Raw genomic sequence first — 69355 nt, 5'->3', positions numbered from 1 at the left:
CCCCCTGCCCGCAGCCGTGCTGCGGCTGGCTTTCCCGCACAGCCTTTCCTGCCCTATGTTTGCTAGGTCTTGCCCTTTCTTAGCATTGCTTATCCCATCTCATGAGCCGCTGATGCTTTCTTGCCCCACACAAAGCTGAGGAACAAACGCTAATTTAGACCCCGCTGTGCTTCCTGCTATTGGTCTGACCTGTTCCGGGCTCCTCCTCCCGTCTCTCAAACTTAGCATCATCAACAATTTCTGTGTTTAACTCTTGTGTATAGTACCCACTGTAGGAAGTGCAGAATAAAATGTGGTCATCGGCAGTATCTGGGGGATTCCATGGCCTGGTGGTTATTTCCAGTTCCTGTTTTTGGATGAGATGCTCTTTTGGAGGGAATGTGTCCATGCTTCTTGCTTGCTACTGGAGTGCTAGTAATTAGTATTTGTGAGGCTGTAGAAGAGCCATTGCTCATATGATTGTGAGCATGCTTTCTATATGGTCTGCACAACAGAGACATGTTATAGCTACAGAGCGAGGGTCTAGAAGAAGAGCACTGTGCTGTGTAGGTTGAGTTAGTAGAAATAAGCAGTAGAATGAAGCATAAAAGTGAGGAAGGGAATACAGGAACATGTGATGACAACAGCTGTACCATACAAATTGTAGTTGTGGTGTTGCCTTTTATGTAGCTGTTAATCCATTATGTAGTTTCTGTGCATTTGCAATTATGAAAATGGATGCCCATGTCACCTGTGGAAATATTGTAGGGTTAAATGTAAGGATGGTAAACATATAGCCTCTCTGTAATACCATTAATTCATGCTTAGTTTTGCTTAGTAAATTAATCTCTTGAGGTTTGGAACACAGTGTAAGGGAAATCTTGCAAACCTGAATATTTTATTTCTTGGAATAATTTCACTTTGAATGGGCTTTACACTTAGTGTGTAGCCCACAATGAAACTGCTACTCAGCTCCCTTATTTGCTTTACCAAGTATCTTCTGCTTTTAATTTCTGTAGTTAACTTTAAATATAATGCATAGAAATACGGTGGTCTGAACACCTAAATTTTTTTCAGCTGTCATTGCCCATTACTCAGTCGTTCAGTTTTTATCTGCATTTTACATTTGCAAACCCTCAGGAATTTCAAGCAGCTGAAAGAGCACCTAACTACAAATCATGTTCTCTAGAACATATACATTCAGTATGGTTAACTGAAGTAATTCAACACAGTAGTAAGGTTTTTCTGAGAAAGGAAAAGCTCTAAAACGTCCGCAATCCTTATCAGCCATACTTTGCAACCTTCTCTTTTTAGAAAGCTGGGCTCTGCCTCCTGGAGTAAATACTACTAATGTTGTGCAGAGAGCTGAGTGGATGCATGCTGTATGATGGTTTTTTAAGCTGTTACTTCAATGGAAGTTTATATTTTTAAAAAACGTATTTTTCCCTGGTCAACTTAAATATCATATCTAAGTCTTAAAAATACTAAGGGGAGATAAATTATTCATAGGAAATAATAAACTTTTGTTGTTATATTATTCAGACACACTATGTCGTAAAGATGTTGGTTTGTTTTAATGGCAAGGGAATATTTTTGAAAGGCAATATTATGAGACAGCAGTGGCAATGTCTGCTATATGGGGATATGAGTGGTCATTATGTAGCAGGAAAAACTAAAAAAACAGACAGCTTGTGATATCTGCCTGAGTGGTATCAATACAACTACATGATGGTTGGTATATTCCTGTGGAAAACTTAAGGAGGCTTAGCCATTAAGCTTCTAAATATTTCTGAAAAACAAACATTCTAATGTGTTTCCAAATTAACCATTATCAGAGAGATGCTGACAGATTCAAAAGGTATTACAAATGAAATTATTCTGTCTGGGCGACTGACAAATAATCAGTGTAACCTGTTACATAGCTTCCTATTTATACTATGTTCAAGCTGAAAATACTTGAAACAATACTTGAGGAACTTGAAGGTGGGTAAGAGTTGAACTAGTGCATAGAAGTAGTGATGGAAAAATAATCTGTCCTCATCTTTCTCTTTTCAGGGAAATGTCTTGTGATAGTGATCTTACAAAATTCTAGAGTTATATGCAGTGATGGAGAGATTAATAAAATGGTATATAGTATTTGTGGGATTCAAGAGTATTTGTTGATGGTACAGTCCAGCAAATGAAAACAGTGTACTTTACAAAATAAATTTGCAAGATTTCACAACATAAAGACATACTTGTGACAGAACACAACTTCTAATGCAGGGCTGTGCCTCTTCTAGCCGTAATGTGAGGGTGAGGAATTTTTGGGGTATTTTTTGGGGAAGTTAGTCTGTTCAAAGATAACTGTTAAGTTGATTTTCTGTGATACAGTAATTTGATCTTGTATGGTTAAGAAAAGGCTTCTCTGTACTTTTTCTGCATGTCATTGTATTCTAGTTAAATTCTTTGAAATTTGCTTTTTCTTCCTTTTCACTGAAATGAGGTGTAATTCTGGCTGGTGAATGTAATTCTTTTGGATAGTGAGTTTTAATAAAGAAAATATCTTGAGCTGTCTGCCTTTCTTTCAAATACCACTGATAGCAAGTAGTAAGGAATCTCCTGTGTCAGTGAGGGCACCGGCATATACTTTCAGGTTATAGATAGATTTCTGGGATGTGGTTATTACTTGATATGTCACACTACTGAGATGTCAGTAGCAGAGTGCTAAGATTTGTGTCAGTTGGTGACGGGAGACTTCAGGATGAGTGGAACACACAAACAGTGTAGAAGAGCTGGTTAAGAACAAATTAAATGCTCAGATTCACATTTCTTGTTCTTTGATTTGTGACTGGACTTTGGTTTTGGTGCTACTAAAAGCCAGATCTTTGGTTTTTAAATGCGGAATTAAATAGTAAATAATAAATTGGGGATTTACATAAGGGAATATGTGGCATATGCATACTTATAGGTTGATGTTTCTGGCGTACAGCTTTTGTTAGTTTACCTGGGCCTCCTTTACAGAAATACCGATGTTCAAGATACCTGTTGAGTACATGTTTATCTTAGGCAGCTCTTTAACAGTGTCTTGTTTGATGGGAGATGGGTAAATGAGGAAGATCAAATTTTATTATGCTCAAAGGCCACAAAGCTCAGCAAACCATGTTCTGTCCAGGTGTTCTTGTATCTTTTTTTTTTTTTTCTTTTTCTTTTTTTTGAGAAGGGACATTGAAATTCTCTTTTAACAGCTCTGAACACATTTTTTTGTGGCTATGTTGCAATTCATATGCTCATAAATCAAATAGCTTGTCCCATCAAAAATTTTTTGTAAGCCAGTTCAGTTACTGAAGACTGCAGTACATGATGGGATTTGAGCCACTGTGAACCAGAATAGAAAGTGCATTGTTGTGAGAGTTGTAAAGTTGAAGTTTTCTTGCCAGTTCTTCCACTGATGCACTGTCCGGTATTGACTTTTTTTATCCTGTGATGTGTTTAGACTGTGAGCTCAGTTGGCCGTAATCTGTTACTGTAGAGGACCTGGGTCTCAGTTCTGGCTTTTGGTGCTGTAGTATCCATAAGTGTCATGAGTGCAGCTTCTAGTGCTTAAAACACAGACAGGTGGCAACTTAGCATTAATTTTCAGTTAGGTGCTTGTGACATTAAACTTTAAAGTTGTGCAGATGAGGAAGGGGAAGGATGGTAGTAAAACCAGCCTGTGCTCAGCATCAGCGCTTTGAAGCAACACTGATTGTTAGGTGGGTTATTATGTCAAGGTATCAGTGAGCAATGGGATGGTCTGACATCACAGCTCCAGTGAATAAAAGATAGGCATTTTATACCTTGAATGCTCTTTTTGGGTACAGTATTTGCCAGAAGACTCAGGTGAGGAATTATTTATTTATTTTTTTTAATTAACTGCCTGTGGTATTACCTAATTGTGTTTTCTAATTGAATTGAAAATTCATAATTTTCAATTAAGGTGCAGTTTCCCTCTTTTGATGTAAAGTTACTATTTGATTCCTCTGTGACAGTGTGGAACCAGCTTTTCCCATGTGTTTTGACATCTAAGGTGCTATTTATCCAAATAGCTCTGATACTTTTGTATACTTTTCTGACAAGTGTTTATTACTACTACTTGAAGAAATAAATATAATAGGGATTTTTTTAATGGAGTCTATTACTGTTATGACTAGTCCTTGCTCTCAGTCATTTGGCCCATGGGTAAGCTAAAGGAAGGTGTTTACAGGTCAAGAGACCAAGTCTTATATTTTGAGTGTTGCAATGTTTCCAACACACTCCAGTCAATAACTAGATTTACAAAAGCTTTTAAAAGTACTAGAAGGGTTCACTGAATTCAAAGCAACAGGCAGTATAAGGAAAGGTATACACATGAAATGGAGGTAATTGTGATGTTCCTATTCCATCAGCTTCAAACTCACTGATTCAGGTAGGTCAATAAAGTGGATAGGATCTTCAACAGCTAGGATTTTGTGTATCCTAAATAAGCAGTATGAGGGCTTTTTTCCTTTTTTTGGTTATGTTCCTTCAGATCCCCCTTGTTCCCAATTTAGCCATTTTTTTGTTAAGTTTCTTTGTAGAAATATTGTCTGTTTCTGAAGTGTAACTTCTGAGAACTTTTGTAAACCATATTTCTTTTTAAATTCACAATCATTAAACATACAGGAGCTTCTATTTTATATTTGTAAGTTTAAAATATAAGCTAATGTAAGAATGTCAAGATGGTAGAGACATGTCGATGCAGTTAGACATGTCCACTAAACTCTGTTCCAATTGCTGTGTTCCAATTAGAAAATAATGCAACAGGAACTGAAGTAATTGTTTGCCTCTTTCACAAACTAAATAATGAGAAACCTTAAAGATGTACAATATCTTTTGTCCAAATACTAGTCTTCCTTCCCCTTTAAGATTAGCTAGAAAGGATAGGCTTGTTTAAGATCTGTTTCTTTCCTTTGCAAGCGATCATTCTGGCTATTTATCTTTTAATTTTGGAAAGTAATTTAGAGCTGCTAGAGATGTAATGAAAAAGTAGTAAATGGGGACAAGATAGAAATCTGCCATGTCAGATCTTACAGCGTGTTTATTTCATACTGGTATTTGTTGGGATTTGAGGTGATACTGTGACATCCCTAACTTTAACTAATTCAGCAGCTGAAGAAATTATGATTTTTTTTTTTAAGCTGACTCAGGCTGAAAAAGAAAATGACATTGAGACCATGAAGAGATTTTATGGTAAACATAATGCGGGAGAAACTTGGGAAGTCATATTTAACTGACACGTGTTTCTCTTTAACATGGTTGCTTTTAGTGATGGAATCAGTTAATGATGAAAGATTCTAGTTGGTGGCTTACTTCTGTGAGTACCTAATGTTGCAGTGGGGAGGCATTTGAAACAAATCAGTCTTAAAAATGTAAGAGAAATGTACTTAAGGAATTGAGGAGAATGCTTTTTATACCTTTAGCTTTTCTTGGTGGTCAGATCTTGTTGCGCCTACACTCCTGTATCTTGCTGTGCTGTGTGCTGTACCAGCCTTGGTACATGCTGTGATGTTGAAGGAGCCAGTGGGTACAAGTTTCATGTCTGCTCAGACTTCCTCCTCTGTCATTTGCTGCTTTGCCTTGTTTTTGAATGCTCCTCTTCTCACTGGTTCTCCATACATGAGACTTTCCATATTCTGTTGTTTCTGATTTACTACCCAGTGGGAAAGCACTTTTGAATTATTGCATGGTGGGAGTACGCTTGGTATGTGTACTTTTGCTGTGAGTGATGCTAAGCCACTGGCCTTCAGGGTTCAAGCGGAGGACACAGCTGTTTTCCAGGGGAACAATGAATTCCTCCTCCAAGTGGTTAGAGTTATCTTTGGAAATAAGTGACCATGAAAAACTAAACTCTGTTTTTACTTTTACCTCTGGCTACTTTTTTCTGATGTTCAAGTGTTTCAAATGCAAAATAAACCTTTCAAAATACATACACTTTAGACGTTGTGTAAGGGCAGATTTTTGGTAGCAACTGTTTCTAACAATCAGCTGTCTAGCAAGATGTGAGTCTTTCATTGTCAGTCCCACAGATTCTACGCTTCATGTGATGATAGTAAATCTAGTAATGCTGGAAATGATTTTCTAAACTTGATACTGTACAAGTTATGCAAAGAATTGAACAGTGGTTTCTTGAATGAGGTAAAGCAAAAATTTAATTTCATGTACTGAAGTTTTGATATGTGTTCATATTGTAGGAAATTCCTCTTGAATTTTCTCTAATAGCTAGTTAGGTGTCATTGAAGGTGGCTGTGGCCATTGTATGTATAGTTGCTTTCACAGTTATTTTGCAGTGCTTTTAGTGTTCTGAATGGCTGCGTGATAGCCTTGCAAAACTTGTAGGTATTCTTTTCTCATCACACTGCTGAAGTTGGGTTAATTTCTGTCAGCAGCAATTTCTTTAGCAAGAGCTAACATTCTGCTTGAGCTTTGCTACTTAACACCGTTCCTAATGAAGTGGTGAGTGCTGCTTTGGTAACAGTGATGTTTGAGTAACAATTCTATAAATGTTCCACTTCTTTCCAGAAAGAAAACCTTGAGGTGCATTATTTATTGTAAATGTGTTCAAATCCCCTGCCACTCTTTAATTTGGGGTACAGGAGGTTTCTTGCAGTAATTCACAGGTGTTCTGTGGCAGTATCTTTGGCACTTTTTAGTGTCAGGGTTCACCTTCATCCGTTACTCTTGTGCTCCTGTGCTAATATGAAAAAAACCCCTGAAACTTTACAGGCAGGTGTTTGAAAGAAGTACTGTATTGGGGCATTCATAATAATTTGCTTACTTTAAGCCACTGCAGCTCTTGTAGTTTATCCTGTATAGTATCAGATTGTTGTGACTATATGGCATAATAAATACAGACTATACAGTGCAGCACGCTTCTTCAGCAGCAGTTAGTTTGCTATTTTATTAGTTGCCAGATTAGGAAATTATTTTGACAACTGCAAAAAGAATGTGGGCTATAGGTGCTAGTTGGCATGGTGCACATGTAGAAGCACTGCATTGCTTAATAAAAATCGTCCATTTTTTGTTGAGGGAGCTTTTAAATTATAACACACTTGCTCCTGTGAGACTGTTACCTACTTACTAAAAGCACCTGCTTTGGCCTTGCTTTACTTCTTGCTGGCTGTTGCATCACTAGGACATTATGTATTAGACTGTTTTGTCTTGGTTAGTGTGTAGATACTGTAAAGGCACCCTGCTCTGCAAGACAGTGCTGTACCTGACCATTGTTCTTCTGAGCTGCCCTGTGGTAGAAGGAAGAAAGACTGACATATTTTTTAAAAAAAAAAACACCCTAAAAAAACCCTAAACAAAACAAAAAATAAAAAACAAAAGTCAACAAACAAAAAACTAACAAAACAACCGACCAACCAGCCAAACAAAAACAAAGCAAAAAGAAACATTTTCATGCTCACCTGTAGTTTTTGTTAACTTGTGAAATGAAATAAATTGCATAAATGGGGTTGAAATTGTAGCAGAGCTCTTACATGTGTATGGCTAGGATTTTCCCTGTTGATTGCTAAACCAGAAATGTCTCGTTAACGTATATACGAAAGCATATTTACTGTTATAGTAAGCATTAGTAGGTACTTGGATTTATATAGTGGCAGGTTGCTGGAATAGGGATCTAGAATGTAATTCAAGCACTACAAACTAAATCTTACTTGTCCTCTTCTCCTTTTCATTTAATTAGTGTGTTCATTTAAAAAGAAAAACTAAAAAAAATCCTGTCTAGTGTGTGGGAGAGGCATGATGAAGGAAGGAGTGGGAGAGAATGTATGCCCTTCTTCTGTTTCCCAAAGCTTGGACAGCTTTGTGTGTGCCAAAACTGGTCTCCCAGACTTTCCTGTACACCAAATTAAGCCAGGCACTGCTGCATTACTCCATTTTCCTTACCTCTGTGACCATATTTGCTGTAATTCTCTCTCTCCACTCTAAGATGTGCTTATGCTAAAGTTCTGAAAAAGCACTTTGATGACTTTCTTTTCTATTGTGTCATTATACATTCTTACTAGTTGACTCTCTGCTGCTGTAGTTGGATTTCTGCTATATCACGAAGAAGTGATCTAGAAAATATCTTGTAAAATGTAGGTGACACCGTTGAATACAGTTCCTTAAGTTTTACCTAAACTTCTTCAAAATTGAAGCTTCTGAAAGGCTCCTGGCCCTTTTGAAGGCAGATCAGAATTTGCATATAGTTGATTGAGGTCAGATTTTAATCTTAAATTTCTGTAACTTTTAGTGAAAAATAATAAGGCCTTGCTGCTTAAAAACAGTTTCTTGCTGTGAAGTACTTGGTAGTTCCTTTATGAACGGAAATATAGTTCTTCTCAATTTTGGGCCTAGTATGACAGGTTCCTGAGCCTTCTCAGCTCCACTGATGTTGGTAGAAGCTGACCTCACCTTTTTAACATTTAAAGGTGAGGTACACTCACAATGCTGCTAACTAGGTTAGCTTAATTTCCCCCTCCCTCTAGTGTCTCACGCCTTTGGGTTGGTTAAGGTTTAAGCAGATTTTAGAAAGTGTTTCAGTTATCCTTGTTACACACACTCTGTAGAAGTGGCAGCACTCTGATACTGATAGCGAAGTTTATATTAACTTAGCATGGTTTTTCTTTTTTTAAATGATCAGAGAATTGATCTTTAGCTATGCAGTCAGCCATACTAAGGAATAAGCAGATTCTTCTGTTTGTTTGTTTGTTACAATTCTAAAATACCTTAAGCATTCTTTATAAAACACAACAGCCAAAACAATTTGCTGTTTTCTTAGGTGTTTTATAATTTGTAGCTTATTTTCTTATGGTATTTTTCTTGTCTTTCTATAGGGCTGAAAGACACACAGGATTCTTCATGGATATAGTTGATACATTTAACCATTTAATTCCTACTGAACACTTAGATGATGCCCTATTTCTAGGATCCAACCTGGAGAATGAAGTCTGTGAGGATTTTAGTACAAGTCAAAATGTCTTAGAGGATTCGCTGAAGAACATGCTCAGCGATAAGGATCCTATGCTAGGATCTGCAAGTGCCCAGTTCTGTTTGCCTGTTTTGGATAGCAATGATACCAATTTCCAGATGCCTTGTTCAACAGGTAAATCTTACAATTTTTTTAAGATTACAATTTAAAATACAGTTATACTCTAGTACAAACCCTTTTTTGTGATGTAGAAATATTAATTTGGGATTTCTGTCTCCTTCCTGCCCTTTTTGTTACGCTGCTTACATGCCTGGCATGTAAACTGTGTGCAATTCTTTTTAACTTTGTTGCGTAACCATACAGGAAGGCTCCTAATCTGGATCAGGAGTAATTTAGGCTTTGTCTTGAGTATGCGTAAATTATTCCAAATTAAAGTCATGATTTGTTAGAGTATGTACTGTGCCTCACCAGTGAAGTTGCTAGTTGTCTTAAAAAAATGTAGTCATTCTGGATTAGCAGTAGGAATATGAGAGTAGTACAAATTACTGCTCTGACCTCAGGGTTATTCAGTTAGTGCCAGGTATTCTAGTACTGGGCTGATACAGATTCTGTGTGCTTTGCTTTGGTTGGCTTCAGACAAAACCCTCAATGGTAATACAGTTCTCTTTCTTTTTTTGCTGTTTGGAAACACCTGATTTGGAAACAATTTAGAGAAAAGTTTTAAATAAAAATAATTTTAGGTGTTGTGGAGTAGTTTTTGAAGGTTTGTGGGGTTTTTTTGTTTGTTTTGTTTGGTTTAAAAAAAGGGTGATCAGTTGCTAAAATTCTTTATATAGATGAATAGTTGGAATAATTACATTGAACTTGTTGTAAGAGATGAAAATACACTTTGTGCTTAATTTTTTTCTATTTGACTGAATGTTGGGAAAAAAAAAAAATCTTGGGTTCATTACTGAAAGGTGTTGTAGATAACATTGATTATAGCAACATTTTTTTTCCCCCAATAGCTTAGGAACTGTTTTTGAAAATCCCGACCATTTCCTGATACAACAGGTATTTTGTTTCTACTAACAGACTAAATTCTTACCTTCACTGAATTAAGTACAGAAAACTGTAAATCAGAGATAATACGGATGAAGGCAATTGAAAAGCAAACTACAAAGCCAGAACAAGCAGACTACAAAGCTGGAACAAGACATTTGGTCTTTTTACTACTTTAGTAGAATATTATTTGAGGCCATCCTTAATGTTTTTGTTTATTCTTGCTGCAGTCTGTATCCTTACATATTTTTGTGACCCCCCAAACAAAACTGTGTCAGTCTTAATGTGCATGAGTGTACAATGTACACAACCAAATTCCTCCTAATTTTTTAATTTCTTTCTAGTAAAACAGTGATGCAGTTCCCTGTTTCGCACTGCATCCTGTGCAACCTCTAGTAAACCTATACTGCATTTAAAATTTTTTAATTAACCATTGGGTGCAGCTATATATTTTTAGAGTTACAGGGAGACTTTTGGGGGCTTCTTGGCACATATTTCTCCTAAAAGTGATCAGCAATGCAATAAATAATACTACTGATACTAAAATAATCACAATTAATTTTTAAGGTTCATTAAAATAAGCAAGCTAACTCTCTTATGTGAGGGCTATTATTTCGTGCTGTCTGCAGACTAAGGGAATAAATTATTAACTGATTGGATTTATGCTGAGTTCATTATTTTAATGTGGTGGGTTTTTTTAATCTGAAAGCAAGAGTAGAGCCATATTTCAGTAAGTAAATTAAAACATACAATTTGGAATTAATGTAGTACATATCCAGAAGGACATGAAATGTTCTTGCTGTTGCTTATTCTTTCTGGGTCTTGATGAGAACTGTCTCTATTCTGAGATGGTAGGACCACAGTGTTTGTTTATACGGTTTTTAGTTGAGATTAACAATTACCAGTTTGAAGCAAAGATTCTTCGTGTCTCTTTCTTCCTTGAGTATTCATATAGCTGATGATTTATTTGATTTGTCTGAGACCGTTGGTGATCTAACACAGCTTATGTAGTCTGCTGGTAAGAATGCAATTGTCCAAGATAATAGTACCCTCGGTAAGAATTATGCGTACAAAGCATGTTTTTTTCCAGACAGTATGTGTGAAAGCTCATCTTTACACCAACATCAATTTGTCTAAAAAATAAAAAAAGCATAACTCTTCCCCACATAAACCTGCCTTGCTTGCATCCTTAGAGCTACAACTCCATTGGTGTGTCATATGGAATGATGGTGTGCTTTATTCTGATCCTTCCGGTTCTTCTCCCTTATCCCCTCCCCACCCCCCATTGCATTAAGCAGTATGGTAACAGAATGGTCGGTTATTGGCTTTTTCACTGGGGTTATAAGTGTACCTAGAAAAATGTATTTTCAGTAAGGTTTTACTAGGTTGAGGTACATTTGTTGTTATCTATTTAAGTTAATAAGGGCAGGACTTAGGAAATACTGGAATGATAGATGATAGTGTTTTTTATGGTCTTGGTATCATTCAAGAAGGAAAGAGTTAACTTTTTCCAGAGGTACAGATTTATTTACCACAATTTATTTTAGATCTTCAAACAGTATTTTGCATAATCCATGCCTAGTCCATGTAACTGTTTAAGAAAAGGAACAAAATGCTCATGGAAATCAGTTCAGAGGGCCAGGAAAGGATGGACTGATCATGCTTGCTGCTCCATGAATAACTGGAATGTACTCTGTTCAGTCTAGTTTTTAAAGTGATGAAGATTCCGTGCTACAGCTTATTTGATTGCTGTGAGGCAGCTAAAGAGATAAAGGTAAAAGTAGTTGGACTGAGGAGGTGATTTGGTTAAAGTGGTATTAGGTATCACAGATAAAATGGAGGAGCAGAAGGCATGGCTCACTAATACTTCTTTGAAAGCCTGGTTTGAGCAGAGGGTAAGAGTATTTGTAAACCTGTGCACAAACTGAGACACTATCTTTATAGTCATTCAACCCAAAGAGCTTATACCATGTTCTAAATACAAAATTGCTTTTGTGAACATGAGTACATGTGAGTGGCAGAAGCTTTGAGAGAGGCTCGTTTGAGGCATGCTCACCCACATACCAAATTACTCAGGATCGTGACATTTTCTCTGCTTCACTTTGGAGATCAGGTCTTTTTGTCCAAGGATGTTTTCTCTCTTGCTCATAACTTGGGTTTGAGTGTGAGTTTGTTTGCTATTTTTCTTACAGCTTCATTAACATTAGTTCTTGTTGGGTGTTATTTACAGGCCTAATCCAGAGTTATTACTCACCAACATTGCATCTGTATTGCTTAGCTTTAGGGTTTGTATTGCAAATCATTTACCATGAACTAGCTTTTTTTGTTAATACCAAGCTCTCCTTATGGTGAGTTACCAGTTATATGACTGTATGTGGATACAACCAATTGCTACCAGTATGTCTTTTAAACATACAAAGTTCAAGTACTTGGCTATAAGACAGAAACACATGGATTTCTGTGACTTGAAATTTGGTTTCCAATCACTGTATGCTAGAGGTATCTATCCAGAAAATGCAAGTTTTCTGAGTTGGATTATAAATGCTCTTCTTGGGGAGGATGGTAGCATAGAATCATAGAATGGCATGGGTTGGAAGGAACCTTTAAAGGTCATCTAGTCCAACCCCCCTGCAAGGAACAAGGACATCTTTGGCTAGACCAAGTTGCTCAGAGCCCTGTTCAACCTCACCTTGAAGGTTTCCAGGGATGGGGCATCTATCACCTCTTTGGGCAACCTGTTCAAGGTGTCACCCTCATTGTAAAAAATTTTTCTTACATCTAGTCTGAATCTACTCTCTTTTAGTTTAAAACTACTACCTGTTGTCCTATTGCAACAGGCCCTCTTAAAAGTCTGTCCCTATCTTTCTTAGAAGCTTTAAGTATTGGAAGGCTGCAATGAGGTGTCCCAGAGCCTTCTAGTCCATGTCCTCCTTGTACTGAGTATCTCATAGTCAGAAGTACTGGTGTGTGACAAATAACAACGAGCATGATTCTCATGTCTGTTGCTATCAGTACCAGTAAAGTAGTCTTGTATTCATGTCTTGGCCTGAATCGAGTTTGTGCTGGATCTAAATGGCTCCCTCAGTTAGGTTACATTGTTGGGCTTTGTCTACAATGTGAGCTTGCTCGGTGATTGCCACCGAGTAATAGAATGGGGTTGTCTTGTTCAGTTTTGATTGAAGTTACATGTTTGGAGAAGATTCTTTGCAGGTGATCCTGGTAATGGCTTTGAGCAGATATAGAAGGAACTCTGTGACCCTCTGAAAAGTTGGAAAGGCTGTGGGTCAATATAACAGATATTGTGCTGAAATCCTTTTAGGATGTGTTTGTGAAGAGTGACTGCTAAACGGTAAAGATATAGCTGAGTTGCAGGTTTGTGGAGTTAGACTGAGCAGATTGCTGCTCTTAACAGCACAGTTAGGAAGTTTTGTGTTATTTCAGTGAATCCAGGTACAAGGTGTCCACAGATCTTACTCACTGCAGCTCATAGGAGCTTAGCAGTAACGGAAGAAGCAATTTACTGTCCTGAAGTAGGTATTAGGAGTAAGACCTAGTGTTGATAAGGGAAGCTGATATATGTGCTGTCTTTGTCAGTTGAAGGACAGGATTGGACAAAATGAGGCTTTTCAGAACTAAATGCAACCAAAGTTCTTGAAACAATCAGAAATGCTGAAGTGTCCCGTATTATGTTTTAGGTGTGTGTGTGCTTCTGGTGATCAGTGTTGTCAGGTGGCTGTTCTTTCAAGAAGTGAATGACCAACACAGGAGGGGCTCTTTGGTGTTTTTAATGTTTGGGTGGTGTGGAAGTGTGGTTTTGCTGTGTTGTGGGGTTTTTTTGTTTGTTTTTCCTGAGCGATTCATTGAACAGAAGTGGAAACCTCTGAAGCTTAGGATGTGACGTAACTCTTGAGAGCAACACCTTATTTTCAACTTTGGATGGTACCCTAGTGATAGGTTTTGCTTTCTTCTGTTGTTTCTTGCTGGAAGACATGCTGGAATCTTATCCACTACGTTAATAAGCTTGTTAGCATAGCAGGTCAGACTGGTCACATGCAGTTCAACTAAATAACCAACACTCATACTAAATTGGTATTTCTGAGCTATCACAAGTTCCATAGCTTTTTAGGATGTCATTTACTGGGGCAGTTTGATTGATTATGCATGTAATAGAGGTAATGGAATTTGAATTGCATGTCATCTGGAGACATTTCTGGATTTAATAATAAAAAAACAATTTAGTTAATGAGTGTTTTTTAAATCAGGTGTTTCTTATTAATGATGAGGAAAACTGACCCTACAAGAGTGTACTATCAGGGACATCTTTTAATTGCCTTTTTTTCCCTGTCCCTCTGGATTGCTGCTGGGAAATTATTTCCCCCAGGTGCAGTCTGTTCTTTCTAATGTTCATGACTCCTGTTGAAAACAGCGTTACCTCTGCTAGAATTGTGATCACCTACTGAATCTCTGGAGCCAAACCAGTTGTTCTGATTACAAATATTTCTTTTCTTTAGATAGCGTCCTGTTTGGCTGTGTAAGTCATGTCAGGCTTTTTTCACTAAATCCAAATGTATGTGTATTTTTCCTTCTGCAGATGAAGTGATTTTGAGTGTAACCTTCAGATTGCAGCCCAAATTGAGTCTCATGTTGTTTCTCTCAAGTTTTCTTACCTCTTTATGCCTTCCTTCCTCCAAGCTGTCCATGCGAACAGTTGTACAGTGTCTTGTGACAAAGGTAGTAACTTTCTTGTATAAAATTTAAATTTATTATATTGGTGTTATACTCGGAAGTTTGAGAATGTTTATATTGCACTCTTTTCTGTTTGTAGGTAACAAGCTACCATTTTAGGTTCTTCTGAAGACTTTAGTTATTTATTCCTTTGGATCAGTTTTACGGATGGAGAGAGTTTGGAAGTGTAATAGGATTTAAAAGGCAGTTAGTTCATGTATTTACAAATCACAGAGCTCATCTAAAGATTCTCTCCTTAATAAAATAACTTAATTTGTTTTAAAGTGCTTGGTTTGGTGCTGTGTTTTTACTTCGTTGCTGAAATTTGTTCTTTACTACTCCTTATTTCCAAAATAACAGGCTTCTGTGGCTAAAGAACCATAAACCAGTAGCCCTGTGATATAACTCCCATCTTTTTTTAAAATGGGGTTTCAGTCCTCTGTCAAGGTATATGCTTTATTAAATATATTAATCCTAATTGATTTTCATGTGTTTTATTCGAAAGAGAAAATCCGTCTTTACAATTCTGAGATTAATGAAGAATGGGAGTAAATCTTTAGTATTTCACATGGTACTTACTGTGATTCTTTTCTCGCACTGGGCAGTCAGTACAGGGTACTCTAAGGCAAATTCTTAGTTAAGCAGGTTACAGGCTTACAGGAAAACTTTTGTAAAACAGTTGGAATTTGGTGTTTCTTTACATGAATTGTATCATTGGTGACCTTGTTTCCCTTGCAAATACATTTTTTTTTCTAACAAAAAGCATTTATTCAGTTTATTGAACATATGCATCTGAAATATCAATAGAAAAATATTTTAATATAAAGTATGCCATCTTCATTTACAGTTTAGAGACTTAGTAGTATTTATTCACTATCAATTTATGTGTCATTGCTTTACTAGAGTTTATTAGCTCTTCTTAAGGCTTACCTAGACAGGTATTAGTTACTGCTTTAGACTTGCTGTTCTTTTCGTTGAAGCATAATGTAAGGTTTTTATGTTATTATCTGCATGTAACATAGTAGAAATTTTAAAATGCTCAACTGTTTCCATATAATTTGTGATGGTTGTAGAATTAAAATACGGAATCTGCCCTGGATTTGCTCAGTGCTGATGTTAGTGTGATTTAGGTGGATATAGCATTTACAGCAATGCAAAGCAGCAACGACAGTGGAGTTCTGTTCCATGTAGTTAGCTAAGTGAAAGAAAATCAGGGATAACATCTACAGAAAAGAAATTTATTTCTATACTTGAGATTTACCTTGACCAGTATGTCAAAAATTTGAGTATTTCTGTCTAATTTTGGCGGAAGAGAATCAAAGGAAGACTTGCGTTAATAAAAACAAACATTTACAAATTTCAAAAGATTCTGATGATGTTTTTAGGGGTATTTTCTTCTTCTTCCCTCCTTTACTCCCAGCAAGTAAGGGTTGTTTTTCTCTATTTTACATTGCTGAAGAATTAAAAAATGGTCATGCTTTTGTTTTAACGCGTGGAAAAATTTTACTTTAAATTTGCAAGTGAACTATTTTTATTGCATGTTATTCTATTATTGTATAATGTAAAAATCAGTCAGCACAGCACAGTAGTTTGGAAATTTAAATACTTTACAAGTAATGGAGAGACTCAAAATACTGAAGTAAAGGCCAGTGGTGTCTTTTCCACTACAGATATGTTAAATGTGACTCATAATTTCCTTATTTGCAGCTTGTTCAGTTGTACACTGGGGTACAACTTTGTCTATTCACATATGTTTTTTTCCTTTATTTTTTCCTTTCTTTTATATTTTATCCTTCTACCTTAATTTCTGTATTTATTCCTGAGATAATCTTTAGATATTACTAAGATCATCTATATATTTTTCTTTTTAGTTCCGTCTGGTTTTGCTTTTGTTTTACTTTTCTCAGTGCTGTTTCTTTACTACTGCTTCTTTTTCATTATTTAATTTCCTAGTCTTCTCTGTATCTATTACTGTTCTCTGTCACTTTTTCTCTTCCCAGCAGGGTCTGTGTCGAATACTTCTCATCCTGGGGCCTCATGGGGCTGTACTAGCCGAGTTATAGCTCAGGTGGTTTGAAATTAGCAAGATTCTGTGCTTCAAATTCCTCTGTAAAATTAAAGCTACAGCACAGAGTCTTGTAAGTATGAAAATACTTTAATTCTAATATTTTGAGCTGTCTGTTAACAGTAGACTGAATGTGTCCCTTTTGTTCTTTATAGAGGAGGGTGTATAAATTCAGTAACTTGAGCAAGTACATTGTAACGTCTAGGACTCTAATGGCAGCCCTGAAATCTGCTCCAGAGCTGTTTCGGAAGTCTGAGTAGTTTTTATTTGTAATGTTGTCTTCCATAGCTTAGTAGTTTAGTTCTACACTGAAGAAACAGAAGAAGATCTGAAAGGAGTCTGCCTCCTTTGTCACAGTCTGTTCCCCAATACCAGTTCCACATTTTGAAGGAATGCTCTTAAATGAAAACGCTACTACCAAAGTGCAGAGCAGTTGGTAGGACGCCTTTGAGAACACAAGAATGGGCAGCCGGCATTAGGGTGAGAGTCTGTCTTGTTCAGTTTTCCATCTTGGACAGCGGCAAGTATTAGATATTTAGGGGAAAATAATTTCTAACAGGGCACTTATAATGTCATCTTTTTGCCTGTGTCCCCTGTTCCTCAGGAGGTAGCATATAGCAAATAAGTGATTAAGGAACATATGGATGAGTGGAGTAACTCCATCGTTATCAGTCCTCTGCAGCTTGTGTGTGGTGTCTGTTATATCCATACATAAAGGTGACTCTGTGGACTGGAAAGTGCAAGTTGTCAGTAATTTAATGAAACACGCTTTTCCTGTAAACTGATGTGTACAATGCAGTAACTAAAAATAATAGTTAAAATAAAATGAGTAAAAATAAATTGTTAGCTCAAGAAACTCCTAGCTTTCAGCTCCTGGCAACCAGCTAATTATGGAGGTCCAGAGTGCCTCGATTACCTGGTACCAAGGTCAGGCTTCCTTAAGAGGCTGTTTAAAATCTTGATATTTAAACTTTAAAATTATCAAGTGGTTTGGCTGGCTTTTTTTTATTCTTCATGACAGGTGCTTGTGGATTGAATTACAGACTTAATAGACTTGTTTAGTCATTACTATCAGTGTTTTGCAACTTCCAATTTTCGTTGTCTTAAAAGTATGCTCATTATTGTAGTGTCTTCACAAGAGCATTATTTTAAGTTGCAGTAATGTCAGACTTGAAAGGAGCAAGAATTGACAGATTTTTTTGAGACAGTCTAAAGATTTTAACAATGTTTAATTTCTATTGTTTATTTTGATTTCTAAGATAAATTTATTAATTTAAATCAGTTTTAAGTAAGCAATAGGTAGAAATTTTTAAGTATCTTATTTCTGTCATGTGAGGTAGTTTATTTTAAAAATGTTTCTAGGTAGTTTCCTGAGTAGTGAAAAACAGGCATATTTGGTTGTTTGGAGTCTGTGTTGTATTTGTCAGACTCTCCTACATGTTTTCTAAAGTCATTTGGGTGTTTGGCTTGATCTCGCAAATTTCTCATTCCACAGGGACCAGGATTCATTAATCACCCATAGGATCTTGGGATAGGAGAGGCTCATTGCAGAACTAAACTTAGAGAAGGTGAGGAGAATGGCTGGTACAGTGGCCTGACTGTCTCTTAGGAAATTTATTTGCAGGAGAAACCTCTGGGATCCTTTGTAGTGGAGGTTAGGAATTCAACAATGATGATATTTTTACTCTCCTGGTAGACTAGTGCATGCTGCACTCCATACTCTTCCCAAAAGGGGTTGCAGACATGTGATGTGGGTGGGACTTAGAGTTTTAAAATTGTGTTCTGTGAGAAGACTGTGATTTTAAACTCTTTGCACTACTGGATCAGCTCTTTCTGCTGTTTACCTTTCTTCACTTTTTCTTAGGTGGGAAGGGACAGTGAGGGACAGCTGATCCTCTTAAGACTGGGGACCTTCCTGTGGCAAAAAAACCCCAAAACAATAAAAATGTGAGTCCTCCCAAAAGCTATAAGGAATAAAGCTACCAAAATTCTAAGCTTTGGGTGATAGCTTCTTCTACACTGAAACTACCTCACATGGAAATTTTGTGTCTTGCGTTTCTTCATTTTTTTCCCCTGTTTGTTTTCAGATGGCAAATTTCTTTATTTTTCCCTGTCTCTTCCCCTGTCTTGCTTGGCATTACAGCTGCAATATTTTAAGTTTTAGGCTCTTTCTTGTTTGCTTGTTTTTTCCAGTTATTGGTCTTGATGATATTATGGATGAAGAAGGAGTTAAAGAGAGTGGGAATGACACCATCGACGATGATGAGCTTGTTTTACCTAACAGGAATTTGAGGACTCGTTGTGAAGAAACATCGGTCACGTCACCAAGAAAATCACCACGACTAATGGCACAAGGTGATCATTCAATAGATTATCTGTATTTGCACATTTGAAGTAAATTAAATTTTTATAATCCCACACCCCCAGCATTTATAAACTTAAAGTTTTCCTGTTTGTTTCTGTGAATTCAATACAGAAACTTCATTTTTTATACACTGCAGCTAGAAGTCAGCATCCATAGGGTACTACTCAATTTGAATTCCTCTTTGATAAATGTTTTATGTCCATTTTATGGCCAGCAGTGCTGACAGTAATTCTTAAGATTTTGATCCTTTTACCTGCATCAGATTAGCACTGTTGTTCTTCCCTAACAAAAGCATGGTGGATTTGCAAATAGCATTGGAATATGAGGTTAGCATGTCTCTTTATTTTAAATTAAAATTTTAATTCTATTTATTTTTGTTAGTGTATTTTCTTCTTGTTTTAAATAGGTCATAGCAAGTGCAGTCAAAGTTTTCCATCAAAACATCTCAGTATGCTTAATAAGTATTTTAATCAAATTTTAAATTCTGTGTGGCAGCTAATTGAGTATGGTTTGGGTTTTTCTAACTCGTTGAACTGGTGGAGTTATTTACAGCTCTGCTTATTCCCCCTGTAGTGTAGGCTGAGTTAAAAAGATAAAGTCAGAATTTAAATAGGAGCCTGTGGTACAAAGCTGGTGAGTATACTTTTTAAAAAGACACCATGCTGGGACAGTGTCTTGTTTAGAAAATGTAAGAGATGGCATCAAGTGAGAATATGACTGGATCTCAGATTCAGGTACTGTGTTGTCTAAAAGCTTTGTAAGCTTCACAGCTATACTTCCAATCACAATATAACTTACTTGTGCAATTTTTACTTGAGGTAGAAAAAAATGAATGGTAGAAAAGTACAGGTTTTGATAGTCTTTATCGTCACTTCTGTTTTGTATATACTGTTCAGAACTTTCGTAGCCATTAGAATAATGAGAACTTACCTCCATACTGTAGAGGTGTAAAATTGAAATGCAAGTAATTTACAACTTTTTAGTTTAGACAGCTGTGAGGGCTTTTTGTGGGTTTTTTGTTTGTTGTTTGCTTGTTCGGGGTTTTTTGTGTGTGGGGGTGTGTTTTCTTTTGTTCAGGGAGGGGTGTTTGGGTTTTGTTTCGTTAAGTGTTTTAAGTTAAGTGAACAACTAAGTTGTAGGTTCTCTTCATGTCCAAAAATTGGTTCTATTCTAGATAGGTCTTGTATTTACAAAGAGGAGGATGCAGTATAGCTAAGACATTTTCTTTCTCCCTTCCTAGAACCAGTACGGAGTTTGCGACAGAGCACACTAGCCAAGCGTTCCAGTGTTGCACCTCTTGTTAATACCAAGAAATCATCTGTAAAAAGTGGATCTGCTCCAAAAACCGGACAGAAACAAGAGAGAAGTCCAGCAAAAGAGGCGGATGTTGCTGGACCCTTGAAAACAGAGCAGCCTAAAGAAGTTAGGCGTAGTACAAGAAGATCAGGACAGGCAGAAGGAACTGCAGCAGCAGTTACAGCATCCCAGAGTAATACAGAATGTCTTCCTGGTCCCGAAGAGGTGAATGAAGTAAACTCTGAAACCCCTGATGAGGCAAAAGTTGAGGAGACATCCCAAGAGTTAAGTTGTGCTAGTTTAGCAGGAGCCTGTTCTCCTCTGGGAGAAATAAAGGAAATAACAGAGGCTGCAACGAAGACTGAATCTGAAAATGTTGAGTCAGTATGTTCAGTATCTGCAGATACTGAAATGATTGCAGTTAAAAATGAAGCAAATGATGTGCTTGATTCAATGGTCTCTGAAACTTCTTCAGAAGAAAAGGCTGAAAATAAAACAGAGGAATTGGAGAAGAAAACAGAAGAGCACGATCGAAGTGGGGTAACTGGAAAAGCTAATGATCCATCTAGTGCTTGTGAGAATCCAAGTGAAATCTCTGAGACCTTCTCGAGTTTGTCCAGCTCTGTAGAGGAGGGGGTTGATTGTAGTTTAGGTTCCCAGAATGTGGAAGTTCCTGGTGAAAATACATTGTCAGTAAAGAAATGTATAACAGAACCTGCAGATAATGACAAGGGAGTGGAGAAAACTGTAACTTCATCTGAGAAACTATTGGGCAGTACAGAGTTTGATAATAAAGATTTAAAAAGCAAAGAGTTTACTTCTGCTGACCCGGGAAATAGCATTTTGGAAAGTACTGTTCTTGACCAAGCAAGCAAAAATGTGCAGCAGCAGATCAGTACTAAAGTAGAATGCCCTGAGGCATCAAAGTTTCAGGATGATGACAAACAAATTAGCATTCCATCAAAATGTGACAAGAATATTAGGCCCCGGCATAGTAAGTCTGTTACACAGAATAAACAAAATCTGACTGCAGGTACTCGACAGAAGTTGGGTACAGCACAACAAGAAATAACACGTTCAAGAACAAGAGCTGGTCTTACTGTTTCAGGTCTTCATAGTCCATCTTCAGCAAGTCTGAAGCGGAATGCGGATGAGCAAGACAGTCATCAGCATCCAAATAACCCAGTGAAAATTAGAAAGAAACAGTCTGACGTGGGTTTGAAAGCAAAAAGCCGTGTTTCAGGGGTGACTGTAAAAAAGCAGACCAATACAATGCTGAAGAAAATACCCCGAGTCCAGGCTTCTGGGCAAGTACAGAAGTCGTCAATTCAGAGAGCAAGTGAGAAATCTCCTACTCATCAAAGCTTTTCTAAAGATACCCACCACTCTGCACACTCGTTATCAGGGCATGTTTCAAATCTTAATCAGAAGCAAGGTCAGGGCCAGAAGCATCAGCTTGCAACTGTCCTAAAAACAAATAGCTCCACAAAGGAAGAGGCAGAGACAAAAGATCCCACTGTTGTAGAACATCTGAAGGAGGATGATAAAGAAAAAAACAAATCAAAAAGAATTGATAAGAATCTCCAACCTCGCCAGAGAAGAAGTAGCAAAAGTCTTTCGCTTGATGAACCTCCTTTATTCATTCCAGATAACATTTCAACTGTTAAACGGGAAGGCTTGGAACACACCTCTGCTAGTGAAAGCAAATATGTTTGGGTGCCCAACAAGCAGTGTGGCTTTTGCAGAAAGCCACATGGCAACAGGTGTGTGTAGCTTTGTGTCTGAGGAATTTATTATTGGTCTCAGAAGATATTTTTTTTCCTCTTTTACCGAATGTTTCATGCTGCTGCTGCCGCCGAAACAAAAAGCCATAGACATATAATGGAATCCTGTCTGTTATGCTGTCAGTTAATTTCCTTTGCACTCATACAGTTTTGTGTCTTTTAAATAGAGTAGTAGAAACTAGTTTGGCCAAAAAAAATTTACTAGAAATGTTTTGTTCTACGAATAAATTTGTTGATGAATGTGTAATTTTGCTGTGCTGCTAAAATGCATACTTTAAACTTGACTTTTTTCACAGAAATAAGACTTAAAATGTCTGTGTTGCAGATTGTCACTTCCTTCTTTACAGAGACCTCTTAAGTTGAAGGACTACCATCAGACCAAAAAAAAAAAAAAATTGTTTACATGTGACTTTTATCTGGTAGAAGTGTGATTGTCTTTTTTTCAATTTGTATAATCATTGTTGTGAGGCTTTCATGTCACAGGAGTACTGAAGTAGTTGAAGGTGGTGGTGGGAAGAATTTAAGTCTCAGAAAACCCCTAGGAAACTTCCATGTGGGGCATATCTGAAATTGCCTTTAACTAAACCTAATAATGAGGTTGTGTCTGAAGTTGGTAATGTCCCTCTGTGACAAAAGTTACTTTTCTACACTGTAAGTGAACTGAAAAAGGCTGTTGGGTTTCACTAATGGACTGTCAATCCAAGAATAAGAATTCCTTTATTACCACTTCTTATTTTCTGGATTTAATATTGAAGTATTTTTTCAAAGTTAAAGTTCTACCTGTCAGCCTTTTTTATTTATTTTTTGTTTTGTGGGTTTTTTCTTTTGTTTTGTTTTTTTTCTTTTGAAAGCATGTCTGATTAGTCCTTTGCTTATGTTAAAGAAAATTTTAATGGTAATTTTCAGTGAGTGTGTTTTAGAACTCCATATATCAGAGTGAAATATGGAACAATTACCTTTGGTGCTTGAGGTTTTTATAGCATTCATTTGTAAGAAGAGCCCTTGTGAGTTTTATTGACTACTTATATCATTTGAAAAGCTAATACATCAAATTCATTTACTGTGCAGCTATAGTAACTGCATCAGTGTGGCCTATTAAAAGAATTAAGGCTATATTTGCTCTGCCTGGTTGGTAAGAATTACCTGATTGAAGGGGCACTCAGACTTAGTTCTGTGTGGTTTTGTGCTTTTGTTTTTTGTCCTTTTTTTTTTTTTTTTTTTTTTTTTTGGACCTCTATAATAGTGTTTAATTTCATGTTTTGATAGTGTTCAATTCTATGCAGTTTGAATTTCCTTATTTTTTATCATCTTGTGTATTATCACAATGGTAGAAGTACATAGGTAGCCTGAATTTCAGTGAATTGTTTAAATTCAGAAAGGCTGCTTCATGACACAAAAATGTTTACGTGGATGTTTTTAAAGCAAAACAGGCATATTTGGGGTTTAAACTGCTTCGATACCTGTTAAAAATTCAGCTTTGTGTTAAACTCATCTTCTTTTCTTTGTATTTTTTCTAGCACTTAGATTTCTACAGGTTTTCTTGTTCTGAATGTCTTGTTCTGAAAGTCTTGATTTCTACTTCTTAATGTTTGTAACTAGCATTGGGAAGATATGGCAGTGAGGCAAAACTAGATCTGCTTAGTTTATAAAGTCGATGTAATACTACAGAAGATACACTATGCATTGATACAGGATTAAATGCAACAAACCGATTTTGCATTGCCAGCTCTTACTGCTGCTAGAAGAATAGTATAATACATGTATCACCAGCTGAGGTCGGAGTGAGAGAGCCCATGACTTGCCACAGATGGCGATTATGGGTATCCTCAACTTCTTAATGTCTTGGTTTTTTTGTTTTAGTGGTGTTTTTTTGTTTTGTTTTTAATGTCTGTTACAAAACTGCTGACACAACCAGCAGTTTCAGGAGAAAAGGAACAGATTTGCTAAATGTAAAAAGATAGTACATAAACACAGAATTTTGTTACATAGAATGACTGAGACACACTAGAGGAAGTCACAAAGCTGGCAGTATTGAGCCCTGTGTATAATAATAGAAGACTTAAGACTGTCATTCCAGCACTTCTTACCATCACTATTCTAAAGAATGTTTTAATTTGTTCACGTAATTTTTATTTTGTAGCTGTATGCTGCAAATAAGAATTCAAATTCATTTGCTGTCATTGAGATATAAAAGGAACCAAAACTCAAGTGCCTTGGCATTTTGTACACGTTTAATTATTGGTGTAAGAACAAGAAAACATTTTCAGTACAGTGCAATAGGAAAAAAAACTTTATAAATTTCACTTTTATTGCCTGGAAAAACATCAAAACTATCAAAAGTGAGTATAGTGATAAGGGGTTTTCATTCACTTTATGGATTGCTTTTCTAACAGCCTGGCTGGTCAGCCTATTTCCTATTTGTTTTGTTGTTTTTTTTGTTTTTTTTTTTTTAATCTGCTCGTTGCATAGGAGAAAAGGAGAAAGTGAGAGACATAAATATTGTCAAATGACAGTAAGTTCAACATATGTCAAAGCCACAGCTAAGATCTGAAATAACATTTGTGTTTTTATCCTGCTTTACGGTTATTTGAACTTTGGAGATGTTTTTATCAATGCTCTGGTACAAATGACTAGAAAAGAAGTTGAACTGAAATTGCAACCCCAAGTTGGGAAATAATGTGTGTAAGAGCTTTGCAGTACATCGTGTTAGTGTAACACATTTAGAATTCAGGCTGCAAATTAGTTGCCACCGGAACCTTATTGTATTCCCTACAAAAAATGCAAACCCAGTAGCTTGTAAGATGTGGAGATGATTTCATCAGCTTTGTTTGTGTACAGAATCCCCAAAGGGGGATGCTTACATAGGCCTTTCACAGCCTCAGAGTAATCTTACTGTGCCTGCTAGAAGAACAGTAGAAGGATGGTACTTCTATGTTGCTTTATTTCAGAATTGGCACCTGGCAAATACAGTCATTTTCCATCTTTAGGAATATCTGCAATAATTTGGTGGCCAGATGCAAAGTCAGAGTATGCTTACCTTGCACTGCAGATACAACGGATTTGGCTGTAAAAGGAGAAATCCTTTTTAACAAATGTGACTTGCGTGATCAAAAGAAGTTTACAAGTTAGAACATGTCTTAATTTTTAAGAGACAATGTTTTTTTTCTTTCCTGTTAATAATTGCCATTCTTTGGCACCTGAGCTTTGAACAATGGCTATTCATACTTTGTTTTCTACTTGTCTTGATGCTCATAAGCTGGAACCAGCATAGCAGGTTTTTTTTGTATCTTCATTACCTGGAGTGGGTAGGCAATGTTTGGCTTTAGAACTGTTTCAGTCTGTTTGCTTGATGTATGCTGATTCCCCTTCAGAGATTTACCCTTGTAATATAACTAAAGAACAGTTGTACTTTCATGTGAAAACTAAACCAATTTTTTTCTGGGCAAGTCAGATAACCATGGTGTAACTTTGTACTTAGTAATTTTCAGCATATCAAAAAGTAGGTTTTTGTTTGCTTTTGTCCCAGTGTGAAGTTTGAATTATTGTTGTTACTCATTATAGTATTGCTTTCAATTTCTTTGACTTTGCCATTGTATTCCCATGTTGCTGTTAGATGTTTTCTCATCAGCTAACATAAATCATACATACAGATTTTCATTCATCTATAGATGAAACTTGTATGGATATGCATGTCACATAAATGTTTCAGACTGAAGTTACTACCTCAACTTCTTGATGAGTTCATGTGATGCTGAAAATAATAAGCTTTGTCATGAACAATAGTTATTTTTCTGAAAACAGATTGAAGGTCTTTAAAGACAGTTGAAGGAAAAAACAATATTTAATTTCTTGACAGAGAGCTAAATGAAGGTGGTAGCTCTGCAGACACTGAGAAATCTACGAATGTAAGATTTCTTCTTGTTTTCCAGTTTTCACCATAGATGTTAAAGTTCTCTCCAGGCTGAAGGGCTGAACTCATTTCTTTCTTGTACAGATAGACAAAGCCTATGCTTTGTAGATTGTCTCCCTTGTCTTCACTCAGTCTGGTTGAATTGGAAATTGTTCCACCAAATTCCAGTTAGTAATTCGTAGTACCTAACTTGAGATACTCTGTTTCTAAGCAAATTTTCTAGAAAGCATTGTATCACCAGGAAAGTTTGTATCTTTAATTTGTTTCTGGTGACTTCCTCTTTTGATATCTACAATTCTAGTAAGTTTTTTTCTGATAGGGTGTGGGAGTTTGGGCATTCTGTTTTGTTTGTTTTGGTGGGGGTTGTTTGTTTGTGTTTTCCTGTTTGTTTTTGTTTTGCTGTTGCTTGGGATTTGATCATGCAGTTTGTGTGGTCATACACAAACTGGCCTTCTCAGAGCTCACAGAAAAATTAAGTGGTGCAGGACCAGAGTTTATTCTGCTTTAATATAGAAGAAAAGTTAATACTATTGTAAAAGACAGTTGACTGGAAAGTGCAGGAGTTGATTTAGCAAAGATTCAGTATTCCTGGTCTCTTGCATATGCATAGCCACTAAAAAGTTTCTGCACAACCGTCATACAGAAAATTACTTTGGCTCATGGATGAAGTTAAAAAAGAAACCTTAAAACTGTTTTTTCCTGTTGTAAACATCATTGGGGCATTTGATTTTTTTAAAATGGTGCTCATACTTCAGTAAACTATTTTGGAATCAGGCAATCATGTAATTTTCACAGCCAGTACAAAAGAGAATGGCTAAGGAAGGAGATTAATGCTCCAAACTTATAACCACCCTTAAATTAAATGTGCATATTTTTTAAGGGTGGGTGCATATGAAGGCAACTGAATCATTGTTGTGACACCACTTCAGAAGAAACAGTAATTAGAATAATCATGATGTCTCAGTTCTAGTACACCTTCATTGAATAGTATTTTAAACTGCACGTTATGCAAGATGTCATCAGCTTACAGTCATGGATGATACTTTAAAGTTTTCTGCCTCTGTTACTGCTTTCTTCCACTGTGAAAGCTTTGCAACATTAAAAGCTATCAGCCGTGTCCACCCACAGCTGTAAAAAAAACTGTATGACAGTATAAACAAAATAGCATTGTAATGTATAATTCGTGAAGAACTCAGCTGTGTTTTATATTTACAGCTGTGTCATTTTATTAGTACATTTTTATATAGATTATATTACTGTGCTACAGTACCGGTAGGATTATTATTAATATCAGTACCATTAGGGACTCAAGCAAATGGAAAGCATGAGTTGTCTAAAATACAGTTGAGCTATCTATATCTATATGCAGCTATAGAATGTACGATCCCGATGCTGCAAGGTGCAATATGTGGGTAAAATCCACTGGTAATGGAGCTTCCCTTAATGATTTATTTTTTTTTTTTTTAATACAGATTTGTTATTAATGTTAGGAGATGTACCAATTTTTTCAGGGTTTTGGGAAGTTCAGTGATTTTGTTTTCCTGTTATCAGGCACATTTCATGCATTCATCTTTAGTTCAAAGAGCATAGGGTTGCTTGTTTCCCTGTTTGTTTACTTTTTGGAGAGGTTCATGTAACATAAAGAACTAAAATTATGCTTTTGAGGAAAAAAGAATATTATATTACATAAAAGATGGGCTATTGGAAGTTAATACTTAAGAAAAAGTTTGCAGTGTCTTTTTCCTGAGCTGCAAATTTTGTGCAAAGAGATCTGCTGATAGTGTTTCTTTGAAGATAGGTTGTTCTTGTTAGATCGAAACCTGAAAAATCATGTCACCTGTATTAGACTTAAGTATGAGCATTTTCTCTTTTTTGCTTTTTGTATATGTTCTCTGACAGGGTAGTGCCGTTTTTTTGGTTTGGCACTTTTTTTGACTAACACTTGTTTCACTTCAGCTTTGAATCAAGCCCACTTGATTTTGCTACTTCAGTGATGTGGAACATAAGTGCTGCTAAAGCTGTTTTGAATGTCTTCTCTACTAGTAATGTCTTTATTAGCTGAAGAAATAATTCCATGTGGTATCTCTGCTTTAACGAGACACAGATGTAATGTTAATACAACTTTACAATAGATGTTATAGAAGATTGATGATCAGTGCCATTAATGGGGGAGAAAATGCAGACATAAGACACGCTTTAAGTCCTTTAAAAGTGTGTGAACAGTGGTTTTGCTCCTCTTAGGTGGTTTGGGGTTAGGGTGTAATTTTGAATAGTTTGGCTTGCTTTTTTTTTTTCCTTTGAGTCCTAATGCAGTGTTTTCCCTAAATTATGTACTGTGAATGCAAAGGAATAAAGAGAGGCAGTTATTTCTGAATTAAATTATTTTTGTTACATTATCATAGAATGCCCACGCTGAACTATTCTAACAGCTTCCAATTTTTTGTCTTTTATTTTACTCATAAGTATAGCTTTACAAAGAACAACTCTTTTATTAATAAGAGAGTTTCTGCCCATTTTACTTGTAAAATCTTATTTCATAGTAATGGATATCTCTGGAAAATTGACATAAATGGAATGTATGTAAGTTAATTTTAAAACATAGCCTGTACATTTTGAAGATAAATCATCCAAGCCTGAGTTTTTCATCTAACAGATTAATTTAACTTGGTACAAATAACACACCAAAAAAAAAATCTTGCAATCCTAAGAGAGGTTGTGGAAAATTCGTGATACTTATCTCTTTTTTATGTATCATTTATTACTTTTCAATTTTAAGGTGCATCTTTTCATGCCAGTGCGTGGACTACCAAGAGGATTCTTTAAAGGAATGAAACAGTAACATGTTCTATGCAAAGGTCCTAATGTACTATAGTACTCTTTGCTCTCACCTGTCAGCTTTTTAAATTTTTTTCTTAAAATATATTTTTATGTTCAAGTCCAGTGAAAACAATTCTGTTGTTTAACGTGGCATGATTTAACATTTTAAAAGACATTTTTCTTTCTCTTTCAGCTTTACATCTTCCCATCCAGCCTTACAACATGGGTAAAACTCCTGCACTTCAAACTTGAAGCAATCTACAGTCAGAAACTTTGGTGTTTTAATAGTCCAAGATATCAGAACCTCTTCAGTCACAACTTTGACAGCTGTGCAAGAAGACATCCTTGATACTTCAAGCCAGGCTTCAGTTTTCCTTGACTCCCCTTTTTAGTCTTTGAGCATTGCCAGTTACCCAATTATAATTGCTGTTACAAATCATAATTGTGTTTTTTGTGCGGTTACACAAAACAGATAAAAATGTAAAAGTGGCCTTATGGTAAAAAGGATTGTTTACATTACTGGTATAAAAATCAGTGTGACTTCTGTCGTCAGAAGTTGTAGTCTTCAGTTGACTAGTGTGAAAATACTAGTAGAAATAGTGAATTTTTTTAGGCAGGCAGCACTGGTATTTTTATTCCCATTTTGTATAAGTAGGTTCAAGCAAGACAACTGTAAACACTGCATTCTGTTTTATAGTACAGGCTTCATGGACATTTCCAGGTTCTCTTTGTAGTCCTAGTTTCTGAATCCTGAATTCTGAAGTTTTATGGTGTGTGTTTAAACATAGTTGTAATTGAAATCTTATTGTGAAGACTTGGAAAGAAGCCAAATGCATATTCCATCTCAGTAGTTTGCCTAAGATGGCTTGAATGACATCTGTCTGTCTTGGTATATCTTCTCAGTGAAAAATCATCTTTTCTGAGCCGAATTCATTACAGGGTTTTTTTTGTTTGGGCTTTTTTTTTTGTTTGTTTGGTTTTTTTTTGTTTTGTTTTGTTTGTTTTTTTTTTTGGTAGACCTGAAAATAAAGATATAAGACTGGATGCCTATCCTGGTGCTTTACTTATATCATACACCACCCTTGTTGCCCACTTACTATGTGTGAGTTAAGCTGAAAAATTACACATGCTGTCAATTTAAAGTTGAAGATGTGCAGCATCTTGTGTTCTTTAGTCTCTGGAGTTAATATTTGCTGCAAATTTAGTTCTTTTTATAAATATTAGTGAAAAATCTTGTTTTGGTTGCTAAAGGTTGCAATCTGCCTTGGTCATTTAACAAAATAGTCTCCAATGCTTTACAAACTGGGGAAAAATATATACATTTTAAATAAAAATTCAAGTAGTAGCAGTTGTGGCTTCAAGATGGTGTATTCTTGGTTTGCTTTTATTTTTAACTGAAAGTCATTCATTTATTAGTACACCAAAATACACTTTAAGCAAGAAGCACTTGACTGTATGCTTTGATCTTTTTCCTTCAGCTCTGCAGAAATTAATTTGGAATTTTTGTAACTGTTTTCAGTGTTTCCAAAGCTTTACTAATAATTTCTTGCAATGATACAAGATATGTAACACATACTTTTGAGGATCCTTGCAGTTGCGAAATAGGCACTTGTGCTGTATTTGCTGTTGTCACATGTTTGGCTCCAGGTTCTCAGAAAGGAGCAGTCATCTTTGTGTTGGAAGTCCTTTCGCTTCTCTCTTGTTTTCCTGTTGTGTTTGTGGATGCTATGGTATTACTCTGGTAAAACCATTGGAACCAGTTGCCCCCTGACGTTACAATTCACTTAGCTGGAACATGGATCTGGAAAGATTGAGATACTGATAAAACATGAAGGATCCTCTGCCTTCCTAATTGAAGGTACTAAATAGACAGTTATTGTTTGCTTGTGATAAGTAATACCACAAATGTACTTGAAGCTCAGGGGGAAAAAAAAAGAAAAATGAGAAAATAGTTTGTGAAGAAAACTAGATTAAAATATGGTTTCTTCAAATCTAGCAAACAGCATCACAGGCTAGTGAAGCTGGAAATGACTGTTGTCATGCTGCTTGAGTTTTAAAACTTCTCAGACTCATTTTGCATCAAAATATTATTTACTTCAGCAGAATTTAATCCTGATTTATTTTGGGTAAGCAAAGACCAGAATATAACACAATATTCTGTTCTTTTTTTTTTTTTTTAAACATCTACTGTTAGATATTAAGAATTTTCATCTCTTGAGATACCAGTAGTTCTTGACTACAATACATGCATCAAACCATCTGGAGTGTTCATTTGCAGTTTTGGAGAAAGAAAGTTCTTCTAAGCACGTCTTGTTGTATTTATATGGTTTTGCAAAGTAGGTAAGTCAGCAGATGGCAGATTTTAGCCTGAATAGGAATGTACATAAATTAGGAATCATTTTCCTTAGAATCATATGAAAGAGATTTATAGGATATTAGATTAAAGGCACAGGGTTTGCAGGTCATTATATTTAGCTTCTGAAATATATTGCTGAAACAACCAGCATTTTATGAATATGTAAGTATAAAAGAAAAGCAAACCCAGAGATATAAAAAGGAAAAGAGAATGAGTGGATAGTGCAAGAGATCTTCCTAGATCATTTGAAAGCAGATCTTCAGTAATGATGCCAGTTCATTATTATAAGAAACAATTTAAAAAATCATTACTACCATGTAAATGTCTTGAAATAGCTTTATTGAGGGGTTTAACCTGTGTAACTAAAATTCCACATCCTTCCCAAATAGTTCCACTGGTAATTGTACATATCAGTGTAATTAGGTACTAGTGATACCTGATGAAGTTTTCAAAATGCTTCCACAAAATAATCAGAAATTACGACTTTATTTTAGGCCATGCTATCTGTACCTAAAGTTACTTTTACTATTAAAATAATGAAGGACTTGAAGTGCCTCTGAGATGAAAGGTGTCCTTTGGTGTTTGAAACATCCTTTAAGTAACTATTAGCTCTGAATAACATAGCAACACAAAAGTGGCATGTACCTTGTTTAAAACAAACCAGTTACTGCAAGCTAGACAGATGTAGTTGAAAGCTCCTGGTTCCATGTTCACCAGTAAAGGGAATAAAAAGGAATTTTCTGTAAGTAATTCAGTAATAATGGTCTAAGGAATGTGATGATAAAATGCCAACTAGTTTAGAATAGCTTGATGTTGCTGTGCTCATCATATTTGTCAGAATGCTTAATTATCTTACTGTTGTGGAAGATTGCAGTGGGTACATTTCTGCTGTGAGGATGGTGATCATATTTGAAGGAAATCAAAGATAATAGGAACTTGGAAGAAACTTGCCAAGCCTTTTCAGACACAAGTTTACTGATTTGGAGAATTTCGGTGTGTGTTTGGTTTTTTTTGTTTGGGCTTTTGTTTTGTTTTTATTTTTTAATCCAGTCAGAATTTTTTTTTTTCCCAATAGTAGTCTGAAAAATAGTGTTGGTAGGATTTGGGGCAGGTTACAAAAACATAAGGAGGTTATGATAGTCTCTTGGACTACTGCAAAAGGCAAAATGGCCAAAAAAGTATTTCTCAGGAATACTATGCCATGTCGTAAGGCTGGAGATGGATGTAAAGCTACAGAGAAAATCACTTACCAGGTAAGAACGGATCGTTGAGGTGCACAAATCAAAACCAAGTATGGTATGTTCTGCTCTAATTGCTGTATGCTCTTTGGTACTCTGTATGCTGACTTACCTCTTCTTCTATTTTCAGGTTTATGGTAGGCTGTGGTAGATGTGATGATTGGTTTCATGGTGATTGTGTTGGACTGAGCCTTTCTCAAGCACAGCAGATGGGTGAAGAAGATAAAGAATATGTGTGTGTGAAATGCTGTGCTGAAGAAGACAAAAAAATGGAGTGTTTGGACCAAAGTGTACCAGATAGTCAAGTGAAAATTGAAATCCACAGAGAAGAAAGTCATTGTGAAAAACTGGGGATGTCAAAGCAAACACCTGCTTGTAATGTAAATGTAACAACTGAAAAAGCAAAGCAAATGGAGGACATTGGGAAGCACAAAGTCAAAATCTTCAGACGGGTGTGTCGTATTTAATGCTTAAAATACTGTTAATTATTGGAGGTAGAAGGAATTTCCTCCTAAACCCTGCTATTTAAAATACCACATTTCAAACATTTTTGTGAATCTTAATATAAAACTTCTCCACTATTATTTTCAGAGTTACTTCATTTTCTAACTGGCTTGACTGTTTTTAATGATAGTGATAAACTCCTCTTATATTGAGCAGGGTTAATGTGCGCATCTTATGTATGTGTGTATATATACCTATACATCTTGGTGTATATAGAAAAGGTGAAGAACTTTGTGCATTTTTCTTCAGATTTCTAAGCACTTCTGCAGGACATATGTCAATTTGCTGTATGATATAAACTGCATTTCTTTTAAATATCTGTAAAGCAAGTCAGGCACTGGCACAGGCTGCCCTGAGAAGCTGTTGGCTGGCCTGTCCCTGGAAGTGTTCAAGGCCAGGTTGGATGGGCCTTTGAATAACCTGCTCTAGTAGAAGGTGTTCCCTGCCTATTCCATAGGGGTTAGAACTAGCTCTAGGGTCCCATCCAACATGAACTATTCTATGTGTCTGTGAATATGAAAACAGTATTTTAGCTTGGCTATTTCAACTTTGTATGTAGAAGAAGGTGCCTAACGTTTTAATTGTGGCCTTTCTCTGTGTCTCGTATTATTAACCAAACGATAATTTGCGAGAGCAGTGAGATGGTTTTTATTACAGTTCTTCAGAGGATTTCAGTGTATAGCATCATATTGCTCATAACTTAATCATCAGTGAACCTTTTTTTCTTATTTTCGAATAGTAGTGTTGTAATTCAGACACGTAAGTTACTGTGTTTAATTTTGGTTTACATGTGCTTTCTAAACATAAGTGACGTCCTGTGGATACGTGGCTAAAACTAATTAAAGGATGTTCATTCATATCCCTGATCTTTTAAAATAACTGAAAACATAGTGGTTTTCAACATGGAGTTTAACTGCAAATTGCCTGTGGTGTGTTTTCAGCCAATATTTCAAAGAGGTTGTTAAAGAGTACTTTGCAGTGATTTGGGATATGCAGTAACCTTTTAGAAAATACTATACATACGTCCAGGGAATTCATTATACATTATGAGTTATACTTTAAAAAAATGTGGAAAATGTGTGGTGATTACATAGTAGTTCATTGTAGCATTCAGTAGCATTCTAACGTGTAAATGTTTACTTCAGGAATCTGGTGACGGGAAGAACTTGCCAGAGTCCAGAGACTCGGATATGAAAAAAGGGCAACATGTTCCTGCTCGAAAAGGATCACAAACTGCTGTAATTCCTCGGCGGTCCCCTGAAGACAAAAATGAAAAAATAAATAAAGAATCCCTTAGTGTGGTTGAAAGGTCCACAAAATCAGGTAGCGAGGTTTGGTGAAGTACTCCATGCTGTAATTCGCGTACATCTACAGTGAAGGATAATGACTTTTATAGTATCAGTTTTTCAAGTGCAAATTATGTGAAGTGAAATGAGTCTTTGCCATCCATGAAATAATTGAATTGTTCTAAAATATGTTGCTTGAACTAGGAGATGACAAAAAGATTTTTATAGTGATGTTTTCAGAATAGAAGTTAATCTAAAATCCTTTTTAAACAGAGGAGAGGTTTGGCAGTCTCATTTAGGACAGTTACTATAAAATTATTAAGCAGCACATTTGTCTTAATCTCTTAGCTGCTTTGAATTATGCTTACAGTGGCATTGTTTATTGCTAATCTTGTGCATAACTTCCCTGTTGCAGGACTGTATTTTCAGATGGTTGAAACTTTGCCAAAATGTTGCTGGCATGTGGAGGTTTTCCATTTTCCATGCCCCCCTCAGGCTATTGGTTTTAGTCCAGTTCTTCATCCTCCTCTTGAGCAGGAGATAAGCACAAAAATGTATTGAGCAAATCAAACATTATTAGAGCTGCTTTAATAAACAAGCCTAACATCTGAATGCTTTAGATCACAGTGCAGAATGGGATATTTCTCGGGGCAGTACCACCCTGCTGGCAAGGAGGGGAAAATCAGTATTTTGATAGTCAGAGACTTGATGATCCAACCACACAGTCTGCCCAACAGAAAAGAAAATCTGTCTTTTATTAGCTACTTGAAAACACAGTTCATTTGCATCTGGTATTAATACATTTTAAGTTGTACTCAGTGGCTGAAACTAATAATAAAGAAAGAGGGTTTCTTTACCATCAAATGCTTAAGTTAGATCTTTATCTAAAGTCTTCAATTTGTTTCTGTTTTCAGAGTAGAAAGTAAATAAATTAATATTTTTTATTTCCCATTGCTTTCATAAGTAGAAGGCTACTGCTTTGCATTAGTGACATGCTCACAGGCTGAGTCAAACAAGCTTTCAGTTTACATTCTGAAAATTCAAGTTTGAAGGAATGTAGGTTTTTTGCTTAAATGATTTTAATTCCATTAGAAATTTTCATTATTTGTATTATTTCTGACAAACCTTATAATGGCCTTGTTTAAGAATGTCTGTTACCTAAATCAGAAGCTGAGATTATTATAATTGAAATAATTCTGATGGCTAACAGATACAGAAATTATAAGTGTAATGAAAAATGCTGTCTTAATGTGAAGTTTATGATGCTTATAACATGTGCTTCCCAGATATTATTTCTCAGTTTACTCATGGAAAAATTAATCTATGCTGTTACAGAAATTCAGGGTCAAAATTCCCAAATAAGATCAAGCTAATAAGCACTGGTCATCTTTATTCAGTGTAAAAGAAAATACCTTAAGTCAAAGAGCAAAAGTTCTGTTTGTTTCTGTCAAAGAAGTTTCTTCTGGATTAATCTAATTAATACAATATCCAAACCAAATAAAAAAAAAAAAATCCCCAAAGAAAGCAACAAAACAAACAAACAAAAAACTCAAAACAAACCAAACAACAAAACAACTAACTAACCTTCCTGGGAGCCCATTCCTTTTTCTTGAAAGTCAGTTCTTAACAGTTTAAAAATAAAACTTCATAACATCCAGAAACAGTAAAAGTTGATAGCGGTGGCTTGAGTAGCTTACAGTTTTTAACTCTGTGTTTTGATAGGTGTTCATGAGAAACAAGAAATTAAGAAAAAGAAAAATGAGAAAGGATCCGTTAGTGCAACACACCTGCCAGCTGTGCCAGCTTCCAAACCTTCTGCTGATCAGATAAGACAAAGTGTCAAGCAGTCTCTTAAGGAAATTCTAATGAAAAGGTAAAGATATATAATTAAATTATTAAATTACATTTGTAATCATTTTCTTTCGGAAGTCAGAGAAAAAAAAATTATTTTAAAGCATTTGGTAATTTTTGCCCTTGTGTTCTCTCACAGATTGACGGACTCCAGTTTAAAGATTCCTGAGGAGAGAGCAGCAAAAGTTGCCACAAGGATTGAAAGAGAGCTGTTTTCTTTTTTTCGGGACACTGACTCAAAGTACAAGAACAAATACAGAAGTTTAATGTTCAATCTTAAAGATCCTAAAAATAATGTATGTATTATTTGTCTGTTGTGCTTTACAGAAATCCTTTATTTGCTGTAGATTAAAGTCTCCTATGCAGATACATTATTAATCCTTTAACAAATTTTCGTTTGGTTTTATTTTTTAGCTTTCCTCATCTCTGATGTTGTTTGCCTTGCGCACACTGTGTTCCCTGTGTTCTTTTTCACCTGTTCCCCATCATTAGTTCTTCAACTCCTTGCTCTGAGAGTACTTCTTATGATGGGGTTTCAAAGTGTTGTAGATACAGCTTGCCTAATGTGTTTATCTTTACCTCTTGGTGTCCCTCCCTCCCTTCTTCTTCCCCCCACCTTTGCTGCTTACTGCACTTACTTTTGTTTCTGTCCTGTAGCTTGTTTCACTGTGCTTTTTCATACCCATATTTCTCAAGTTTGGTCTTCGCTCTCTTTTCTGCTTTCTGTGAGTCCATTATTCAGTATCATACTTCCTCAACTTCTGTCTTTTGTCCTTTTATCAGTAGTTCTGATCAGGTTGCTTTGTCTGCAGTATTTTACTATTACAGTTAGCCAGCTGTAAATTATATGAGCAGGATAAGTTCTGTCACTGGCTTCTCCTTGCTCATGCTGCTAAATTATGTGGGGTTTCTTTTACCCTAGGAATTCAGTTCAGTTAAGTCTAGAGGCAAAGACATCCTCTTAATACTTCTTTCTGCTGCGTAATACATGGGAGTTACTGCTACCATAGGCATAAGCTTACCTTCTCTCTTGGAACAACAGTTAATTATGTGTCTGATCATTACAGTGTATAATGTAGATACAATCTGTTATGTAGAATAAATGGAGCTCTGGAATTGGGCTTTTTGTGTTGTAAAATCTAGTACAGCTTCCTATAGTGGTAGGTAATTACAAAACCACAGTATCTATATAGCTGTAGAGAATATGTTGTTTCTTGCTTCTCTGCTTTATTTCCAGCTGCAAGCTGTTTTTGTCTTGATAGCAACAGTGAAACTTTTGTTCTTTCTTCTAGATATTATTTAAGAAAGTACTGAAAGGAGAGGTTACTCCCGACCATCTAATTAAAATGAGCCCAGAAGAACTGGCTTCCAAAGAACTGGCTGCTTGGAGACAGAGAGAAAACAGACATGTAAGATTTGTCAACTTACATTGTTTCTTGACTGCTTAAGCATGTCTAACTTCTACGTATGCTTAACCTGCAAACGGAAAGAACAGAATAAATACATGTTGCATAAAGCAACTCTGACTAACCAGGCAGATCTCTATAATTTATTTAGTATTCAAAACCCAAAGGGTTTGTTTGGACAGAAGTGAAAGAAGTATAGTAAATTCCTGAAAGGGGGAAACCATGTGTTTTCCCTTGCCATGCAGCTTTGTTGCTGCTTGCTGTTCCTTTGTTCTGTCTCAAGAGTGAAGGCTTCTTTGTCCTTATTTCCAACAAAATTTTAAAGCTCTAGCTGGATCTTTATAGACACCAGTTTCTTAAAAAGGGATAGAGATCTCTTTGGACAAACCATACAGAACTGGTGTTGTTTGTAACTTACATACTGATGGAACATGACAATTCACACCCCAAGAAGCAGACCTGAAGCTGGAAACCTGATCTGCCACTGTGAAAAGTCCAAAAGGGGAAAAAAACACCCATGCACCCCAACCCCAACCCCCCCCCAACAAAATGAACAACAACCCCTACCCCCCAAAAAAACCTCAAACAAGTTTGAAAAAACCAAAAACCCCAAATAACCCAAAACAAAAGAAAAAACATGAACAAAAAAAACACGCCACCAAAAAAACCCCGACAAAGTTTACTAGATTAGTTTTAGCATTATTTTTCTTGAAACAGGAAGTCACACTATACCTATAGCTGTGTTAACAGCTTAGAAGGAGAAACGGGAATATGAGGACCTATGTTATTTTAATAGAACATGCTTTTTTCTTACTAGCCTATTTATTGTGCAGTTAATCCAATTATAGTTAACTGCAGCTGCCCAGAAATGCCTGGTTTGTAGTATCAAGTTTTCTAGTTTACAAAATCTAGTTGGCAAAATCTTCTGATATGTTTATGTTGCTTCATAGAACTGAAAGGCACAAAATTTGGGTAGTGTTAACTGGCATTCATATTGTGTTTGGGTTTTGCAGTGTGAGGAGTTGTGAGTTGTATCAGATGTCTTCTGATTAAGAATTAATGAGTAGGTATTGTGACACAGAATAGCTGGAAATTTATCCTCTTTAATTCTGTGTGCTCAGAATGAAGGAATGTTTAGTGATAACTGATTCAGTACAGTGGGATGCTGGTTTGGAGATTGCAGTTTGCATTGCAACATTAATTATTCCTTTTTTTTTCCAGTTCCTATTCAAAACCAGTTGTTGAATAATTCTGTTAACTCACAGTTGTTCTGAGGGCATAGAAAAGCATGAAAAGCTTGTTTATTCCGTAGCTATCCAAAGCTCATCTTCTGTAGTACATCTTTGTTACATTTGCTTTTATAAACATTAATAAAATACTGAAAACAGACCACACAAAACAATATTCCACTGCTCTGAGGAACAGCTTCAAAACAAAAGTGTATGCTGCTTGAAAATTACTGAAGGGTCCTAAATATTTCAGAGAAATACTTCAAAATTTCTGGAAGTTGAAATGGAATACAATGTGTGAAACAAATAGCAATGTATCATTTGACGGTATTTTTCTTTTTACTATTTAAGCAAGACTTTGAGACTGCTACTTACTGATCTTTTCTGAAGTTTCCCTAGCATGTGTTAGAGTAACTGTAAGTATTTGGCAGACAGATAAAGCAGTCATAGAATCCTGTTTCCTTATAAATCCAGGCTTAAAATACTGGGGACTGCTAACACAAACTCTTTCTAGTTTAGGAAGTATAACCGTGCTTTAAGAAGCAATATTATAAATAATGGTTTATATTTTGTTTTTTGCAACAGAGCAAAGCAGCAGTACTGATCAGAATTAGCATATTCATTAGCTTAAGAATACGTTGAAATGTTTTTTTGAGGTAGAGCATTAGGTTTATGTACCAAAAAAATGAGCTATTGAAAAATTTCACAAATCTGTATGTCCTACATTTTCCCTATTATTATGGGAATAGAGTTGATGCATTTTTCTTCTTTAGCTATTTGAAATTCAGAATTACCTATCTTTAATTTTTGTGTCAAAAGTCTGACTTATAACTTGGTTAAATACATGACCAATAAGGACTTGCTGCACTGTAGGTCAAGTTAAAATGGCTGCTTGTGCATTTGTTTTATGAAACTACTTGACACTTGCAAAGTAAGAATATATTCTTTTTTCCTTAGGTGGTTTCCTAATTTTCTGTTGTTATGTTGTGGTATTCCAAATGTTACTGTATAGATTTAAATATATGTAACTTCCTGCTTTTACAGACAATTGAAATGATTGAGAAAGAACAGAGGGAAGTTGAAAGAAGACCTATCACAAAAATTACTCACAAAGGAGAAATAGAAATTGAAAGTGAAACTCCAATAAAAGAACAAGAGGAAGCCATGGAAATTCAGGTAGAAAAGAAATGACAACAAAGTGTATCCAGTTCATAGATAATTTGGTTGTAAACTGGTTTGGTTATGATTTTGTTGTTTAGATCTGTGATTATATGTTAGATCTGATTTGAGTTTAATTTTTCTCTTATCCTTACTCACTTTCACTTCTGGGCCTGGTGGTTTTGTGTTTTTCCACATTGCGTCCGTCACCGTATGATGAATTCTGGCAATGGTAGAAAGTATTCTGAATCTTACGTAAGAAATATTTAGGAATACCAGTTCATTTTTTAATGGATTTTTAGATTTTTGTGATAGCCTTTAAGGCTATACGGCTGAAGGGAGAGTTTTATGTCTGAAGGGAAGAACATGGCCATAAAATATCAAAGCAATGTGAACAGCAATATTAGGAATATTAACAGAAGAAAAAAAGGCTAACAGAAATGTGTTTGATTTTTCTTAGGAACCCAATATGAAGTTGTTTGAGAAGTCAGAGGAAGCTGAAAAAGATAAAGAAGTAAATGAATCTTCATCTCCAGACACCACGAGTCAGCATAAAAATCATCTCTTCGATCTTAACTGCAAAATCTGTATAGGTAATTTTGAAAGCACATCAGAATAAGTACACATGCTTGTATAATGCTTTTCAATCATAAATCTCGGTGTACCTCAGGAATGTAAATAAATGTGGGTTTTTTTCACGGATTTGCTGACAGAGATGTAGAAGCAGTGTTTTACTTCATGATTTACAAAAGAGACTATTTAAATGATAGGCTATGGGTATAAACTTGTCTTCTATTACAAAAGACTTCAGAGAAAGAAATCACTTTAATGTGGGTGTACATACTGTTGTTAATTCCTTTTTATCATATCCCATTAGTGGCCATATTTATGTATAATATTGTATAAAAATGTATAAACTGTATAAAATTTATCTTTGTTTATGCTACCCCACTTCAATGGCAATATATAGTGTTTTTGATGCATCTTCCATGTCTTCAAAGGAAATCCTCTTTTGTTAGATAAAAGGCATTGCAATTCTTTCCCTGTAGGCCGAATGGCACCACCTACTGATGATCCTTCTGCGAAAAAAGTGAAAGTGTCTGTTGGAGTTGCACGGAAGCAATCAGACAATGAAGCAGAGAGCATTGCAGATGCGCTTTCTTCAACATCAAGTATATTAGCTTCGGAATTACTGGAAGATGATAAGCAAGACCCATCAAAATCATCATTCACACCTCTCCCAAAGTAATATAAAACGTAGAAACAGTATTTTTAAATGAAAGACATTGTTAATCTTGTTAAGCTACTATAACTAAGGCCAATTTTTTTAATGGCATTTCAGTAATCCATTTGTGTACTTGGAAATTGTATGCCTCTTTTTAGGAATGGGATTCTCTTCTGGAGTAAATGATGCTATGCATTTGTATAAATAATACTTCATATATTGTTGTGATTATAAACTTCTAATTGCCACATTATCTTTTGGGGAAAAGTAAGCTACCTTATGTTTTATGGTGCAAAAAGGTCTAAAACGGCACCTGAGTTCATATTAAAAAAGTCAGGATATAGGTTTCGTATTTTTCTGTTAAGGGACATAGTACGTACAGTTCTGCATTTGAGTGAGTGTGTGTGTGTTTCTATATATAAGGCTAGGGAATTTGAGATTGCTGTAAACAGAGCATTTACATTGATAAATCAGGCTAGTTTCAAATTCTAAAGTAACATGTTTCTAGAAATGAAAGTTAACAGCACCTTGTTTGATGTTTTGCCATATTTGCTGTCAGTTCTGTCTTCATTTTCTTCCATAATCTACTGTGCTACCCACTAAAGAGGAAATTGCAATTTATGAGGCTGTTTTTTTCTGGTTTGAGGGAAGGTTTTCTAGACAAACATTGACTCCCAGTTATTTAGAATTGACCAGAGTTTGTGCTGAAATTCTGCCTTTATCAGGACAGTGTGATCCTTTGCCAAGGATGGTGGACTTCTGAATAACTTGCTGAAGTTATTTTGCATAACTTGCTGAAGATTGAAAGAGGCAATTTCTAGTGTAGACAGAAAGAAATGTGGTGTGTTACTGTAACAGCACGTCTGGTACTGCTTGGTGGCTAGCTTAAAACCACTAATAGTGTGCCTAGGACACACTGTTAATTAGGAGGAGACGATCACAAAAGCTGTGGAAGTAATGCATGGGTGAAAAGAGATCGGGAGCCAGCTTGAGGGGCAAGGTTTGGGAAGGGGGATGTAGGCATTCAGGTGGTGGGCAGACAATGTAGCAACAAAATGCGGGAACTAGGAAAGCAGGGTGAGGGTAGGCCAGCAGGCAGTATGTTGTTTTCTGTCCATTCTTAAAAGGTACATTAGTGAACTAACGTGCTGCTTATCTGACTGCCCTTCCTGTAACTTACGTCTACTTCACTGGAAGATGAGAAATATTGTTGTATGCCTCTCTCTTTTCATTGACCTTCAAGTATGCTTAACAGAAAAAGAAAATTCTTAATGACACATCATTTCTTCTAGAAAGAAAAATGGTGATTTATATTATCTTGCGGGTTATATCATGTTGTAAACAAAGTGATTTTTTGTTTGTTGTTTTTTAGGTCAGAAACACCTGGTACTGTGGAATGTGAAAGCCTGTTTCTGGCACGCCTGAATTTCATCTGGAAGGGTTTTATCAATATGCCTTCAGTGGCAAAGTTTGTTATTAAGGCTTATCCAGTTTCTGGCTCTTTTGAGTATTTAACAGAGGTATTTATATTTACTGCAAAGAATTAACAATTCATTTATTAACTTCAGCAACCTGTTTACATTTTAGGCTAATAATAGTGTCATGATGAAAGGCAGTGAAGCATGATCATTGTACTGAGTAAAGTGTTTGTGGGATGACATAGGGTATGAATTTGCAGGTAAAGTATTTTTCAGTTTGTCCTACATGGACCCCAGGGTTCATCAAGATTCAAGTTCTTTGATGTATTTTCTTCTCATCTCACTGTAAAATGTTTCCTGAGGATGAGCATCTGTATTTCAAGAGCTGGTTGTGTAAAAGTTGAACTGTTTTTTGTTTATTGTGGAGCATATTCTATAGTATAAAGTAGCAGGGAAGATACAACAAAATTGCTGCTGAAATAACCCCCTTGGTGGCATCCCTTTTCTGAATTAGAGGTGAGAAAATTGTAGCTCAGTTTTGAATTCAAAGCATTAAGCAATTCAGTACCAATTCTTAGTAAGAGAAGTGTTTCCTGGTGTTTCGTGTTGGCAGTGTGAGAAGTCTTTTTATCTTCTACAACAGAAACCTGTGTAACAGGGTTTAATTTTTAAGTTTTTGCCTATCTGGTGGCAATTCTGGTCCTGATTTTCCATTTTAAGACTAAATTGTCCCTGTAACAAAAAAAAATTATGTAGTGTCTTTCAGTGTCTGAGAGGCAGGAAAAGGATGCAACTGCTTATAATAATTTTATTATTAAAATAGTTGTATTCATGTCATAAAGATCAGAGAGCTTATAAGGCTCAGTGTTACTTCTTACCAGTGACAGAGGATGCATCAGCTTTCTAATTAAAAGGTCTTCTATTAGTATGATTGTCTTTACTTTGTCATAAACCTTCAGTGAAGTTCAGGGCATGCAGTACCCCTTTAATACCGAAGGATTGTTTTACAAACATGATGTGCTTTTCAAAACTCATCTGCTATATTAAAAAAATAAAGAAGTTTTCCTTAGGTGTTCCCAAATGACCTGAAAGTCTGGGTTTGTTGCATGTGAATAGTGAACTCAGAAGTATCCCAGAACAAATTTATGTCTATATGTACACACAAATGTCTAGGTTGTGTTTGCCCCTTATGATTAAGATTTTGAAAATTTATTATTTACATAGGCGTGAGCTTCTTATCGCAGTTTGATCTTACGGATCTTCCAAATAACCTAGAGTGTTTCCAGAGCACAGTACAGTTCTGTTTGCAGTTAATGTTACTGAAATAAATAACGTTGGGAAGGTATAGATGAACGGTATTGAATGATAAGTAATGTAGTATGGATCAGTTACTTTGCGCTGAAAATCTTAATTTAAATATCCCTAAGTTAAATCAAGTTGTTTCTACTGTTGTAACTTCTACTGAGATTTTAAAGTTACAATTTGAGAACTGAAAGAATTAAGTATATTTTGAATATATGAACAGATACTGGATGAAGGATTTACCACAATTTGTATGTTGGATTCAGATTTCTGTTGTCTTTTCTCGTAGGATTTACCTGATAGTATTCAAGTAGGTGGTAGGATATCGCCTCACACTGTCTGGGAGTATGTAGAAAAAATCAAAGCTTCGGGGACCAAGGTAAGAAATTTACATATTGGAAGGCTTGTGGTTTAACATACATCATGTTTACCCTCAAGATCGTGGTCTTTTTCCCTGGAACATTTGGAAAGTACATGATACTTCAAGGATTATTGACAGTTAATGGGATGGTTGACAGCTGGTGGTGTTTATTTTCTTACTATCTAACCTTAACCTTTCAATTGCTGTTTGAGAATCCTTGTATTCCTTTGAGACAGTAACTCACCATGAATGTTTGGATGCCACTTCACGTCTCAACTGTTACCCTTTCATTTTGGTACTGTTACAGTGTGCAAAACCATCTTGGTGGGCTTCTGCTGGACTTGTCCTACTGGGTCCTTGTGCTGCGGAGCCCAAAACAAGATGGAGTTCTCCAGATGTGCTCTCACAAGAGCTGGATGGATAGAAATAATCACTTCCTTTGGCCCGATGGCTGCTTCAGTTCTGTCAGCCAGCATGCAGTTTTGACATTCTTGGCGTGGACGCATTGCTGGTTCATATTCAACTTGTCTACCAGCACCTCCACATGTCCTTTTATGCCAAGCTGCTTTCAAGCCAGTCAGTCCCCCAGCCTGTCCTGGTGCCTGGGGTTACTCCAGCTCAAGGCACAAGATTTTGTGTTTGCCTTTACTGACCTTGACAAAGGTCAGCCCAATTTCTCAGTCTGCTGAGGCCCCTCTGAATGGCAGCCAGCCCTTCAGCTTATCAACCACTGCCCCTGGTAAGGTCCCATCTTCAGAGTCATTAAACCATTAAACAGCATCAGCCCCAGCATCAGCTCCTGAGCTGGGTATGGTTCTGGGATCTAAATATGGGTCTTCCCCTAGTATTAATGGGTATCTTGGACACAGTAGACTACAAAATAAAGCTTTCTGGTAATGTTAAGGGTGGGCAGGGAAGTAATTGGAAGCTGACATGCTGCCCTAAAACTTGGTGTTTAGCTCACTGGTAAAATGTTGGCTTTTTTGTGTCATACACTGTAATTCTTTTTGTTGCACTAAATGCTTTTTACTTGTTTTCTCCAGTTTTCCTTAATTATTTTTGGCCCTGTTTCTGCTCCTTCTGTCTCTGTTGTTTTCTGCCTTTTTGAGGAGACTTTTTCTCCTCCTCTGAGCTGCACTTTTAAATAAAGAGCAGTTACTAAATCAGTTAAAATATAGAAAAATGCATCTGACCATCTTTTTCTCTCTCTTTGTAAACAGGAGATATGTGTAGTTCGCTTTACCCCAGTAACTGAAGAGGATCAGATATCCTATGCGTTGTTGTTTGCCTATTTCAGCAGTAGAAAACGTTACGGTGTAGCAGCCAATAACATGAAGCAAGTGAAAGATTTGTACCTCATCCCTTTAGGTTCCTCAGATAAAGTCCCACATCATCTTGTGCCTTTTGATGGGCCTGGTAAGTACAGCTTGGAATTCAGAACTGTATTATCATAACACTACTTAAAGAGGTTTACAACAGAACTATAAGAGACATTAAATTTAAAAGTGCAACCTGTTCTGTTCAAACATGTCAGGGGTTTTCCATAGTATTATATTAGCTTCCCTGAAAAAGCATTTATTTCCCGTTGTAAGATACTTTCCCATTGTATTCTGATACTTTATTGTTGTCAAAAAATTTACTGTGCATAACTTTGTTTCGTGTTTACTGCATTCTTCCTCTAACCTAAGTGACTTTGTAGGTTACAGTCCCAGTAAATTCAGTGATGCAAGTGAACTATGACAGTAGTCATACTGAGTTCCAAATTGATACTGTAACTTTAAAATAGTATTTTTCATTATTTTAAATGTACTAATTCCTTTCTCCTCAAGTGTCATAAACTTCCTAAAAAGAAAAAATAAATTGAAAAAAACAGATGGGCAAGGAAGGAAAAATCCTGAAGTGGCTGTCACTTGTTCTGCTTGCACCCACTTACTTTTTAACAGTTTACTTTGGTTATAAAAATTTGTGGATGATTTCTTCTTCTGAGATAGGTAGGGCTGAAATGAAGAAAGGATGAGCGGCAAGAGGTAACAGCCTCAAGCTGTGCTAGGGGAGGTTTAGACTGGATATTAGGAAAAATTTCTTCACTGAAAGGATGCTCAGGCATTGGAACAGGCTGCCCAGGGCAGTGGTGGAATCACCGGCCCTGGAAGTGTTCAGAAAATGTGTAGGTGAGACCCTCAGTGACATGGTTTAGTGTGGCCTTGGCAGTCCTGGGGTAATGGTTGGACTTGATGATCTTAAAGGTCTTTTCCAACCTGGCTGATTCTATGATTCTTTTTTTCTACTTTTTTTTTTGTTTTTGTTTTTGCAAGAACCTAAATTATACAGAACAAAATACATAGTGAAGAGATGGCTAATAGGATACCTTTAAACACAGTGCCTTCCTGGGATGGGGGAAGTATTTTGGGAAGTCACTCTTGGTAAATCTTTGAAGAAGTATTTCTACACAGATTGATGAGGAGACGTTGTGGTTGCAAGTGTGCTCTTTACCTTTTTTTTTGTTTTGTTTTGTTTTTTTCTTCTTGTGCTTTGCTACCACTGTTACCAGACCATAGCTGTGTTAGACTAACATGATGTTTAACTTCTGTGTTTTTTATGTGACTAGATGTCCTATGTAACTGTCTCATATTCTGTATTTGGAAGTTATAATGGGCAATATAATACTTAAAGCAATTTTAAGTTGCAATGTTTGAAGTAATAATTTTTATGTTGGAAATTTAGTTTTTATTATTTAAGTATTGTTTGTTGTGTTTTAATGACAGACATTTCAAATGTCTTAAAATGAATACTTTCTATAATGTATTATGAAAGTATGGGGTTATTTTGTTAAAATGATTGCCGTAACTGAAACATAAGGAGATGATAAATTGCTGTTACAATTTTGTACAGGGATTGAAATACATCGACCAAATTTATTACTGGGACTGATAATTCGCCAGAAAATGAAGAGGCAGATTACTGCTGTTGCAAGTGTGACTAATAGTTTTGTTGATGAAGCTTCTGAAAGTACCTTGAGTAACTTGCCACCAGAGAAGAAAAGCAAGCCAAACAAACCTGAAGTCTCTCATCATGAGTTGGCACTAGAAGAAGAAGAGGAAAACGATTTTTTTAATTCCTTCACAACTGTGCTACACAAGCAGAGAAATAAACCTCAGCAGTCTGCTATAGAAGATGTTCCAGCAGTTATTGAACCGCTGGTGGAAAGTACCAAACATGAACCGCCAAAGCCTCTCAGATTTCTTCCTGGAGTCCTGGTTGGATGGGAAAATCAGCCTTCTACTCTGGAGCTAGCAAATAAACCATTGCCAGTGGATGATATTCTTCAAAGCCTGTTGGGTACAACAGGGCAGGTATATGAACACAGCAAGTCAGAAACAAGTACAAGTGAAGATATACCATTATTAAATGAACAGCCAACCTTAAAAGAAGAAAACATGGATGTAGCTGATGTAACTACTGAAGTTAGTGAAGCAAAGACTGGTTTGGATGATCTACAAGAATCCACTAATACTGCTGAAACTGTGGATGCAGCAGCTGTAGGGACCTCAAGTTCTGCAAGAAGTGCTGGATCTCTGTCAGGACTGAGTCTTAAGGGCAAACCTCCAGATGTCTCCACAGAAGCATTTTTAGCAAATTTATCTGCTCAGTCTCAGAATAAAGAAACTGAAGAAAGTGAAGAAAATGACCCAAAGCAGCAATTAACCGACAAGGATAATAACGTTGCACAGGAGGTTAGAAGGACCACAAATTCCAGCTTTTCTTCCTCATCAAATGCAGGGAAAAAGCCCAATGAGAACAATGTTAATGTAGGCACTACTGAAGGTACCACTGCTAATGCCTCTAAATCATCACCATTTATTAATCTTAAGAGAGACCCACGGCAGGCAGCTGGACGGAGCCAGCAGACTAATGCTTCGGAAAACAAGGAAGGAGATGTTAGCAGAAATGAAGACCGACAGAATGCTTCAGGAAGTGATCAAACGGAACCAGAGAATAAGCAATCTTCTGCAGAAGTGGGTGTAAACCTGTATCAAAGCAATGCGCAAACCAGTGAGACACAGTACAGTAAATCTGAAGCAAAAGCAGATAACACAATTGCATCACAAGCGGAAGATACCAAACACTTACAGGAAGATGCAGTGATGCAAAACATTGAAACACTGAATTCATTTAGAAGAGGACCAGCAGCAACTTCATCTCATTTTGAAACCGAAAACTCTTCTCATTCTGAATTTATTTCCAATGTTCCAAGCCCTATTACAAGTGGCAGCTTCTCATCTGTTAGGCCTCCACAGCAGAATTTTCAGCATCCTAAATCTAATCCACCTGGATTTCAGTTTCAGGCTCCTGCACCTCATAACTTCGCTCCACAAAACAATGCTATGTTTGGATTTCCTTCTCATTTACCACCTCCACTTCTTCCTCCTCCTGGCTTTGGCTTTCCTCAAAATCCTATGATGCCATGGCCACCACATTTATCAGGTCAGCCACCACACTATGCCGGACCCATTGCACAAGGGCTACCAGTGGCTCACAAACAATCAAGATTTATGGGGCCAGAAAATTTTTTTCAGAGTAAAGACAGTAGGAGACCAGAAAGACGCCACAGTGATCCTTGGGGCAGACAGGAGCAGCATCTGGAGAGAGGGTTCAGTAGAGGGAAAAATGATCAACATAGACAAAGATTTTACAGTGATTCCCATCACCAGAAGAAAGACAGACATGAAAAAGAGTGGAACAACGAAAAATACTGGGAGCAAGATTCTGAAAGAAATAGACGCAGAGACAGAAACCAGGAAAAAGAGAGAGATAGGAAGAGTAGGGAAGAAGGCCAGAGAGACAAAGAAAGATTGCGATCTCCACACAGTGATAGGGCTGCTGATGGAAAAAGCCCCAGGGAGACTAGAAACCCAGAAAAAAAGACAGAGAAGCCTAAAAGTGAAGAACAGTCTCATGAAAAAGATAAGGAGAGGGAGAAAAGCAAAGAGAAGCATAGAGAACGAGACAGTGAAAAGAACAGAGAGAGACATAGGGACCACAGTGACAGAACTAAAAGCAAAAGGTAAAAAGATGCAGGCAGTCTTTTAGAATTTTATTTAAACAAACTGTTAAGAGTAATGTCGTAAAACTTTGTATAAAACAAAAAGAGAAAGCCTGCTAGGATTGTGCCATCTTTTTTATTCTGTGTTGGTGTTTTGCAGAAACAAGTCTGTGTTTTGGTACCACTTGATGTACCAATACTCATCCTTTTTTTCATTATACCAACTATCGCTAGAAGTAGGAGTTTAATATTTTTAAAAATTTTACATTGCTGTATATTCAAAATTTTAAAGGTTTCTTTTATTAATATGCAATAAAGGCTTAGAAGTTTTCTTAGCTGATGAAGTTGGCTTTAGTCAAGTCTGCAATATAGTTGCTGCCTTTGGTAATTTGTGCTCTCTTCTGTTTTAAGATGCTCTGATAATTTTAAAGGTGAATTTCATACAATAACCTTCTTTTTAAATTGCACTGTTTTTAAAGACTCTGTCAGAGCCTCAGAATCCACACACGTTACTACAAAATAGAACATGCTTGGTGGTGTGAAGTTTTTTTTAATTATTTGATAGTACAATAAAACAATTCAAGTGTATTTCATTAGTTTTTCAAATATTTCCTAAGCATCTGAAGCAGTTTGTGACCAGAAATTGGAAGGCTGAGCTGCTCGAATGTTACTGCTTTAAACGGCACTCATTTTAATAAGAAAGCATTTTTAACCTAAATTCTTAAAAATATGATTTGTAGTAGTAAATTCATTTCTCCCAGCATTTTCCATGCTTCAAAAACTTGAATACCTAAGCTTGTACATTACTTTGCGTTTTGCTATCCTTTTTACTGTAAAATGTAAATATTTTAAGGGATATTTTGATTCTAAAATGATAAAACTTTCTCACATACTGTGTGTGTTTGATTTCATAGGTGTGAAACTGTAGGCTAAATGAATACAGCAGGCTGAGATACAGAATGCCACATTTGTTGTATGCTTCATGGCTTGGTCGTTTCAAGTTTTGGGGGGTAAAGGTGGCGGGAGGGAGAAGGGCAGAAGGGTTTTTGCACCATTGGGACTTCTAGTATATTGATATTTTGCGGTGACTGCTATCCACTGATGCAAAACAAAAAGCCAGAAAACATGCAAACCTGAAGACAAACTAAGATGTTCTGCTCTTATACTTCTTAAAATCCACTGGTCATTTTGTTGAGTCTGTCAGAAACAACAGAAGTATTCCACCATATAAAGGAAAACTTATTTGTTGTTCTGGTTTTCAGTGTTTGTTTTTTTGTTTTTTTTTTTGCTTTGAGTGCATCACTTTATGTACTGATGTAGCATTTTGCACTTTGCTGTAGAAAAGCCTCTTCGTAAAGATCTTTCCAGTTTAACAGCACACTAATTGTTAGTTTTAATTATGAATACATTTTAAGGTAAAATTCCATTTGGATACCGTGCAGGTAGCTACATGGTCAAACTGACTAAAATGAAGAATCTTGCATGGAGTAAAGGGGGTGGTAGAGTTTTATTAGGTAATATTTCTTAGACTCATAGTTGAGAAGACGCAGAAAGAAAAAATCCTTAGTTTTTTGGAAACTAGAAACAATATTCTACTTTATAGTTTGATAACATGATGTGATTAAATTAGTCTTTTCCAAATTAATTCCATGGTCTGTGTAGCAGTAGTGCCATTGACTATATCCGGCAGTATTATGCATGTGTTGTTTAAATATTTACATCAGAGTTCTTTAGATATAGAAGTGCATCAAAATATTGTTTTGGTTTTTAGAGTAAGTTTTAAAATCGGTAGCTCTGTTTGTAAAGATCTTCTTTTAACCTGTTCCAGAGTAGTCTGCTCCTGGTCCACTGGTGATTAGTTTCTCATATTCACGTCCATTTGTGCTTCAAAAACAAACTGGGAGCAGTGAAAATTGCAACTATCCGTAGTGAAAGGATGGGAATGCTTTCTGACAGAACTACCAGAAATAGTTTCTTTGGAAAGAATATGTAAACATTTTTCAGGTTTGCCAGGTGCTTTGCTACCTGCCTTGTGTATGTAGAACCCAAAAAGAGCCACAGTAAATCAGCTCTTGAGGGAGAGTTTTGTTAAGAGTTTAAATTAACAAGCAGCAACAGTTTCCAGGATATGGTCCTAGAATATGAGTTAGTGTAATGGGAATAAATCCCACTAGTACAGGAATAAAGGATTTTGTCTTCTCTGTTGCCTTCAGTCACTCTCCTTCCAACACTCGTATTAGCTGGAGGTGCTCCGATCACTGGTTTTACACTGAATCACTGAATCCTAGTCAGACCACAGAAAGCAGTGTGTGCTGATGAGGAACTGGCAGTACACCAAGAGTCCCAGAGAGAACAGGATAAACCCTGAATACGCTCCCGTGGCATCACGTGGCCATAAAGGGCTCTCCTAAGAGAAACTGAAGGAGGAGAAGAATCTGGGGGCACCTCAGATGCCAAGTGGGCTTCATGAGCTGCCTGCTGGGGAGAGGGGAAGGATCAGGCTGGTCATTTGAGGGCTCAGAGCAGCTGAAGAGGATAGAATGAGCCTCACAAAGATGTCGGCAGATGCTTATTAAAACTTCTCAGGGTAGTTCCATCACCCCCACCCTACCCCACATTAGTTGTCTTCAACTCATCTGTAACTGACTTGGCAGTGCATTCATTGCTACATACTAATTACGATTATGTGGAAGCAAATGTGTGCATCTAGTTTTGCTGTGCTTGTTGTCTCTGCTCCATATCTGCTTTATGGAAAGACAAAAATCAAATTAGAAATAGTTACTTGTTGCTTATAGGTACCCACTGAAGACTTGTATTCAGAGAATTTCTGCGTGAGGAGATGATGGTTCATTGTGTGATTTTGAGCAATAGTGAAGTAAAAAAGGAAAAGACAGGAATCAATTGCTATTATTTTTATTTAATGATTTTACTTAGATAATGAGCCAGCAGTCAAATGAGAAATGTAGATACCATCATAAGTCCCTTGTTAAGCACATTAAAATAGAACTTGATTTTTTTTTTTTATTGCTCACTAAAGTAGAATATAAATGAGTTTTTTTCAGAAGGAATAGAATTTTTGCATTTACATATGAAGAGCTCTATGTACTTTTGAGATTGTAAGTTAATGAAGAATGTAGTAATGGAAATTCAATTTACTGTGGCCAAAACCTTTGTCTAGTAAAATTTCATTTAGCAATACATAAGCCAGAAAGCTAAAGCAAAGCAGTTCTTAGACTTTGCAGTTTTCAAGCTGTTAGGAATAGAAGTTAGTTGTAGGCAGACAGCCACGTTCCCACATTCCAGTTGTGAAGGGTTAAATCAAAACATTTTCCTGTAGTCACATAAGGGAGACCTCTGCTGCACAAAACCATCAGGTATGTTTTATGTGTCTTCAGTAATTGAGTGAAATACATTTTCTGCTCTTAAGATCATTTCTTCAAAGGGAATATTTTAGTGTGAAGACAGGCTTAAGTTCTGTCCTTTCACATAAATGCATACCCAATGGGTAGAGGCTCAGGTGGGAGGGAGAACAACTGTTGCCTACAATAGTCTTTGTGGACTTTAATTACAGATGTGATTTTGAAAAAAATCTCATTACAACAAACCTGAGCTTTTTACCCCAAGTACATCTATTCATCCCCTCTCCCCCCAGCAATTTTACACTTCTTGTTACAATGTTGTAAGAGAAACTGCATTCTAATGAAATGTAAGAGTTTTGGAGGAGCAGGTAAGTTGTCTGCTCATAAAGCAGCAAACAGTTAATACTGGAGTGACGGTTGGCTTTATAAGCTAATTACTACCTGTTTGTCTACAGAACTATTTCTAGAACAATAAAGAAGAAAACCTCAGACTTTCCCATTATTTCAAAATAAATACTAAGGAGTATGTATAAGTAATTTTCTGAGGAAAACATCTGATGACGTTTTAGGTATAGTGTTAATTAATCAGGGATAATAATTAAGTGTTTCCTTATGTTGGTTCCTGAGTTTTATGCTGCCAGCTACCACAAGAAACAGGAGAAAAAGAAAATTTATCACTTTTAAAGAGTCTTAGACAGTTTTTCAGTTAATTTCTATAATTTCCATTGTAAACATTATACCCTTCTGCTTTCATAAGCTGAATCTTCTTAGAGTCTTGGAAGAGCACAACATCTTTAATTTTACCAATGAATTCCTTGAGAAAAAGCCCTCTAGTGACTGTATTGACTTCCCTGCCAATTTCAAACCCACCAAAATAACAAATACCACCATAGTTTAAAGCAGTGTATTTTCTGTGTGGATCAATATCTTCAAAAAGAATTAGCTCCTCATCAAGGTAAACCTTAATAGAAGTTTGGTTTTGAACTACAGTAACAAAATGCCACCTTCTATCACAACAGGAGGAGTAATTGCTATGAATTAGAGGAACAGATATTCTTTCTCCAAGATTAATCACAACTTTTAGTGTTCCATTGGCAAGACCAATGGCAAGGAAATCATTATCTTCATCTTCACCTTTCCCCATCCATACTATTAAGCCTTCAGATTGATTGGTAGTAAAATTTAAAGAAATGCGGCTATGCTGGAGGTCTCTTTTTCCATAATAAGGATCTGTGTATTTGATGTAGGAGTTGCCGACAAACTTTGCTATAAAAAAATGGATTTTGCTATCACAGTATTTACCTGACCAGCCTAGTGCGCACACACAGGTATATGAAAACAAAGTAGGTTGAGGAATACAGAGAGCCTGAGACCCACATCTGTGTTGTGAACAGTGAACAGATTCTTCACACGTGCTCCCTGTCCACTCCTGTGGGCAAGAACAAGAAAAGCCTGAGTTTTCAACTTGACACGTTCCGTTATTTTTGCACACCGTGTACCCGCAGACTGTTCCATCACAGTCACCAACGTTAGCTCCACCTGTGGGGTCAGTCACGGTAAGCTTCAGTTCCCTGTTGTTGATAACAACTTCTCGTATACAACCGGTGAAACCTATGGGTTCGTTTTCTACTGCCATTGAATTAACAAGGTTTAAGGAGGACACCCCTCCAACAAAGAAATCTGTGCGTGTGTCTAGTGCGTTCATTCCAGGACTAGCTTTATGAGTAATGTTCACACCATCCAGGTCCAGGTAGCCTTCATTGCCAACTCTTCCTGCTTTGAGTGAATGCCATGTACTTCCATTGGTACAGGCTTTCTGAAAGGTCTGTAGGATGACTGTCTTGTCTCCGAGGTTGTAGCGTAACTGTATAAATCCATTTACTAATGATAAACATAGGAAGTCACCTGTAAAAAGCAGTGTAAAATAGTTTTAAATTTTAGAGACAGCACATTGAACAACGGCAAATTCATAATCCTGATGCTTTCGTACCTGTGCTTCAAATCAGTAACTAATTCTCAGCAGTCTTGTAGCATCATCATATCAAAATAACACAAAGGAGAACATTCCTTGATGACCTGCTTGTGTCCCTTTTTATTTTTTTTCATTATTGGAAACTGAGCTCGCGTTTGCTTCAAAGAAAGAAGCTCTGTCTTCTGAAAAGCTTTCCTTGGTCAGAGACTAGGTAACTATGAGCTAGGAGGGAATGGGATCATGTTGGCATCCAGGGAATGTGAGTTGGTGTTCTCATGAAAAAACAAGTTTTGGCCAACTTAAAAATACCAGAGTACTCTTAATTTCCATATGCTGAATAAAGGTTGATAGAGTTGTCAGTTTAATGCACTGAAGGTTTGTCCATACCAAACATACTCTGCTTTCCCTGCAGCTGCTTTTTGTAACAGGGATGTTCTGGGTTTAATAATCTGGCAGCTGTAGGAACAGATAAAACCTTCATTGAACTGGAGGCCTCTGTGACAAGAAGTATTAGGAGGGGCTTATCTTTATATTATTTGTGTGTCTGGCCTTACAGACAATGTAGAAGGAGAATACCACTCTGAAGTATATCTACAAACATGAAGAAAAGCTGGGAATGGTTAGGAAACAGGAGTTGATATGAAGGTAAGGGCAGAGACAGAGTCTAATAGGAGAAGGTGACAAGGGGACAGAAGAGGACAGCAGAAGAGTCTGCAGATGGAAGTCACATTTGCAAACTTTTTGATGTTTGCCTGTGCAATTTAACTTCTTATATTGCTTTTGGAAATAGTAGGCATCAGGGTTTAGGGTTTTTTTTTTAAGTTTGTTTGGGTTTTTTTTTAAGTCCATCAATTAAATTGGTAAATAATGTTTGTTAAATTTGAATGTAAACATTTGTTCAGCTCCAGTCCAGTGACAGCGGGCACTTCCTTGTAGCTGGATCTGTTTTACTTCCCTGTGTTTAGTGTTCTTTTTGAGTACCTTATTTTTTTCTGCCCCCCCCCCCCATGGATATAATTATCTTCACTTGTGGCTTCTCTTGCTCGGAGATGTGGCTTCAAGCTTGCTTAATTTTTCATTGCATAGTATGAATGCATTAATCTCGCTTGTTTGAGCAGTGTACCTAACATGCTTGTCCATTGCTTTTATCAGGACCTTAACCCTTAGGGTAAGAAAGGAACATCAGAAAAAGTTTCTGAACTAACTCTTTGGCAGCCTTCAATCCCCTCTCCTACTCAGACATGCAGACTTGCAGAAGGACACAAGTATTCATCATTTGCTGTCTAGGAAGAAGGAAAACATCTGACCAGGGTTTCCTGCTCATCTGTCTTGTAATCAAGAGCTGGAGAAGCTGGAAGTTCTCCAAGGCTTCCCGGTCTGCAGGGAAGTTTTTTGGTAGCTTTACACATTTGACAATGATGTGTGTGAGATGACATTAGAGAATAGTGCTTCACTGATACCTAGGAAAAAGCGGACAGTTTCAGCAGTTAGCAATAGTGCTTCTAACTGAAGCCTAATGATGTCTGTTTCTAGTATACTTGCAGTCAGTTTGAGTGTCTTACTACAAGAGTGAATCTGAGTTAGATGACACTGTAGATAGTAATTGTCATCTACAGCATAAAGAGAGGTTATGGCTGAGTCCTCTGGATTATGGTCTAGCACAAATTTGAGGCCTCTTTTCAAACTGGAGTAACTTCCTTTTCTGCTAGTTACGAACAAAAAAAATGACACTTTCCACTTCCCACTGTCCTTGAGGCTCTCAAGGCACTTTCTTACTGCCTTCGTTAGACTCTGTCTTTTCACAGGTGACTTTCTGTTTTAGTCTTTGGTAAGACAGCAGAGTGCTGAGATAAATTTTATCATGTGAACATTGATCCCAGGGTTCGTCTCAGTATTTCTTCATGAAATTTATCATGCCATAGGCACTACCCCGGGACAGCTGGCCAAGAACATTTTGGGGCTCTAATGTAAAGTGCTGTGTTGTCAGTGTCTGTGAAACTGCCTCTCAAAGTGAAGGCAGTTTCTCTTCAGCAACCAGTGACATTTTCAACAAGGGACCTCAGCTGTCCCTGTCTGTGAGGGATAGCTTGCACAGCTGAAGCCTGTGCAGGCCCATGCGATCATAGGAATCGCATCACTAGTTTAAATAAACAACATTCTTACCACTGAATTTCCCCTCTCATCAGTCTTAGTATGGCAGGCCGTGAAGCAAGGTGGTTTCCACTGTTTCAATTTTAGCATTACTCAAACCTGTCCCATTTGGCCGAGCCAAAGACCTTTCTGAGGAGTTTTGCTTCTTGTGTGAAGGAGATGATATACTCAATTTTTCCAGACTAGATGTTATGGTCACTACTTTCACAAATAGAGCCTACACACAGGACACATAACTTTCCAGCTTTTCAGATAAGCATCTCCTCCAATACAGACTATTTATCCCCATCAATTGTCACCAAAAATAAAGGAAAAACAAAAGCAGAGGGACTCCGTAGGTAGGCACTCATAGTCGTTCTTTTCTTGTGCACACAAGTCTTCTGCCCAGCCTGTTGGATGGTGTGCAAGGAACTGTAAGGCAATCTTTATCAATAAGGTTGAATCTTCTTTAGAAATAGGCTAGTGTAGCTTAGCTGTAGCTTGAAACTGGAACATCTCAAGACCCTGGGTGTTGAACAAAATCTTCAGTGGTTATAGCATTCAGTTCTGTTCTGATGCTACTTCCTTCCTCATTTTCCTGTTTCAGTAAAATAGAAAGAAGAGGGGTTTTGATACAGCCCAAATGCTAAAAGGTTGTTTCCTTGTCTTCTCAGAGGATAGGCATTTTGTAGCAGGTGTTGTCTTCAGGAAGGAACTATTCTGGAGATAAAATAGCACTTCTGCTTGCAAACACTAATTCAGGGTTTTCACCAAATGACAGAAGGTCAGAGTTGCTGCATCTCAGGGTGGTTTGTCTCTATTCCATAGTAGAAGCCAGCACTCCAAAACACTCTCCAAAGCAGGTCTTACCTGCTCCTGTATCAGATGTCATCATTCCCAGAAGCCAAGTCAACTCCATGCCCTCAGCAGTCAGTTTCTAAAACTGTGAGTTTATGAAAAGTCTCCTATAAGTATATCCAACTACTACTGTGAGATCTGGATTATCTGTGAGATATCTGCTTATGTGACTTCTTATGATGGATTCTGAAAACTGCTTATTTGACTTACTTGATTTTGAATGCATCACAAGAATTTTCAGCTTGCTGCTATTCTGCGTAAGTATGTACGTCCATAAGCAAGTTGGTTACAGTCACACAGTCAACATGGTGACGATGTCCTTCCATGTTCAGCCTTTATCTAAGCCTGTGTGTCTGTATATCCCCATCTTGAGAGGGGATCATGTTCAAGCAGTGGCAGCTCACCATGTTTTTATGTTTCCACAGGAAATCTACATCGTCATGTGTCAAAATTTTGCACAGTTGGAATGCTGGCCTCTTATTTTGAGATGTCCTGTTTGTGCCATAAGTATTACCATGCATAACAAATGCAATAGTGTTACATTTACACAGCTGTAAAGCTGATCTTTGCGGAGGCATCTCAGCAGTTTCTGCCTTCACTGTCAAATCTGCCTAATGCCAATACATTTCCTAGGAGGACTGGACACGATGTCAGAGGATCTTAGGCTGACAGAGCATGGCAGGGAGGGTATCCTGGTATTTTTAGCATTTCTCTTTCAAGGTCTCTTCCCCACAATGATGGAAAGTGTACTCTTGTGCTCCATGTGTATGCATATGAGGCAAAGCCTTTTTTACCTGCTAGAGTACCTGAATTTATTCCTACACTTCACCACAAATTAACAATAAGAAGGATTTCCCACTAGTTTGTAAGGCCAAAGGAGCTTCCAGAACATCCACTGAAAGCAGTGGATGCAGTCTGCTAGTCAGTGGCATTCACCATTTTGATGCAGGTGTCATGTCCCTAGTGATAGAGAGATGCAAGTCTCCATAAGGGCTCCTTCTTTGCTCAAAACTCTAGACTGCTGAAGGTATAGATTCCTTTATAAAGCTTTGTAAGACAGTTGATGCTTCTCCTTTTTCTTGTCCTGTGTTACTAAGCAGAAGCCTCTATGCTTTGCTGGAACAGAGGCTTTGATGAGATTAGTGCTTCAGCAGCTTCTGCGGGGTAGGTGTCTCAAGAGCTGTAGGCAGTGTTTCCTGGTTACAGAACATCTATAGTCTTGGTTCTTTCAGCCATTTCAGAGCCCTGAGGTGGCATCTCTGGAGGTATGTTTGCTGGGCTCAGTCTATGCCCACCTATACCTCACCTTTCCGTCTTCTAGCTCAAGGCCAGAGTGTAAGTTTCTTCCATGTGGAGCACCACCCTGGAGCAGAAGGGCATAGCTAGGAGCTGGAACAACCAAGCAGGCAGCATGATGCTCATGCATCTAGAAGATGCGTGTGATCATCTAATTGTAGGTTAGACCATTCAGCCTCACTTATCAAAAATGCTGCTTTCCTTGGTGAAGAAATTTTTTCTGCTTCCTTTAGTCACCACTGTCACCCTGGCACATCTCTGCAGCTAGAAGCAACCTTCGTTGAGCAACCTCAATATACCAGTCTTAATTTTGGTTTGCTTGCCAGTGGCAAATGGGTAGCAACAACACTTCATATGCAACAGATTTCAGGACAATGGGATGTCACATGGGTAACTGGCAGTTCTGCTTCCTATGCTGATAATTTCCATAGAAATGATCACAAAACTAGTGACAAACCAGAAATGGTGTCCCTGCTGGTTAAGGAAGCATGGCTGCCAAGAGAGAAGACTTAACCACCCTTTTCTGAAAGTGGGTGGATAATCAATTTATTTCTGATTAGGAAAACAACACTTCTCCCGTGTGAGTATTCTAGAAATTCTGAGTATTTCCAAAAGATTTCAGTCCAGTTCCATGATTCAGTTTTTGCCATAAGCAATGTCTTAAAAAACTACGCAGACATCACACCCCCATACCGACTATCTCTGATTTTCATGCTTCAGGGTTTTAAACCGAAATGCCTTAAATATCTGGAATTGAACTTCTGCGTTTTTTTCAGACCAGCTAGGTAACATAATCATGTTAAAGAGAGACAGAGCATTGCTGTTCCAAATGTCGAGTATTAAATTTAGCATGAGTCATCCCATTCTGTTTATTAACCTGACTTCCTTCTTAGTCACCCAGCATATCTGTTCTCTCTCATCTCATCAGGGGGCAAACCTTTCCATCAGCCTTGCCTGGACTTCGGAACAGTGCAGACAGTCCACAGCGTAATCCACCTTTACAAACAAACATAAAGCTTCAGTAATGCTGTGACTCAACAAAAAAGTGATGCTCCTTACTCACTTTTACCCAGAGTGCCAAGGCCTTCAAGTATATAGAGTGGTTGCTATGTAAATGAAGTGAATTACTCATTGTTCAAGCTGTTGATGGGCATCCAGCAAACGCTGTCTGAATTAAAAACTATTTATTCAATGGGGCTGTCACAATTTTGTTGGTAGAAATAGGATACACTGCACTTGAGAAAATGTGAAGTGGGCTGGCTTTCACTGATGCTCTGCTGAACTCCACAGGAATGCTGTATTATCTGCAGAGGCCTCACTCAGAAGCAGTGGATACAGCTGTCTGCATTTCCCATGTTTTTACCTCACTGGCATCAAACAAGTTATCAAAGCAAGGGGAAAACGTCCCATTGTCATTATATCTGCAAGTTTCCAAACTAAAATCTGCATATACAGCTCGCTCATTAGGGTTTCTTCCCAGCTTATTACTAACATAGCCAGCCACATAAGTTTTGCCAAACCTTGGAGATTATTTTCTTAGGGCCTGCAGAAATCAATACTACCAGACTTAAAGTCATGATACACAGTCAGAAACAGCTGACAAAGCAAGAAAACCAATGCCTGACAGAATTATAGGAAATTCCACTAACAGAGAAAGATTCATAGGATGTTTTCCATTTTATGCCAGTTTGCCAGGTGTTCAAATGTGTGTACTGAAGGAATCATATTTTTAGAGGAGTAAGTAGACTAGCCATCTAACCACCCTTTCTAGAAATACATCTAATGTTCTTTGAAAAGAACAAAGTGAGAAGGAAGTGTTTCAATGGAATTCTCATGTTTATTTATTCACCTACTGAAGTTTCTTTATTTATGATGGCAGGTTTTTTTGGTGGGGGCATGCCCCTGAAGGGAAAGTCCCGGTGTAGTGTTTACATGAGTGACAAGCCAAGTCAATGTATAGCTGTGCCACTCAGTATCATTGCTAAATTAGCTGCGTAATCAAAGCTCATTTCTTTTAAAAAAACCCAGCATTGCTTAGTGATGGGGGAAAAAAACCAAAACCTAATTATTTCCTATTAAAAAGGAATTTTAGAAAAAAAAAAATCCTGTGATTTTGGCAATCAATTTATTAAGTCTTATATAACTGTGTAGAAGAAAAGGCTTTATATAAAGTGCTTTCTAAACTAATCCCCAACAGAAAGCTCTTTCACATCTGCTGGCTGCTAAGAATACTTCTGAGTCTTTCATCAGTCTAATTCCGTCTGGATTTGACAGGATTATATGAAGGCAAATATAAAGAGCCAGACTATTAGCTTTTCCTAAATCTTTCAAAACTTCAGGACAGTGAAAATGGAAATAGAGAATTTGTAAAGAAATTAAATTACTCTATAGAAGAGGGGTTTTATTTTGAAATTAAGTTGCTATGATTCTAGAAAATTAAAGAAAATATTTCTTCCTGCGCAAACTAAACACTCATGAGTGGCAATAGAATGAAGGCATGCTCATGCTAAAACACCCCTGGTCCAAGTTAAACAGACTTAGCACTCTCTTTGGTGCTTCCAAAGAGGTACTTAATTTCTTTATATACTAGCTGCTTCCCTGACCTCTGACTATTCTTTTGAGATCCTTTTTTTCTCTTCTGTTTTTCATGGCCCATGTAATGCTTTAGTTTATACAGGAGAGAACTATTCACTGAGAGTCTCAGAATTTGTCCTGTAAGAGATAGAATTATAGAAGATTCATTGTGGAAGACAGAGTTCTTTGCAAATAAATGTATTTGTATTACAGATATGCCATATATTTTTCTTTGAAGCTGTTGTCTGCATGTGTTTGTAATTAGAACAAGGCAAACAGGAGGTGCCAGCAGTGTTTGATGTATTATCAGTCTTACCAAAGAGCAGCCTGTTAAAACATCTTTCTATAGAATAAGTTGGTAACTTGGGCATATGTGTGTTTCTATGCCTATGTGCCTGAGTGTGTCTATTGAAATGTCTCAAAGCTTTAAGCTTTGAGCAAGGAATGTAAAAATACATGTAAAAGGCCTGGTTCTGCAAAACATACTACTTCATACAAGTGGAAAATTTGCACTATGATCACGTTATGATGTGTAATGCTTCTGGTTAAAAATGTGCAAGATACCACATAAACGCAATTTAAAGTATGTTAAGAAAGTAATTACAACAGATTTACACCTTACAGACTAAATTTTAAAATGTATTTACAGTGGTTGGCAAATAATGTTTTCTTGCCATGAAGTTTTAGGAATGTTAACTCAGTATGTAACAAAATGTTAGAAGGAATCACCTGGAAAATATGAGTGGGCCCAAGTTACTTCTGGGAAGATTCTGGTTGGACACAAGATGAATGTTTTTTACAATGAGAACAATCAGCCATTGGAATAATCCCCCTGCAGAACTGGTGGATACCCCAATGTTGGACACTTTTAAGATTCAACAGGACAGGGTACTGGGACATCTGGTATAGAATGGTTTTGCAAAGAAAGGTTGGACCAGATGACCCCTGAGGTGCCTTCCAACCTGCTGTTATATGATTCTATGGTTCAGTAAAGCTTAAAATACTTCTATGAACAGTGGAAATACCTTATTTACATTTGTTTTTCACCCTGCATAGCTGGCAAATGCAGAACTTTTGCATGTTTTTGCATGCTGCACCAGCAAGATTTTCAGCATTATGTAATAAAAAGTTAAACTTGCAATAAAGCTCATAAATCTCTCAGTCTGTTCACTTTCACTTAACTTGTTTGATCAGTTTTTATATTACTTTATTTCTGGTCATTTAAAACACTGGGCCAAACTCCCAGACGGTGAATCCTAGTATAGCTGCACTGAAACTGTGGGAGCAGCATCAGTAAATGTCTGTTGTAAAGCTGGCTAGAGTTACTTTTCACAGGAAAATGGTTTCCTGAACGACTTCATTAAATATTTTATGGCTTAGGACTAGTCCAAAATTTTGTTATGTTTTTTCTTGTTTATGCTGTTATGTTTTTTTCTGACAAACTTGATTATTCACAGTTCAAAACACAGTCACTGTGGACAGTGCGTTACAGAGACTGAATGCCTGAATCACTTCAAGGTACTGCCTTCTTCTTCAGAAAGTACCTGCATGTGTGATACCAGAAAGCTGGAAGATCCTTACCTGACTGAGTACCCAAATGCTGTGCAGTGTAAAACAAGATACCATCTGGAGATAGAGGCTGAAACTGCAGTTTGATATGGGTCTTATGCCGAATATAAAAGGGTGCAAATGACATCCATGATGATTCATCACTTCTGAAAGATGGATCGCTAATGGAAATATCTGAAAAATACAAGAGGAGGTGTCTTCTGAAAGATATTTTTTTGCATTTTTATGGCACTGGTTGTTTACAGTTATTTTGTATAGTTCATAAATTCTGTACAGAATACTTGCAATTCTTCCCTTCCCAAAGACTAAAAATAACCTAGATGATACACAATAAAACAGATAATAGCAAATCAATGCCTTTTTGTCTTCTGTGTGCCTTATTTTCATTAACAATCAATCCCATAATTGTAAAGCAAAATAAATGTGATCTTGTTAGTGTCCATTTTCAAATAAATGTAAGTGTAAATTTTACATTGTTTAGAAATTCAATGTAAAACACTTTTGCAGGAGTCAGAATAAACATTTATTTCTTCACCATCCAGATGAAAACCTTACTGGAGGATTTTTTAAGGAACTGCTTTATGTGTAATAAGAATGCACAATTTAAGTGGAATGTGTTCATTAATTGCTGCTGAAATTAATTTTTAGGATAACCATGCTGAGATGCTGGACAATTCAAATTGTTCTGTCTTATACTGAAATGAAGCATAATTACAGTGAAGATAGATACAATGTATGCTTCTGAGCTATACACAGCTTCATTGTTCTGTCTTACCACTTCTCTCAGTGCTGATTGTCCATATACCCCTAGCAAATAGGGCTGGTTAAACTTCAGCCAACTGATAAATGATTATACTCTTCTATGCTGTTTATGTCACTTGAAACTGTTTCCAGTTTTTCCCACTATAACAACATTACATATTTGAGATATAATTATGTTAGTTATTAGCTAATTCATTATTGAGTGCTTGCTAGTTTGCTGTATTTGTGGGTTCACAGGAATAAGTCTAGCTATTTAGATGTGGATGGTACAGAATAGACCTGTGTGTGATAAGCCCTTTTTACTACTTAGTTGACAGCAATGCTAAATTCCTGCATTTTAATTGCTCCGTCCTCAGTTTTCACAGTTGTCTTGCTGAAGCTATGCTGTTTCTCTTCAAACTTGCCAATAGTTTTCTTTATTTTGGTGCTTCCAATTTGTAGTTTTATAGTAACTTGCTTGCAGTCAAATATACTTTCAAGGTGTCCTTGTAGTGCATTCCTAGGCAACTTTATGCTATCTTTCCACAATCAGGTTTTCTGCGTAGTGTCTGTTCCTGAAATCACCTTGTGCTGCCTATCACAGATGGGACTTATTTATTAGATTGGTATGCAGCCAGCATGCTGTAGGATTTTGTAATTTGTCTATTTGTCACACCACCTCTCTCAGAATAAGATTCAAGGTGTTCCTCATGGACTGTGTCCAGCAGAGAAATGCACCATTGTAGAGGATCCAGATCTCTCACCGTTATCAGCATATGACTTGAGGACGGCTCTTGAATAGGTAGTAACAATATGGCTGGCTTTTTTGTTCATTTCCTGCACTAGATCACAGTTAATACTTCTGAGCAAGGTGCATGGATCACAAATTCTCAGCAAGTCTAAAAGTAAGTTTTAGTCTCTGAATATATATATGGATTTATGAAATGCTTGAATGATCAGAATCAGGCTTTTGACAAACTACATTCTCATGCAAGCATATTACATTAACAAATCACTCCCATCCTAAGCGTCATAGTAGCTGTTACAATATCATGGCTAGGCAGTGTCTGTAGTAATATATTACATAATGCCAGAAATGTGAAGTTCCTGGCTGCTATACTTAAAAGCTGAAAGAAATAACAACAGTTTTAAGAGTAGCAATTACCCTGGAAGATAAATAGTAATAAAACTTCCTAAGTATATTACGTTATTTAATTTATATCACTAAAACACTATCAAAAGACAAAATAATACTTGATAATTTTCATATGGATTTTTAGGTGCTTGTATTTTTTTCAGCACATCAGAGACAATGTTCTCCATTAGTATTTAAAGATCTAATCCCTATACTGATGTCTCCATATTTAAAAATCAATCAGAAATGATAATCCATTTTGTATACAGACATTTTTGCTTTATGAATCATTTAGAAGTCAGCCTTCTCTTAGCAAATTTTTGCATGGCAAGACTTAAATATGGAGTAACTGTGCCACAGTGGTCAATCTTATATTAAAATATGCTGCTGCTTTAAAGGTCATACCAGGTGAAGTGTACAATGAGGTATCTGAAAGGCTTCATGTAGATTCAGTCTCACTTTGTCAGTGTAGTTACTTCTTTATTGCTTGTAAAGAAAGCATGGACAAAGACTAGTGTGACAGCAAAATGTTCAGCTGCAGCAGGATTGAAATGCTACATTGCTTATCATTGCAGGGTATATGAAAGGAAGATTGCTATGATAAAAAGCCTTGGAGCAGAGAGAGAACAAGGATGAAAAAAGTTGATTTTATAGTATCACTCAGAGAATGAATGAAATCCATGGCTTTACATTGCAAACAGAGCAATAAAAAAATAACACCCACATCTTGAGCAGCAGATGTCCAAATGCTTTAGAAAGGAGGTATTATTCTGATTGATAGATACCAAATAAAATGCTCTGTTTAATAAACTTTATTCTGAAACGTCTAAGATGCAAATATTTTATTCCCATTTTGCTAAAAAGGTATTTTATTCACAATAAATATATCCTAACAAACGTCAGAAAACAACATGTTTTGCAACAATGCAGCAGGACTAACTCCAGGAAGCACTAGAATGACTTCTAATTTTCCTGTAAATTATCTGTAGATCCTGGTGGTTATATACATGGAGGAAGTCTGACTTGACAGGTAGAAGGAAATGTACACACTCAGAAGAGAATGCTTTAGCTCTACTGCAGTGCACAAAGTTGATTGGTATAAAACCTAATTTTTGCAAAACTGCGTATAGATAGACAAACTTTTAAGGTGAAGAATAAGACAGCTTAAGCTTTGCAACTTGCTTTTATGGCAGGCACATGCAAAACTAACATGTCATGTCAAATGCTGAGGTACTTTACTGTTGCTCTCTTGGCAATAAACTTTTCCCACCCAAGATAAGAAAATAAGCTCAGCTAAACTTCTACAAGATAGTTCCTGTGTTACATACACTTACTCCAGAGAAACTGTTTGCTTAAATAAATGAAGTGAATGAATGTCTTTGCTAATCCTATAAGATGAATTTGTAGGACATGTATTGTGTAACTACTGCATTACTCATTAGGGTCCTCAGCACTGTGCGGCATATTGTAAACACAACAGGCATTTAAGCAAATATTTCTGTTCTGTACCTGATTAATGACCCACTTCTCCAAGCTGAGTAGTAGTACCTGATGAAGCTATATATTTCTAAATGATAACAAGAGAAACTTTAAGTCCCTTTAGACCAGTTAGAGCTATGAGAACACAAAGTTTCTGCAAGTACTATTGCTGAAACGTGATTTTCTTCCCCTCTACTGTGCATTAATACCTCCTGGGTTCCTCCTGCTATCCTCATTTGATCAGACCTGTAATGCTCACATATTCTATATAATTGTTGTTATGATCAAAGCTTTTTCAGTTATATTCTTGCAGCTCAGTTTCCACCACTGAAACAGACGTGCTTGTACACATCCCAGTCTACATTTTGATGTCGTTACATTACATTACTTTCAGCAAGCCTATTTTGCTGTTCAGCATGTCAAGGAAACTTGCAGTGGAAAAGCGTAACACGCAACATGAAAAACTGAGCTCAAACTCCAAGATGGAAGCAGAGAAGCTGTGGAAGCAGGGATGGGTCACCCAGCAGGAAAATAGAGCCAGTGCCTGAGTTGAACAGGGATACAGTTAGGAGTCAAAACTCAGCAGGATTTGAAACTGGCAAGGGGTATGATGGGAAACAAGGGCTTCCAACAAGAAGTCTATGGAAAGAGAGGTATGACATGGCTGGCAGGGCTGAGACCTCTCCAACCAGGGTCCTGCCCAGAGCAAAACAAGCAGGAGAGGCCAGGGGAGCAGCCAGGTCAGCTCCAGAGGCCAGATAAGCAGGCAGTTCCACGGTGATGAGGGGGGTGTTAAGGTCAAGCCTGCAAGTCAGTCTGTGGGTCAGTGTCCAGGTACAGATTAACACATCCAGAAAAGGCATGAATGCGATGCTTGCTGCAGTGTGGTTCAGCAAGGGATAAAGGGCAGGAGCCTCTAAAAGCTGCTTCTGAAGCAAGGCAGGAGGACGCTCCTGCTGGGGTTTCTCAGCAAAACTGTCTTCAAGACCAGACACCAGCCCATCTCTAGGCTGGCTCAGACCAAGCAGACAAACCTTCAGGAAGCAGTGGGAGGATGCGCTCAGAGCCCTGGCACTTGCAGCACAACTTTAACAGCTCATTAGCAATAAACACCTATCTGAAAGCATTGAATTCCACTCTCAGAAGTTTTCAGTGGTTTCATTCGTTCATAGAGAGAAAGTGAGCAGCTCGGTCAGTTGCTTTTTTCATTTTGGAGAACAATGACAAATATGGCTGTGTGGAAATCTTAAGGTTGTAGCTCAAAGATTTCTGATATTGATAGACATATTTTTCCTTTTCCTATGTGAATATGATGAATTATCACTTTTTATTTAATCTTTGAAAAACTAACTTTTCAGGACTTATAAACTAATTCAGGTACAGAAAAACAAAAAAAAAAAAAGAAACAAGGAAAAAGTATAGTTCAACTTCCATTTTTAACAAGTAGAGCACGATGTTAATGGAAGCATAAATTATTAATACAACTCAAATATTGGTAAGAACAATGTACTCATGAAAGCTGTAATTTTGCCAGACCTACAGCCATTAGTAATCCTTGCTGTCCCTGAAGAGGAGAAACTGAGGCAATAATTATTCTGATTAATACTGAAACAGAAGACTGCAATTTTGTGAGTGAAGTCTAGAGTTCTGTTTGGTTTTGTTGCAGTGAAGTTGTAGTCATCTTCATTGTGAGCTAATTAGACATCTAATTAGCTAAGAAGTAATACTGAGGAGCATATGGCTAAATCCCTAAAGAGATTTCTGGTCTTCCAAAGCCTAAACCAGCTATTACTAGCCAAAGTCAAAACAGTAGAACTCAGTCTTTCAGTACGACACATATTAAGAGATGAGTGCCTAAGAATAAGTCATATGAGCCAACGAATTGTAGTAGGAGCAGATATGAAACCTCAGTACTAGGAAATCAATTGGACCTGATTCTCCTGCATCTGAGGATGTCAATATTGTAACCAGAATACGGGTCATTTCCATTTCATCTGTCCAATGAATATTTCAGCAAACAAAAATTTCCTAGAAGAGATCAGACCATAGAAACAAAACCTAAAAACCTTACATACCCAGTCGCTCAGTGGTTATTATATTCCTTGAGAATATGACATACATGGGTTCAAATACTTGCATTATGATAGTGAAAGTCAATGCTTTATTACTAGGCAATTAAGAAAATGGGATATAAACAAAATCTACAAATATTGAATCCATGCCTGCCTTTGGTAGTAAGCTTATTCTAGGTATTGAAATCTCTGAAGATGTTTTCAAGATGAAACTTGCAAGAAGAAACACTCAGTCTGGTATTCTCTCACTGGCACCATTTCTGCACTGGAAGCCTTCATTTGTCTAAACACTAGGGCATTGGGTTGGACAGTGAGTATTTCAGTGCAGTTTGGTAAAGCAATTGCTAAAGAATTAAGTCTCTACAGTTTTGTTAATCTAATTTCAAATTAAGATCTTCACTTACACTTTGAACTGGATTTAGTATTACAACAGTGCAAATGTGCTTTGAGGAGAACTGGGGCACAAGAAAGCTAGTATTCTGCATAGTGTTTCTGAGAGTAATTAAGTCAGGGAAATAGGGATTAATTTTGACATTCAGACACTTTTATTTAGCTGTCCAACATACATATAGGCATGAAAATACCCATAATGTTCAGTATAATACAAGACAGGATTCAGTTGCTTAAATATGTTTGTCACTTGCCACTGAGATGCTTCAGCATCTCCAGACCATCCACATGGTCCTGGTTGGTGTAACAGCAAGCATGGGACCTGCTGCAGTTGGCAGCTTCAAGCTGTGAGTACAGCTTGGTGGAAACAGAAGGCTTAAACCAACCTAATAAGTGGCTGCAGTTGTCCTTTAAATGGTTAAACATAGAAACACAAGTTTCCAAATAATAACTATGAAATAGTTAGT

The 69355-nt window shown here is 36.9% G+C and overlaps 1 protein-coding gene across 1 annotated transcript; it reads left to right on the top strand.

Moving 5' to 3' along the window:
• Window positions 1–8811: 8811 nt before the first annotated feature.
• On the top strand, window positions 8812–49338 carry PHF3 (PHD finger protein 3). The gene is made up of 15 exons (XM_010011721.1): window positions 8812–9106; window positions 18957–19118; window positions 20369–22187; window positions 32660–32981; window positions 34179–34356; window positions 36042–36192; window positions 36310–36466; window positions 37463–37579; window positions 39850–39981; window positions 40424–40556; window positions 41013–41208; window positions 42561–42708; window positions 44198–44287; window positions 45490–45685; window positions 47162–49338. The coding sequence occupies exons 1-15, from the start codon at window positions 8812–8814 to the stop codon at window positions 49336–49338; spliced, it is 6273 nt and encodes a 2090-aa protein (XP_010010023.1).
• Window positions 49339–69355: the final 20017 nt, after the last annotated feature.

The sequence above is a fragment of the Nestor notabilis genome, unplaced genomic scaffold (genome assembly GCF_000696875.1).
Source record: "Nestor notabilis isolate BGI_N333 unplaced genomic scaffold, ASM69687v1 scaffold19113, whole genome shotgun sequence".
NCBI lineage: Eukaryota > Metazoa > Chordata > Aves > Psittaciformes > Psittacidae > Nestor > Nestor notabilis.
The sequence above is the reverse complement of the archived record's forward strand: the minus strand, read 5'-3'. Positions and strand labels throughout refer to the sequence as shown.

Excerpts from the sequence above, each read along its gene's own strand:
- PHF3 (XM_010011721.1), top strand. The coding sequence starts at position 8,812 with ATGGTATTTTTCTTGTCTTTCTATAGGGCTGAAAGACACACAGGATTC. Across the intron at positions 22,188-32,659 it reads AGAAAGCCACATGGCAACAG|GTTTATGGTAGGCTGTGGTA; the intron begins GTGTGTGTAGCT and ends TTCTATTTTCAG. Across the intron at positions 34,357-36,041 it reads TGAAAGGTCCACAAAATCAG|GTGTTCATGAGAAACAAGAA; the intron begins GTAGCGAGGTTT and ends GTGTTTTGATAG.